At 42.1% G+C, this 71,419-nt stretch overlaps 2 protein-coding genes and 3 long non-coding RNA genes across 17 annotated transcripts in view; 3 read left to right on the top strand and 2 right to left on the bottom strand.

Moving 5' to 3' along the window:
* The first annotated feature begins 704 nt into the window (after positions 1-704).
* Positions 705-3,435, top strand: LOC117097991. Its single transcript, XR_004443133.1, has 4 exons — positions 705-797; positions 1,562-1,622; positions 1,737-1,798; positions 2,346-3,435. It is a non-coding gene; the product is annotated as an uncharacterized LOC117097991 (long non-coding RNA).
* Positions 3,436-23,371: 19,936 nt separating this feature from the next.
* HDDC2 (HD domain containing 2) lies at positions 23,372-50,620 on the top strand. 2 transcript variants are annotated; one of them, XM_033234465.1, is made up of 7 exons: positions 23,372-23,653; positions 24,834-24,955; positions 27,038-27,140; positions 34,276-34,344; positions 49,265-49,403; positions 50,259-50,382; positions 50,473-50,620. In XM_033234465.1, the coding sequence occupies exons 1-6, from the start codon at positions 23,570-23,572 to the stop codon at positions 50,354-50,356; spliced, it is 615 nt and encodes a 204-aa protein (XP_033090356.1). In that variant the 5' UTR covers positions 23,372-23,569; the 3' UTR covers positions 50,357-50,382; positions 50,473-50,620. The 2 variants fall into 2 exon arrangements, with proteins under 2 accessions (XP_033090356.1, XP_033090357.1); XM_033234466.1 differs by lacking the exon at positions 34,276-34,344 and having other exon boundaries at positions 23,431-23,653; positions 50,259-50,620.
* On the top strand, positions 28,263-33,834 carry LOC117097025. Its single transcript, XR_004442777.1, has 2 exons — positions 28,263-30,007; positions 30,082-33,834. It is a non-coding gene; the product is annotated as an uncharacterized LOC117097025 (long non-coding RNA).
* Positions 50,621-50,626: 6 nt separating the features above from the next.
* On the bottom strand, positions 50,627-52,120 carry LOC117097026. The gene is made up of 2 exons (XR_004442778.1): positions 51,951-52,120; positions 50,627-51,413 (listed from the first exon to the last, which is right to left on the bottom strand). It is a non-coding gene; the product is annotated as an uncharacterized LOC117097026 (long non-coding RNA).
* Positions 52,121-62,972: 10,852 nt separating this feature from the next.
* Positions 62,973-71,419, bottom strand: part of TPD52L1 (TPD52 like 1) — a 102,959-nt gene continuing 94,512 nt past the window's right edge. For 8 of the 12 annotated variants that reach the window (XM_033234453.1, XM_033234454.1, XM_033234458.1 and 5 more), the window contains 2 exons: positions 69,102-69,162; positions 62,973-63,637 (listed from right to left, as the gene is read on the bottom strand). In XM_033234453.1, coding sequence (XP_033090344.1) covers positions 63,509-63,637; positions 69,102-69,162 — 190 coding nt within the window. In that variant the 3' untranslated portion in view covers positions 62,973-63,508. The remainder of the gene's footprint in view (positions 63,638-69,101; positions 69,163-71,419) is intronic. The other 4 variants (XM_033234461.1, XM_033234462.1, XM_033234464.1 and 1 more) reach the window with 1 other exon arrangement.

Raw genomic sequence — 71,419 nt, 5'->3', positions numbered from 1 at the left:
CAGACTCACTCGCTAGAAAAGTGTCCACATACCAACTTTAGCAGGATGTGGGATTTTTGCCATTGACTTTTTTCCGTTCATGGTCTCACTTGTGAACAGTGTAAGTGAAATGAGCTGGTTGGTGGTCTGCGCCTGTCCGGTCATTGCTGGGAAACCGTCAGGATTACAATGGTCCTTTGTTGGCTGGCTTGGCAGAGATGCCAGGAGCTGAATGGGCCACAGAGACTGAACCAGTTACGACGACTGCTCTGTCCTCTCAAACAACCAGAAGCCCTCCCCATCTCTTAGCCCAACCACCCTGAGATGACAGCATGGATATGGAGATGCTCCAGTTGCCCCCACCAATATGCTGCACCAAACTGCTTAATGGAAAATTCTGGCTTTCTGATGGTTACTCTCATATTCAGGAGGAACGCCAATCTCACCAGAAACTTGCAAAAGAATGTAGAAAAGCAAGATAAAAAGTAAATCACCAAAAAAAAAAAAAACGAGTGTAATGGTGTCCTAATCAATCTCACTGAAATCGCCTGGTGATTGTTAGCTAAATAGCTGAGAGGAGGGAGAATAAAAGACGAAAAAAAAAAAAAAAATCAGAAAGAAAAAAGAAAAAAAAACAGAAAGGAAAAAAAAAAAAGCTCCTGGAGGCAGGCAGCCCGAAAGTCTGATCTGACCAATTTAGGTCATAGAGATTTTTTATTTGTTGGTTTTTGTCATATTAGATCTCTGAGAGCCTAGATTTTTAACTTCACATGCAGCCCCTACTGACAGAGAGAAGGAAACTGAAGATTATGAAGCAGGTAGGATAAAAAGATGATTAAATATAAAACAAGTTGCTTTCTCTTCTAACAGCTTTCTGCTCACCCAGACTTCTGGTTTTATTTAAAAAGGCACTGCCTTTAGAAACACAGGGTCTTTTCAATAGGAAAAGATCAAATGATGTTAATCAGGCCATGAGGCCTAATGCTTTAACGCAACTGTCTCTTTACATTATACACATTCCAGCTCTATAAGGGGGAATGATTTTTATCCTAGCATTTCTTTTTTCTCCTCTTCTCTTCCTCCCCCTCCTCCTCCTTCTCTGTCTCTCGCTTTAAATCTTAAGTTTGACCAATCCGTACAGAATATGCTTTATTCTATAATACTTCCTTTCCAACCCCCAACAAGGAACAATCTATTGTTGTGTCTTACAATGAAGACAGACAAGATGGTGGGACAAGGCGTCCCCCTTCTCTTCTCCACGTTCCTCGCATTTTTGGTTGCTCATTTTGGGCGACATTTCAGTGCACTGCACGTAGCCCAGGCTTCTGTCTTCTCATCACCTTTTCTCCTCCTCAGCTATTGGTTCTGCCTGATAGATTCAGTTCCATTTAACTACAGATGTAAATGCATTTACAGCTGTTCTCAATAACTTTTTTTTCAGTCAGTCTTTTCTTCAAGAGCACAATCATCATAGTTTGAATTCTGTGGCATGTTAAGCCTGAAGATGCAAAAATTGAGGGTTGGGGGAGAAGATGTGTAATAATTGTCTTCAGATATTTGACCTGCCACCCTGTTGATGTAGGATTAAACTTCTATAGGAATATAGAGCTATTGGAGCAGTGATTCTGGAAGAGGGGCATGTGGTAAGTAGAGTCACTTGGGGACTTCCTCAGGTTATAATCCCTTTCTCTGCTAAGATGCTAATATCCCTGCTGTAGAGTGCCTCTGTTACAATGGGAATGTGATCTATTTCTTAGGAGCATTAGGATGGAAAAATTCAGAGAACCAGAGAAATGGACTATAAATTCCACAAGATCAGGTAAACTACATATAAATTCCTCATCTTTTTATTCCTAAGTCCTCACAGGGACTGGCACGTGGCAGATACTCAAAAAAATCTTAAAGTATTGTCCTGTTCATGAATTAAAATAAACCCTTCAGGGAAACTAATTTTGTTTTAATATAAGAATTATCTAATAGTATGAAGCATTGTCCAAGGTGAGTTGTCATGACAGACAGAAACTGGGGGTACTGGTATATCCATAGAGAGTTGACCTGATCTATGGGACTAACAGAATGGCAGCCAGTTTGTCCCCAGGCCAAGAGAAAACCCTAACATGTTTTATTTCTTGGCCATGAAAAGATTCATGATTTGAAGGGCATAAAGAGATGCATGCTGTCATATCATCAGTTTAAATCAGGGAAACAAATCCTTATGCCTTGCTTTCTGAGGATTCTGTTAAATTTGAACTAGAGTTTATTAAATCCTAAATTTAAAATTTCTCTGTATAATAATTTGGGGTTTATTACTAAGAATAATACTTGTACATTTGAAAGTCTCTGTGTACTTGGGTCTCTTTCTCTAGAGCTCTACATGAATGCTGGTACATATCAGCACAAAGATGCCTTCAGCCTGCAGACAACAAAACCTTTTAACCTTACCTCTTTGCCATAGTAATTTGGAAACCAAATTTTGAAATAAGCTTGATAGTGGCGCACAAGAAAAGTCCAACATTTTCTTGAAACATTGAAGTCTTTTGAGGTTTTGCCTCTTCCTCTTCCTTTTTCCTGCTCCTGTGTAATTCTGAACGATATTCATCATCCGAGGGAATGGGGTACGGTGATAATCATTTTTTGATATCAATGTGTTGCACAGTCATTTACACTGAACATCTGTGGCCTATTATAAGGAAGTCATAAAGTGGGAAGCCTCAGTGCCCACACAGGGCAAGACCATCAGTGTTGATGTGAAGATATTTTGGTCAAGAGCGCCACCTCTCAGCAGTGAATCAAACTGGACCCCTGTGGGCCAAAATCCGAGGAACCATTGGCCAGTGGAAGAGTGAATCGTCTAGTCACTAGTATTTTCTCATTGCTCTTCACCCAATTACTTTTGTATTAAACAGTGAGAAAGTGCCTGAGACTGTACATTGTGTCTGTTTCAATGGAAGCACACAGGAGGTGGATAAACCTGCGCTCTGAAAAATAGCCCTGAGTTTTCCGTGTCAATAGTTTTGCACTATGAATCCACTACTAAAAGAGGGTAATAGAAAATTCTTAGCTACTTATTTAAAATGTAGATCCTTACAGAGTAAAACAAGTCTTCAAACTTTATCAAGGTTAAGAATTATGCCTTAGCATTTTAGAGATCTTTGAGTTCTTCTAAGCCCTTTGTGTTATCGGTGAGGAATGTGGGGTTCAGAGTGGTGCAATGACTTTCTACAACAACCCTGTTGACTCCCCAGCCACTGACTGCTGCCCTCAGGCCCTTTCCTTTGAACTCTTTTCTTTGGATTCCCAGGATTTTACAGCTTAGAGGATACTGGAAAATTGAGACTAAATAAAAACTAATTGTAATATCTTAGACTGTATCTAAATAGATATTTTATCTTTATACATTTGTTGTATGTGGCTAGTGCTAATAAAGTACAAATCTCTCTATCCATAACACACAAAAAACACAGATGTTGATTTCTGAATAAACTTATGTAAATCACTGCACATGTGTCTGAATTTATTCATGCAAAAATTTTGAAAAAGCAATTTTAGATTCTTCTTTATAGGGAGCTTTTAAGTGATTTAAAATATACACCTGTATGTATTAATATGATTTGATGTTCATATAACATTTTCTAAGTAACTTGCCTTTTTATTTATTTGTTTTTTTCTGAGACAGGATCTCACTCTGTCAGCCAGGCTGGAGTGCAGTGCTGCGATCTCGGCTCACTGCAACCTCTGCCTCCCGGGTTCAAGCGATTCTCCTGCCTCTGCCTCGTGAGTAGCTCGGACTACAGGCACGTACCACCATGCCCAGCTAATTTTTGTATTTTTAGTGGAGATGGGGTTTCATCATGTTGGTCAGGCTGGTCTCAAACTTATAACCTCAAGTGATCCACCCACCTCGGCCTCCCAAACTGCTGGGATTATAGGTGTGAGCCACCACACCTGGCCACTTGCCTAACTTTTAACAGAAACTTTTGGAGATAATGTCATATTTTGAGAGACATGGAGGAAATTTTACCTCTTTTTTTTTTTTTTTTTTTAACTATAAAGTGTTGTTGCTGTCACAGGAGGAAAGTAGTAGGCTGAGGATGAGAACATTTAGGTTCAAGTTCAGGGCCAACCACTTAGTAGCTCTGTGGTTTAACCCAAGTCACTTAAACTCTCCTGGGGTGTGTGTGTGTGTGCGCACGCATACATGTTAGAGGGCAAGTGTGATAATAAGAAAATCTAAACTGCCTTTCTCATTGGATTGTTCTTAGCATGAAATTCAATAATGTACTTGAAACTTCTTTGAAACATAAATCAAGTTTAAGTTAGTATTACAATGGCCAAAGCATATGCTCACCACCATGTAGCATGCCAAGTGGAGGCCAGTGTATTGAAAGGTTAAAAGCCAAGCTCTTTGCCCTGCCAATTTGGATGGAATCCCAGCTTCACCACTCACTAGCTGTGTGACCTCTTGTGAGTGCTGAACCTGCCTAAGTTCAACATCCTGATGGAATATGAATGTAGTATTACACATACTTTGTTGGGTTGTTGTAAGTACAGTGATGCATGCAAGACACGAAGTGGGAGGTCAAGCCCATAACACATCAATGTTAGTTTGTCTTCACATTACGAGATTCCTGGCTTTTTCTTTTCCTATGGTTCTGGGGGATAATCAATCTAGGAGAGTTTGGCCTGTTATCCCTTGAAACATTTACTTAGATCTCCTTTATTTATTTACAGAGCTAAGATGTCACCTCAAATAACATAGAACAAATTAATGTGTCATGAAACAAAATCATCTTCAGTAAAGATTCAAGAGTTTGAGGGCTAAACCAGAGAATATATATATTTTATTCTAACTTCCTCACTCTCATCTTCAGAGCTATGTCCCTTTCAGAAAAATTCTACTTCAAGAGAAGATTTGGTTTCAGGATGTCTCCTGGACTGGAGGCATGTACCTAGTAAGTGTCCCCAATAATTTCAGACCCTTTATAAACTTTATGGATTTCATACATAACTCAATTTTTGTATTACAAATAATTTGGTTCATTTACTCTATTTTCCCTTTCTGATGTTGAACTTCACAAAGGGTTAGACTTTTTCTGTCTTTTCTCACTATACCTAATATTTATGTCACATGAATGATTTAAAGATCATTAATGCTCTGACATTACGTAAGCTTGGACTCCTGTTGTGTCTCACTTACGCTCTCGTTGGGTATCTTTGAAAAGTTTGCTTTAATTCTCTGAATCTCAGCTTTTTTGCTCACAAAATGTAGGCAACCTTACAGACTGCTGATGAGTTTGGGAAATAATACCTGGAAAGCCCCCAGTATATAAATAAAAGCCTTCAATGAAAGCTCACTATTTTTTACAAATAAAAAAAAAAATCAGGCTTTGGGGGATTGTTGCAGAAAAAAAAGGCCAAGCGCAGTGGCTCATGCCTGTAATCCCAGGACTTTGGTAGGCTGAGGCAGGATGATTGCTTGCAGCCAGAAATTTGAGACCAGCTTGGAAAACATAGTGGGAACTCATCTCTACAAACAAATTAAAAAGCTCACTATCAGTATTCTTATTCTTTAAGTTGTCCATTATGGTTATTACCAGTACGATGGCCTTCATCTCTATGTATATGCCTAAGTATTGGCTCAGATTCTCAACAAAAACATGGGAAAGGAGAAAAAAAAAAAACGGAGGGGTATGTTGAAAGCAGATCCCTTTTGCTAAACCCAAATCAGCCAACACAGAACAATAAATGTATTCCGTGGTCCAGAAGAGAAGGCCCAGCAGGTTTCGTGAGCCTGATAAAAGAGAACACTAATGAGATGGTGCCACTTAGTGGTCGTCTTGTAATACTACAGGCGGCTACTTAGTGAAGCGTTCACGACCAAAGGAGCCTCCATGTGTTTTCCCTCGTCTTTATTGAGTAGTTGGGAGATAGGCACAATGTTTCCACACTCTTCTCTCTAACCTGCCCTGAGAGGTGCCATGGCCAGCACCCATGATCTGTTTAGCAGGGCTTTGCAACTTTGCATGCTACTCCTATGTCATAGTTAGATCCTCTCTGCGCATATAAATTAGCTCATTAGCAACTCGTCAACAATTAACTAATATATTAATCAATCAAAAATAACAAAGAATGATGAGATTCTTCTTGACATTTGCAGGTTAAAATGTGGCCTTGATCACCATTCAGAATTCTCTTTCCCCAGTCTGAAAAGAAAGGCCAGCAGAGTGGGTGGTGGGGAATGCTTATCGTTAATTATGAAAGCATAAGGAACAATGTTTTATCTGATGGTGGCTTCTGAAGCTACTTGCTGACAATTATCTTTTACACTCAATGGTGTTGAATGAGCAGTTCTAAAGTGCTCTACAGACATTATCTGATTCAGTCCTAAATCCCTAGGAAAGAGAAAATGAGCAGATTTAATTATCCTTGTATTATTCATTCACTTCTTTATAGTAGAATCTATGGAGGGAAACTAAGCCCACCAATAGGGAAAAAAATCCAATAGCCCAAGTATAAAGCTGTGTGTGCTTCAGCTGTGAGGGAATCTTGTTTTAAAGGTCAGAATTTTAGAATTAGAAGCATTTTTTTAAATTAGATTGTCCAGCTCCTTCTTTTATAGATGACAAATAATTCTATGTTTATCTCACTCAGCTTTTGGTGATTTTGTGTTTTAACCTTGATTGCCATGTTTGGTTTGGTAACAGAATGATCTGTCTCGGTTAACAAGTCAGGCTATAAAACACCTTCTACAATGTGTCATTTATTGGGAGAGAGTGGGCCTGGGAGAGAATTAGAAACAGCTGAAGGCACATACAGGGCCATTGTGGCTCCTGTTTTAAAGGCAGTTTAAAAGCTCAAATGAAGAGAGAATGGGGAGAAACAGAAAGTTAGAAGAGAACAGATGTTGTTCAGCTGTGGCTCTGGCAATAAATGTGCCCTGGTCTCAGAGACAAGGAAGAATCATCTCTGGCAGTGTAACATATTTTCTCCCCAACTCCCTGCCACCCTAGCCTCACCTGGACATGGGAGAAGAGAGGGACAGGTGTGTCACAATCCTGAATATGCTTGCTTTATAGAAATGTCACAACCTGGCCGAGCACGGTGGCTCATGCCTATAATCCCAACACTTTGGGAGGTGGAGGCGGGCGGATCACCTGAGGTTGGGAGTTTGAGACCAGCCTGACCAACATGGAGAAACCCCATCTCTACTGAAAATACAAAATTAGCTGGTGTGATGGTGCATGCCTGTAATCCCAGCTACTTGGAAAGCTGAGGCAGGAGAATCGCTTGAACCTGGGAGGTGGAGGTTGTGGTGAGCCAAGATTGTGCCATTGCACTCCAGCCTGGGCAACAAGAGCAAAAATTCATCTTAAAAAGAAAAGAAAAGAAACGAAAAGAAAAGTCACAACCCTTGGACCAGCAGCATCTATTTTTATGGAACTTGGGAAACATCTCCCAAGTATATTGGTTTTATTCATTAAATGAACTTTTTTTTTTTTTTTTTTGAGACAGTGTCACTCTGTTGCCCAGGATGGAGTCCAGTGGTGCGATCTCAGCTCACTGCAACCTCCACTTCCCATGTTCAAGCAATTATCCTGCCTCAGCCTCCCAAGTAGCTGGGATTACAAGCGCCTGCCACCATGTCCAGCTAATTTTTTGTATTTTTAGTAGAAACATGGTTTTACCATGTTGACCAGGCTGGTATCAAACTCCTTACCTCAGGTGATCCACCCACCTTGGCCTCCCAAAGTGCTGGGATTATAGGTGTGAGCCACTGGGCCCAGCTAAATGAACATTTTTGAGCTCCTGATTTGTGATGCTCTACAAACACCTGATGGTGCACACCTCCTTGCCTTTGGACAAGGTGATTCTGTCCCTGAAATGTGTCTCCTTTCTAAATCCACCACCATCACTACAATTTTCTTATCACCATGTCTAGAGGAGGCCATACTGGGTTCTAGGTTCTGGAGATAAAAGATGGATCAGACACAGTGTCTACCCTTAAGAATCTTTCTGTCTAGTATCACCATCATGATAAAACTGCTTGAGAAATCCTCTATGAAATCAGAAATGCAGTTCCAAAATGTGAGAGAATTCTATAACTTTATGGTTTGTCATTTGGTATTTCCACTTTCTAAAGTCAAGTCCCACTTTGAAATGACAAGGGCAGTCATCAAAAATGAAACTTTGCCTAACATATAAGCTAAGAAAATTGTCTTTTCAATTAGGATGAACCAAAGACACACATATTTCTTGATATGCACTTTCTATAGAATAACATTTCTGCTCAGTATTACCTTGCAAGCTCTGAAATATGATTCCTTGGCAAGACAGCCACCTCAGATACACCCAGTATTTACATGACAGTATAACATTCTAACATAGCTCCTCTCCAATTGAAGTGTTATCCCCACACGGAAGACCCTAATGATCGCCAGAATCTCCACATTTCAATTTTGGAAAATCCAGGAGACCATGCAGGTACTGGAAAATACATAATCCACGGTGTTAACAAAGTTTAAGTCCTGACACAGATGTGGAACATGGGGCAAGTTATTTAACCTTTCTATGCTGTTTCCATACCTGTGGAAAGCAGATAATGCATTCTGCAGGGTTGTACGGATTCAAATGACATGGTAGAGATCCCAGCAAAGGGCCTGGCACAATAGGTGTTGTGTAAAGAAAGATATTATCATTGTCATATAAATACTTCTCGCTCCCTGAAACTCTTGGCCACTCCTGCAACTCCTGTCCCTTCAACAAGACTGCCCAACTGTCCTGTACTTTTAGTGAAGCAAACATTGCCATTTTAGTAGCTGCTCTTTTCTTTAATTTTTTTCCTTGTGTCAATATCCGTTACTTGCAATATTCCCCACTTGTTGCCTTTGTTGTTTGCCATTCCCCTTCCTTATTTTCTTCTCTTTTCCACCACACTTCTACACTTCTTGGCTTGCATGCTGACATGGTTTGACTTTTATGACTCTTATAACATTGCAGTGGCTTTATCTTTTCTGGACATCGAACCAAGGGACCACTAAGTGCCAAGTGTCATTTGGGCAAAATTCAAATCCTGTTTTGGTTTGATAGTTTTACTGCTGGATGCTCTAGATTTTTTTTCTGTTAGACATACTTTTAACTCTTCCCCCCCAACCCCCTTTAATTTTCTGGTTTCTGTGCCATCCCAGATGCATAATATCACTGGAATTTTGGCCTCTAGGATAACGAAGATTTTGCTGCAAAATGTGCATCTACTCTTTAATATTTAGAAATGCACTAGAACAACAACAACAACAGCATTTCCTTTGGTTAGAAGAAGGAATATTCCAAATGACTGGAAACTGAATATTTTCAGAAATTTTTCCTAGTTCTCATTTCATGTAACTCATTCGGCATATTACTTAACTTTTCTGCTGTTTTTGAGGAGTGACCGTGTTCCTTTTATATAACAGGAAAATGCTACTACTGAGTGTGTCATTGTTTCATCTCTTTTTCTCTGTTTGGAGAAGGATTATGCCACCAGGTCTAAGACACCTGATGATTCATCACATAGCAGCTGCCAGAGGCAGTGGCAGACCTCAAAGTCCTCTGTGAAATTCACCTGAAATCCTGCCTTATTCCTTATGATGCATGTAGATAAGCAGAGTCAAACTGTAGCTTTGGTCACTCTGAAAAGATAAAAGTTCAAGTCTATCCCATATAATAAAAATGGGGTTGTAGGGTAGCTAAAGCCTGTTGTATGATTATGAAAATCTATAGTCTTTGAAGATGGTCATCCATGGAGAAGTTCTGAAGGCTCCCTAAAACACTGGTGTAACAGATTATGGACTCAGAGAACTAAAACAAGATAAAACAGTCACGTTGTCTTTATCTGTGCAGAACCTCTCCACTCTGTAAGTCAGATGTGTCCAGAGGTGGCTCTAACACATCTGTTTATGGTGATTGGTTTCGAGCCTGAAGGCCAAACTGTCCTTGCTTAGCTTCAAGTTAACTGGAAGGAAGACCTGTCTTTTGTAGAGCAAAGTCTTCACCATCACTCTCAGCCACCAGAGACTTGGTTCACTCTGCTGCTGCTCCTTTGAACAGAAAGACCTCCGTTGGCTCTTTAGTGAATGCCTGATTTTATGGGGAAAGTAGTATGCACCCTTTGACTTTTTTTTTTTTTTTTGCTGTGCTGCAATACTTTGCCACAGGCAAGAGAGTGGCAAAATAGAACAAAGCCCAATCTCTTTCCCTTGAATAAACATTCCTTTTGTAATGTTCCTTTGCTCCCAGACTTAATATCCTACATTTATCTTCTTTGAGCTGAATTTCTCTACTATAACCTAGTTACATAAATGATCAAAGCCATCCTCTAATTCCTCTCATCTTTCCAGTCTCTGTCAGGGGTAAGCTCGAGAGCTTTTCTACACTAATTAAAAGAGGAGATACTATGTGAAACTTATTTGTTTACCTTATAACTCATTCATTTTAATATAAACATAGCATCAATTTTCTCCTGATTATAATTCATTGATGATGTAAGGAATATAATTTCAAGCATTTTATTTTTAAACATACAGAGTGCAGTCTCCTAATCTTAGCATTATTGGTGTTTTGTGCTGGACAATTCTTTGTTGCAGAAGGTTGTCATGTGCTCTGCAAGAATTTTAACAGCAGCCCCGGCCTCTGCCTCTTATTTGCTCCTCCCCTCCTCTGCCCCATTTCTGCGATAACCAAAAGTGTATTCCGATATTGCCAAATGTCCCTTTTGGGTAAAGGAACCTCGGTCGAGAATAACTGATGTAAACCATATTCAACCGTTTTTATCAAGGAAGATGCAGCAGGCCGATGCAGCACTTCTTCCTTGCTTAAAGGAAAAAAACAGAACTTGGATTTTTGGTGAGACTTGATCTCTACTCTGTAGTCATCTCCCAGAATGTACCTATGAATGTTTTCTGACACAATTTCTCGGATCCATCTACCGCTACCTATTTTCTTGCCCAATTCTTCACATAAATAAGTTTACAAAATCCATTTCAGACATGTAATTTCATTGAATTTCCACAACATTAAGAAGTGGGTACTAATAGCCACTGGGGAGTACCAGGTGCCACAAAAAGAAAGCTTTGGAAGGAGACAGGCTAGAGCTTCAATTCTTGCACCATTTCCTGGCTCTGAAAACTGAGGTCAATTCTTTAGCTTTGGTGCACCTCAGTTTCCTCATCTGAAACGTGGAATCATTAACACCTTGGAGTGATATTGAGAGAATAAAACAAGACGAGAGATGTAACAATGCTTCACACTAACAGACGCTCAATCAGCTGTACCTTTGATTATTATCACTCTGAGTCCAGAGTTTTGTGTGCTACATCACAGATAAATAGCAGCCTTCCCAATAGTGGCAGATTTTGCCCCTGTTCTGGCCACAGATCACTTTAAGAATCTTCTAAACAAAAAAAATTCTCATAAGCAACACAGTTTGTAGACAATTTCAGGGTATCCACAGGTTCCCCTAAAGTGTATATTGGGTCCAAGTAAAGAATCCCTCTAATGAGAGCCTTCTAATTTCAAACATCTTTCCTTCCAATTGACTCAAGTACATTGTACCAAATCTCCTTCCTTGCTCACTGCTTTAAAATGGAACCACGTTCTGTGGAAATAAATTGATTCCTATTTCCTCTAACCTAATGCTAGAGGAAGATGCTTGTCCAACACATCATTGAAATATGTCTTTGGTTTTGTGAAATAGAAACAGGCTTGCCAATTTCCCTTTCTCAGCAGAAAGGAAAAGAAGGGTATTTGGTAAAAAGGGATTCAGGACATTCAATATGATTATCCACTGTATTAGTTTCCTATTACTATTGTAACAAATTACCATAAACTTAGCACAAACTTATTACCTTACAGCTCTGGAGGTCAAAATGTGCCTCATTAAGCTAAAATCGAGGGGCAGGCCACACTGCATTCCCTCCTGATAGCTCTAAGGGAGAATCTAATTTTCCTGTCTTTTTCAGCTTTAGAGTCTGCCTGCATTCCTTGGCTTATGGCCCCTTCCATCTTCGAAGCCAGCAATGGTCAGTTGAGTCTTTCTCCCATTACATCCCTTTGGCATGCACTCTTCTTCTTCCCCTTTCCACCTTTAAGAAACCTTGAGATTAATTCTCACTCATTGGGATAATCCAGGATAATCTCCCTATTTTAAGTTCAGCTGATTAGCAAAGTTAATTCCATTTGCTACCATTCTCCTTTGCCATGTAATATAAAAATATTTACAAGTTCTGGAAAAATTAGCACAGATATCCTTAAGAGGCTACTAGTCTACCTACTAGAGTCAAACATCTTGGTGTCTTTAATGATATAGTAGGAATAAATCATGTTACAAGCCCTGATGTACATATGCAGTTCACAAAAGCAAGAAGTTGGCACTATATTTTGAGTTTTCACAGTAACAATTTATTTTTAGATAGTAATGTCCCTTCCAAAAATTCATATCATCTTTAAATAGTGTCCACAAAAACTATTTATACTCAATTCATAATTTTTCAGCAACTTGACGTCTTCCAACTTCTGATCAGTTAGGAAACTGGAGAAATTCTTTACAGCTCACTACACAAAGTTAAGATAACTCACATGTATTTCGCAAAGAAAGTTGCAAATACAGACAGAAATACCCATGGAGACTAAATCAAGCCTGCATGAATCAGGAGGAGCTCAAAGGAAATCAACGCATTGTTGGCAAAAGAAGACAAGGCTGCTTAGAAGGAACCATAAGGGTTACACTGCACATTCACCAGTTAGCTTGCAGCCCCATTGCTTCATGGCAGCAATCTCTAGAAAGCCCCTTATTACATCCTTCTGCAAATCCAACATCCTCATCTTCCTTATCCTCCTGGATCTTTTTGGTCATTGCTTTTGTGTTCCTCCAGTGGACTGTCTGACTTTGCTTCTGATTCTTGATCCTTCTTTTTTATCTTTTATCTTTCCATTTTTTAATTTTTAATTTTTTAGAGACAGGTTCTGTTTCCCAAACTGGAGTGATCATAACTCATTGTAGTTTCAAACTCCTGGCATCAAGTGATCCTCCCATCTAAACCTCCTGAGTAGCTGGGATAAAGGCACAAACCACTTTTGGCTTGATATTTCCTTTATTTAGCACCACTTATTATCATAAAAATGGCTTCCAGGTCATTATCCTAACCACGTTTAATACAAGCCCCAATATCCTTGGCATTTATTTGGTTCTTAGTCATATTTAATCTTATTGCTGAACCAGTCTTCAAAAAAAACTATTCCATGCCTTTTTTCTCCTTGTATTAGTCCATTCTTGCATTGCCATAAAGAACTACCTGAGACTAGGTAATTTATAAACAAAAGAGATTTCATTGGTTGTACAGGAAGCATGGATGCAGAAACCTACAATCATGGTAGAAGGTGAAGGGGAATCGTCTTCACCTGGTGGAGAAGAGAAAGAGAGCAAAGGGGGAAAGTGCTACACTCCATTAACCAGATCTCATGAGAATTCACTCACTCTCACAAGAACAGCAAGGGGGAAGTCTGCCACTATGATCCAATCACCTCCCACTGAGAGGTGACAACATGTTAACAGCCCTTGCTTGCTCTTGGAGCCTCCTCAGCCTCGGTGTCCACTCTAGCCACGTTTGAGGAGCCCTTCAGCCCACCACTGCGCTGTGGGGGCCCCTCTCTTGGGCTGGCGGAGGCTGGAGCCAGCTCTCTCTGCTGGCAGGAAGGTGTGGAGGGAGAGGCGCAGGTGGGAGCTGGGGCTGCACAGTGCTCATGGGCTGGCGTGGGTTCCGGGTGGACATGGGCTTGGCAGGCCCTGCACTCTTTGCGACCAGCTGGTGCCTGCTGGGCTTGATCAGGGGACAAGCTCCCTCTGGGCTACCCTAATGCCTGGGCTAGGTGCTGCAAAGTCCTGTGGCAAGTGCCCTTGAGAGGTGAAGCCAGCTGGGCTTCTGGGTTGGGTGGGGACTTGGAGAACTTTTGTGTCTAGCTAAAGGGTTGTAAATGCACCAATCAGCACTCTGTGTCTAGCTAAAGGACTGTAAATGCACCAATCAGGACCCTGTCAAAATGGACCAATCAGCTCTCTGTAAAATGGACCAATCAGCAGGATGTGGGTGGGGTCAGATAAGGGAATAAAAGCCGGCTGCCTGAACCAGCAGCAGGAATCCAGTTGGGTCCCCTTCCAAGTTGTGGAAGCTTTGTTCTTTGCTGTTCACAATAAATCTCAATGCTGCTGGTTTGGGTCTGTGCCACCTTTATGAGCTGTAACACTCACTGCAAAGGTGTGTAGCTTCACTCCTGAAGCCAGCGAGACCACAAACCCACCAGGAGGGACGAACAACTCCGGACAGGAGGGATGAATGACTCCAGATGTTCTGCCTTTAAGAGCTGTAACACTCACCGTGAAGATATGCAGCTTCACTCCTGAAGCCAGCGAGACCACGAACCTGCCAGAAGGAAGAAACTCCAGACACTTCTGAACATCTGAAGAAACAAACTCTGGTCACACCATCTTTAAGAATGTAACTCACCGCGAGGGTCTGCGGCTTCATTCTTGAAGTCAGCAAGACCAAGAACCCCCCCATTCTGTACACATTTTGCCGACCATGAATGGACTATTGCCTATCGCCAACCAGTGAGACTATCGCCAAATGATGGGTACCATTGGACCCCTTGTGCTTGCTGTTCTGTCCTATTTTTCCTTAGAATTCGGGGGCTAAATACCAAGCACGTGTCAGCCAGTTAAAAGCGACTAGTGCAGCCACTGGACTAAAGACAGGTGTCAGGCTTTCTGGGAAAGGGCTCTCTGACAACCCCCGACTCTTCGGAGCTGGGATCATTGGTTTGCCTGAAACCGGCTTTTGCTTCTCCTGTATTTCTGGGCTGAGCCGAGGGTCAACAGAGAGGAAAGCCTTTCAGCTCCGTGGTCCCGACAGCAAGTTGATTGACCCTCCGGCCATGAGTGGAACTCTCAAAGGCATGTTGGCCAAGCCAGGCTCTATTCTATTCTATCTACCCTGACCTTTGCCTCCTGGGTCCTAATGTCTGCCAGATAAACTTCCTCTCACCTCTCTTCTCTGAGGCTAGTCCTGCTTCTAGAAACCACTCCGTCTCTGGTGCTTTTCTAGTTTCTCCTATAAGAATGATTTTTAATATAAACTCCAGGACTCTGCTACCTTCTTTAGGCACCCGGGCTCACCAATCAGAAAGACATAATTTTGCCCAAAGCCCCGTCATAGTGGGGACTATCTGGAGTTTTAGGATCCCTCATCAGACAAGCAGGCCTAACAGAAGCTATTCCTGAAGCTAGAATATGGGAAGCCTCAGAAATTTTATCCTTCCTATTCCTGGACAAAAGGTGTCACTCTTCCAACTCTGGAGATCCCTTCCCTCCCTCAGGGTATGGCCCTCCACTTCGTTTTTGGGGCCTAACATCTTTATAGGACATGGGTAAGGTTCCAATACTAACAGGAGAATGCTTAGGATTCTAACAGGTTTTTGAGAATGTGTCAGTAAGGGCCACTAAAGCTGATTTTTCTTGGTCCTCCTTGTGGTCTAGGAGGACAGGCAAGGGTGCAGGTTTTCGAGACTGTGTTGGTAAGGCCCACTAAATCCAACTTTCCTTGGTCCGCCTTGCGGTCTGGGAGGAAAACTAGTGTTGGTGCTGCTGCGTCGGTGAGCGCAACTATTCCGATCAGCAGGGTCCAGGGACCGTTGCAGGTTCTTGGGCAGGGGTTGCTGCTGCTTTGGTGAGCGCAACTATTCCGATCAGCAGGGTCCAGGGACCATTGTGGGTTCTTGGGCAGGGGGAGAAAGAAAAACCAAACCCGTGGGCAGTTTTGTCTTTCAGATGGGAAACACTCTAGCATCAACGGGCTTACCCTCGAAACACATCCTAAGCCATTAGGACCAATTTGACCTGCAAACCCTAAAAAAGAGGCGGCTCATTTTTTTCTGCCTGTGGCCTGGCCCCAATATTCTCTCTCTGATGGGGAAAAATGGCCACCTGAGGGAAGTACAAATTACAATGCTATCCTGCAGCTTGACCTTTTCTGTTAAAGGGAAGGTAAATGGAGTGAAATACCTTATGCCCAAGCTTTCTTTTCATTGAAGGAGAATACACAACTATGCAAAGCTTGCAATTTACATCCCATAGAAGGACCTCTCAGCTTACCCCCATATCCTAGCCTCCCTATAGCTCCCCTTCCTATTAATGATAATCCTCCTCTAATCTCCCCTGCCCCAAAGGAAATAAGCAAAGAAATCTCCAAAGGACCACAAAACCTCTGCCCAGGCTATCCGTTTTGTGCCCTTCAAGCTGTAGGGGGAGGGGAATTTGGCCCAACCCAGGTACATGTCCCCTTCTCCCTCTCTGATTTAAAGCAGAGCAAGGAAGACCTGGGGAAGTTTTCAGATAATCGTGATTCATACATAGATGTCCTACAGGGTCTAGGGCAAACCTTCAGCCTCGCTTGGAGAGATGTCATGCTACTGTTAGATCAAACCCTGGCCTTTAATGGAAAGAATGCAGCTTTAGCTGCAGCCCGAGAATTTGGAGATACTTGGTATCTTAGTCAAGTAAATGATAGAATGACAGCTGAAGAAAGAGACAAATTCCCCACTGGTCAGCAAGCCATCCCCAGTATAGATCCCCACTGGGGCCTTGACTCCGATCATGGGGACTGGAGTCATAAACATCTGCTGACCTGTGTTCTAGAAGGACTAAGAAGAATTAGGAAGAAGTCCATGAATTATTCAATGATGTCCACCATAACTCAGGGAAAGGAAGAAAATCCTTCTGCCCTCCTTGAGTAGCTATGGGAGGCCTTAAGAAAATATACTGCCTGTCACCTGAATCACTCAAGGGTCAATTGATTCTAAAAGATAAGTTTATTACCCAATCAGCCAAAGATATCAGGAGAAAGCTCCAAAAGCAAGCCCTGGGCCCTGAACAAAATCTGGAGGCATTATTAAACCTGGCAACCTTGGTGTTCTATAATAGGGACCAAGAGGAACAGGTCCAAAATGAAAAGCGAGATCAGAGAAAGGCCACAGCCTTAGTCGTGGCCCTCAGACAAAAAAAACCTTGGTGGTTCAGAGAGAACAGAAAATGGAGCAGGCCAATCACCTGGTAGGGCTTGTTATCAGTGTGGTTTACTGGGACACTTTAAAAAAGATTGTCCAATGATAAACAAGCCGCTGCCTCATCCATGTCCACTATGCCAAGGCAATCGCTGGAAGGTGCCACTGCTCCAGAGGACAAAGGTTCTCTGGTTCAGAAGCCCCCAAACAGATGATCCAAAAACAGGACTGAGGGTGCCCGGGGCAAGGGCCAGCTCATGTCATCACCCTCACTGAGCCCCGGGTATGCTTAACCATTGAGGGCCAGGAAATTGACTTCCTCCTGGACACTGGCACGGCCTTCTCAGTGTTAATCTCTTGTCCTGAACGACTGTCCTCAAGGTTTATTACCATCCGAGGAATCCTGGGACAGCCTGTAACCTGGTATTTCTCCCACCTCCTCAGTTGTAATTGGGAGACGTTGCTCTTTTCACATGCCTTTCTTGTTATGCCTGAAAGTCCCATACCCTTATTAGGGAGAGACATATTAGCCAAAGCTGGAGCTATTATCTACATGAATATGGGGAACAAGTTACCCATTCATTATTCCCTACTTGCAGAGGGAATGAACCCTGAAGTCTGGGCATTGGAAGGACAATTTGGAAGGGCAAAAAATGCCCACCCCATCCAAATCAGGCTAAAAGACCCCACCACTTTTCCTTATCAAAGACAATATCCCTTAAGACCTGAAGCTCATAAAGGTTTACAGGATATTGTTAAACATTTAAAAGCTCAAGGTTTAGTAAGAAAATGCAGCAGTCCCTGCAACACCCCAATTCTAGGAGTACAAAAACCAAACGGTCAGTGGAGTCTAGTGCAAGATCTTAGACTCAACAATGAGACAGTAATTCCTCTATATCCAGTTGTACCCATCCCCTATACCCTGCTCTCTCAAATACCAGAGGAAGTAGAATGGTTCACTGTTCTGGACCTCAAGTATGCCTTCTTCTGTATTCCCCTGCACTCTGACTCCCAGTTTCTCTTTGCCTTTGAGGATCCCACAGACCACACATCCCAACTTATGTGGATGGTCTTGCCCCAGGGGTTTAGGGATAGCTCTCACCTGTTTGGTCAGGCACTGACCCAAGATCTAGGCCACTTCTCAAGTTCAGGCACTCTGGTCCTTCAGTATATGGATGATTTACTTTTGGCTGCCAGTTTGGAAGCCTCATGCCAGCAGGCTACTCTAGATCTCTTGAACTTTCTAGCTAATCAAGGGTACAAGGCATCCAGGTTGAAGGCCCAACTTTGCTTACAGCAGGTTAAATATCTAGAACTAATCTTAGCCAGAGGGACCAGGGCCCTCAGCAAGGAACAAATACAGCCTGTACTGGCTTATCCTCACCCTAAGACATTAAAACAGTTGCGGGAGTTCCTTGGAATCACCGGCTTTTGCCAACTATGGATCCCTAGATACAGTGAAATAGCCAGGCCCCTCTATACTCTAATCAAGGAAACCCAGAGGGCAAATACTCAGCTAGTAGAGTGGGAACTAGAGGCAGAAACAGTCTTCAAAATCTTAAAGCAGGCCCTAGTACAAGCTCCAGCTTTAAGCCTTCCCACAGGACAAAACTTCTCTTTATAAGTCACAGAGAGAGCAAGGATAGCTCTTGGAGTCCTTACTCAGACTCGTGGGACAACCCCACAACCAGTGGCATACCTAAGTAAGGAAATTGAGGTAGTAGCAAAAGGCTGGCCTCACTGTTTATGGGTAGTTGCGGCGGTGGCCGTCTTAGTGTCAGAGGCTATCAAAACAATACAAGGAAAGCATCTCTCTGTCTGGACTACTCATGATGTAAATGGCATGCTAGGTACCAAAGGAAGTTTATGGTTATCAGACAACCTCCTACTTAAATACCAGGCGCTACTCCTTGAGAGACTGGTGCTTCAAATACGCACATGCATGGCCCTCAACCCTGCCACTTTTCTCCCAGAGGATGGGGAACCAATCGAGCATGACTGCCACCAAATTATAGTTCAGACTTATGCTACCTGAGATGATCTCTTAGAAGTCCCCTTGGCTAATCCTGACCCTAACTTATATAGATGGAAGTTCATTTGTGGAGAACGGGATACGAAGGGCAGGTTATGCCATAGTTAGTGATGTAACTGTACTTGAAAGTAAGCCTCTTCCCCCAGGGACCAGTGCCCAGTTAGCAGAACTAGTGGCACTTACCTGAGCCTTAGAACTGGGAAAAAGGGAAAAAGAATAAATATGTATACAAATAGCAAGTATGCTTATCTAATCCTACATGCCCATGCTGCAATATGGAAATAAAGGGAGTTCCTAACCTCTGGGGAAACCCCCATTAACTACTACAAGGAAATTATGGAGTTATTGCACGTAGTGCAAAAACCCAAGGAGGTGGCAGTCTTACACTGCCAAAGCCAGCAAAATGGGAAAGAGAGGGGAGAACAGCAGCATGAGCAACTGGCAGAGGCAGCAGAAAGGAAAGAGACAGAAAGTCAGAGAAAGAGAGAGAGAGGAAGAAACAGAGAGACAAAAAGAAGGAGTCAGAAAGAGAGAAAGAGAGACAAAGAGGGAGTCAGAAAGAGAAATGAAGAAGTCAAAGAGAAAGAGAGATGGAAGTAGTAAAGAAAAAACAGTGTACCCTATTCCTTTAAAAGCCAGGGTAAAGTTAAAACCTATAATTGATAATTGAAGGCCTTCTCTGCAACTTTAAAACACTCCAATACCACCTTGTTGTCAGTGTAAACAAGGGTGTGGCCTGAAAGCACTGAGGCCACTGACAACCGGTAGCCTTCCTATCAAAAATTCTTAACCCAGCAGGTTTCCTAATGGGATCTAAATCTGAATGTCCCACCAGACAAAGGAGGAACTCCCTTCAGGACAGGACTATAGATGGTTCCTCCCAGGGGATTAAGGAAAAAGACACAATGGGTATTTAGTAAGTGATAAGGACAGTCTTGTAGAAGCAGAATTAGGAAAATTGCCTAATAATTGGTTTGCTCAAACATGGGAGCTGTTTGCACTCAGCCAAACTTTAAAGTACTTACAGAATCAGGAAAGAGCCATATACACCAATTTTAAGTTAATATGAACTAAACGAGCTCTTATTAATAGCAAAGAATAATTAAAATCCCAAACTTACAAGGTGTTCAACAAAAGTAAAGTTTGCTAAAAGTTAACAGTGTAACATGTGTTATCCTACTACCACACACTTTCTTTGTCAGACAGTTTGCAAGAGATAAGGAAATCTATCCTTACTCTACAATCCCAAATAGACTCTTTGGCAGCAGTGACTCTCCAAAACCACCAAGGCCTAGACCTCCTCGCTGCTGAGAAAGGAGGACTCTGTACCTTCTTAGCGGAAGAGTGTTGTTTTTACACTAACCAGTGAGGGATAGTATGAGATGCCGCCCGGCATTTACAGGAAAAGGCTTCTGAAATCAGGCAGCGCCTTTCAAATTCTTATACCCACCTCTGGAGTTGGGCAACGTGGCTTCTCCCCTTTCTAGGTCCCGTGGCAGCCATCTTGCTGTTACTTGCCTTTGAACCCTGTATTTTTAACCTCCTTGTTAAATTTGTTTCCTCTAGAATCGAGGCCATCAAGCTATAGATGGTCTTATAAATGGAACCCCAAATGAGTTCAACTAACAACTTCTACCGAGGACCCCTGGACCGACCTGCTGGTACTTTCACTGGCCTAGAGAGCTCCCAACTGGAGGACACTACAACTGCAGGGACCTTTCATAACCCCTGTCCAGCAGGAAGTAGCTAGGGTGGTCATCTGCCAAATTCCCAACAATAGTTGAGGTGTCCTGTTTAGAGGGGGGATTGAGAGGTGACAACATGCTAGCAGCCCTCGCTCGCTCTCAGTACCTCCTCGGCCTCGGTGTCTGTTCTGGCCGCACTGGAGGAGTCCTTCAGCCCACCACTGTGCTGTGGGGGCCCCTCTCTGGGGCTAGCTGAGGCCGGAGCTGGCTCCCTCTGCTCGCAGGGAGGTGTGGAGGGAGAGACGCGGGTGGGAGCTGGGGCTGCACGTGCACTCACGGGCCAGCGTGGGTTCTGGGTGGGCACGGGTTTGGTGGGCCCTGCACTCTTTGCGGCCGGCCGGTGCCTGCTGGGCTTGATCAGGGGACAAGCTCCCTCTGGGCTACCAGAGTGCCCAGCCTAGGTGATGCAAAGTCCCGTGGTAAGTGCCATTGAGAGGTAAAGCTGGCTGGGCTTCTGGGTCGGGTGAGGACTTGGAGAACTTTTGCGTCTAGCTAAAGGATTGTAAACACACCAATCAGCACTCTGTGTCTAGCTAAAGGATTGTAAATTCACCAATCAGCACTCTGTGTCAAGCCAAAGGTTTGTAAATGCACCAATCAGCTCTCTGTGTCTAGCTAATCTGGTAGGGACTTGGAGAACTTTTGCATCTAATGAAAGGATTGTAAACGCACCAATCAGCACCCTGTCAAAACGGACCAATCAGCTCTCTGTAAAATGGACCAATCAGCAGGATGTGGGTGGGGCTAGATAAGGGAATAAAAGCAGGCTGCCTGACCTAGCAGCAGCAAGCCTCTTGGGTCCCCTTCCACATTGTGGAACATGTGTTCGTTTGTTCTTTGCACTAAATCTTGATGCTGCTCACTCTTTGGGTCTGCCTTTATGAGCTGTAACACTCACTGCGAAGGTCTGCAGCTTCACTCCTGAACCAGCAAGAGCACGAACCGACCAGGAGAGATGAACAACTCCTGACAAAAGGAACGAACAACTCCAGATGTGCCACCTTTATGAGCTGTAACACTCACTGTGAGGGTCTGTGGCTTCATTCTTGAAGTCAGCGAAACCAAGAACCCACCAATTCCAGACACACCACCAGGCCCCTCCTCCAACTTTGAGGATTACAATGTGACATGATATTTGGGTGAGGTCACAGAGCCAAACTATATCACTCCTTAAACCTCAAATGCCTCCTCCTCTATTCACAAATATTATAGCCTCCTTTCTTCCCAGAGGCCTAGCAAGATTGCAGTCCACAGGCCCCCTTCGAAGTTAGATGTGGCAATGTTACTTATTTTGCCAATGATAATGTAGACCAAAGGTCATATACTTCCAGAGACAGGCTTTAAGAGCCAGAGTGCCACTTTTTTTTACAATCTTGGCAAAAGAGAGCAAAGAAAGCCTCCTAGCTCCCTGAGTGAGGTTAGAGCAAGCAGCATCCTCTAGCTGATCTACAATGGACACAGCATGAGAGAGAAATAAACCTTTGATGTGTTAAACTGCTGAGATACAGGAAATAAGGAGGTTGTTTGTTATTATAACATCCCAGTCTATACTTTACTTCCTAAATTGGTGAGAAAATAGAAGCAATCAGAAGATAACTTCTACAACCTCCCATGACTACATCTGTGACTGATTAGTCACCGTATACTCTGTCCTCCTCCAATAATTGAATTCTCCATAGTCCTATCTAAAGTCCGTCTTTTATCTTGTACACCAGATGGGAACTACTTTTCCTTACTCAAGGCTGACATTCAAACATTTCTCTCCTTTGTCTTTTATATAATGTTTCCCTTTCTACTAGATCCCCTTCATCAGTAAATAAACATACATAATATCTCCTGTTTTTAAAGAATCTCCAATAGTTAACAGCACCTCAACCCCATCTCCAGTGTGTTGTAATACTTGCTCCCATTCTCTTCAGAATTGTCTCACTAGGTTCTGCTTGTCCCACTACACTGAAAACTGCTTTTGTCGGGGTAACCAATAATACAGAATTTACTAAGTCTGGAAGTCAAATCTTGGTCCTGATCTGACATAACATTGACTTGGTTGACTGTATTTCTTCCTTCTTGAAATATTTTTGTACATGGCTTCCAAGACACAACTATCCTACCTACTAATCCTCTTCCTACCTCACTGGCTGCTCGCTTGATCTTCCAAAGTCTAAATGTTGGGGTTCAGGCCTTGGGTGTCTTTTCTCCTTCATTCACACCCTCTTGCCAGGTTACCTCATCCAATTTCATGGTTTTACATTGTCAACTGAAGAATAACGAGGTTCATAAATTTAGAAAGGAGAGCTTTATTTTTCACAAAGAAAAATAAAACTGAGTGTCCAGTATGTGCCAAGCAAGGTGTCTGCCACTGATGGAGCAATGCCCAAGCAGCGGACACCAAGGCCAGGAAGGGGAAGTCTGGACAGAAGGGTCTGAGAAAACCGTGAGAAAATGGAGGAGGGAGATGAGGAATACAAACAGGAGGAAGAAGAGGAGGGGGAGAAAAGATGAGGGGCAGGAGGAAGAAGGGGAGGAGAAAGCGGAAGTGGGGGAGGAAGAAGAGGATGAGGAGGAGGGAGTTGGAAGGGGAAGAGGAAGGGGGCAGAAGTCAGAATAAGAGGGGGAGGAGAAAGAGGAAGAAGAGTAAGAGGAGGTAGAAGAAAGACAAGGGGGGGAGGAGGGGGGCGGGGAGGAGCTTCCCCTCGGCCTGCTCCGCCCAGCCAGGGTCCGTGGCCGCATGGCTTCGGTCTCCTCTGCTACCTTCTTGGGCCAGGGGGCTCGGTCCCTACTGCAGTTCCTGCGGCTGGTGGGGCAGCTCAAGGTGAGCGGGCACAAGGCCCGACGCCGCGGCCGAGCGGGCGGGACTGTGGGGCGGCAGAGATTCCGGCTCCCCGCTGGGCCCGCGGCCTTTCCCCCTCCTGCGCTGGGTCCGCCACGCCGAATTCGGGAAAGGCCCCAGTCCAGGGGATGTGGCCGCGCCTCGCGGACGGTGGACCGAGGAAGAAGCCGGAGGGGCAGCCGGGCCTGCTGGGACGGCGCGGAGTCAGAGCCTAGAGCCCTGGGCTGCGGGGCCTGCGGGGGCCGCGATGTCCGCCCTGCAGCCGCGCCGGTTCCCCGAGAGCAGCCGGCCTCGCCCTTCCTGCACTGAGCTTTTCCGGGGCTCAAGACCCCAGAACCACGTGGGTGGGTGTGTGTGTGTGTGTGCGCGTGTGTGTGTGTAGGGTGGGGCTGCTTCTGAGCATGGGTAGAAAGAATAGAATCTGTCGGCTCTGCAGATTTTAAGTGGAGCGCTTTACCTCTGTCTCACAGTTACTTCCAGAAACAAGACTTTTCTCCCCGCCACCCCCCAAACAGGATTTAATGTCATACACACGAGTTTCATCATGTGCGTCTTCCCCGTCTCTCTCCCAAGTTCAAAGTAAATTATCTGTTTCATGCCACTCTACTAGTTATAACAATCCTTAGCGATGTAGAATTCTGAGGAAGAAATGCAGTTTCACAAGATGAGGTTATGATATGAATAAAAGGAAGAGTCCTGGCTGGTGGTAGCATCAAGCAATTAGAAGTGCCCTTACCCCTTGTGCCTCAGAATTTGGAAGCCTATCACTCGTTCACGTTCAGAGCCTTCAATACAGTGTTTTCTGCTTGTGTAGGATTATTTGAAGGCAAAAAGCCGCAATTCTTGTAGTTAGGAAAAATGCAGGTTTTTTTTTTTTTTTTAAAGAACTTGCATATGTTCCGTAATTATACATCAGTAACTGAGTAATTTGACGAATGGACTTTGTGACTTATCTCTGTCTTCTCCCCCTTTCATTCTCTGAGCTCTCAAGTTCATTTGATTCCAGATGTCTATCATTTCAGCTAGTTTAGCAAAACATTTTGTAGTAGGTTCTGAAACTATGACCTGGCTTCTGTGTGTTGTATCCTGGACATCTCTTGAAGAGCATAGCAGATAGTTAGTATTTGTTTTTAAAAACTTTTTTCTTCTTCATATGTATCAGAGAGTCCCACGGACTGGCTGGGTATACAGAAATGTCCAGAGGCCGGAGAGCGTGTCAGATCACATGTACCGGATGGCAGTTATGGCTATGGTGATCAAAGATGACCGTCTTAACAAAGACCGGTAAGCTGAGCTGGACTTTGATGCTCGTGAGGGATTCTGGTCTATGGGTGTGCACCCGTTCTTACCACTGAGACCCATGTCAAATCCTTGTAGGTTAGTTTATAGGTGGATAAAAACTATTTGAAGCAAACCATACATATTTAGGTTGTGGGCTGTGTTGCCTCGGTTGTTGTAAACTGCAGTCTGGGTTTTCTGTTGGCAAGTGATAGAGCCTGCCTAGGGTGTCAGAGGAGACTTAAGTGTGATATTGGGGCCTTAAAGGTGAGTGTGTTATGTCTAAAATTCTAGCATTGTATTAGTACACTGTGTGCTCTTTTCTAGTGCCTTTTATGTATGTAGTAGCATTATGTATGTACTATATTTTATGTATGTAGTAGCATTATGAATGTAGTAGCATACATTCGTGAGGCTCTTTTTGGAGTTGTATGTGCGAGGCAGCTGAGAAAGAGGTATCCTCTCCCCCTTCATTCAATTGACAAGTGTTAAAATGCTTTTTGAGCACAGAACAAAAGTAAGTTTCCTAGCATATAAGAGAGTAAATAAATCCCAAGTGACTTACACAGGCCCAAAAGAACTTCTATAAAAAGTGAAACATGGCCGGGCGCGGTGGCTCAAGCCTGTAATCCCAGCACTTTGGGAGGCCGAGACGGGTGGATCACGAGGTCAGGAGATCGAGACCATCCTGGCTAACACGGTGAAACCCCGTCTCTACTAAAAATACAAAAACTAGCTGGGCGAGGTGGCGGGCGCCTGTAGTCCCAGCTACTCGGGAGGCTGAGGCAGGAGAATGGCGTAAACCCGGGAGGCGGATCTTGCAGTGAGCTGAGATCCGGCCACTGCACTCCAGTCCGGGAGACAGAGCGAGACTCTGCCTCAAAAAAAAAAAAAAAAAAAGTGAAACATAAGTTATAGTCGCAAATGTTAAGTATTTTAAGAGTAGGGGAGATCACCTGTTCTTGGTTGATCTTTATGAAGGAGGTGCAATCTGAGTTGAGCTCTAGAGGGTTAACATAGAGAGGTAGGAGAAGGCACTGCATGCAAAGAGAAGGGCAGATAAACCAAAGCCCTGAGTGTAGGAAAGTAAAGGAGTATTTTGCAAATGAGAAATAAATCAACTTGACTGCAGCAAAGGGTTCATTGGGAAAGCCTGAGTAGTCCTCTGTTACTCAGCAGATGGTGTGGAGCTGAGGAAGTTTTTGGCAAATAGTACAAAGTGAAAGTGAAGTCCAATAGAGATGCAATTTGGAGTAGTCTGGGATTTGAACTGGACCAGAAAGAGGGTAGACGCAGGGAAATCTCATAGGACAGTGTTGGGCCTTATATTGCCTGGGTAGTATGGGAGGCTAAAACATACTGGCCCGATCGGGCATTTATCTCATTACTTGACTTCCTGTTTTGATGATGATTATCACAACTACCGTTCCTTAACCACTAATAGTCATAACCACTTACTGAATGATTCACATGTGTCAGGAACATGAAAGTTGTTAAATATAATTTTTTTTTTTTTTTGAGACAGAGTCTCACTCTGTTGCCCAGGCTAGAGTGCTGTGGTGCAATGTCAGCCCACTGCAACCTCCGCCTCCCAGATTCAGACGATTCTCCTGCCTCAGCCTCCTGAGTAGCTGGGATTACAGGTGTGTGCCACCACACCTGACTAATTTTTGTATTTTTAGTACAGATGGGTTTTCACCATATTGCTAGGCTGGTCTCAAACTCCTGACTTCAGGTGATCCTCCTGCCTCGGCTTCCCAAAGTGCTGGTATTACAGGTGTCAGCCACCACACCCGGCCTATTTATCAGCCTTTTAAAGTGAGATTTCAGAGACAAACCATTTAAGAAAAAAAATTTGTGCTAACAATTTCCCCTACACTCACATGTATTTTATTGAATATGAACTAACAGTTTTGATCAGAACTGTTGTAGGCTGGCAGAATATAACTACTTTAGAAAACACTACATTAAAATACTCTGTTAAAGTGGAGAAAAAAATATATTTTATGCAATTTTGGAAGAGTATAGAGAAGGAACTTATAGTGAATATAATTCTGTGTAATTATTCAACATTTCTTGCCTGATCAGATGTGTACGCCTAGCCCTGGTTCATGATATGGCAGAATGCATCGTTGGGGACATAGCACCAGCAGATAACATCCCCAAGGAAGAAAAACATAGGCGAGAAGAGGTCAGTGTTGACTGTGGACTCTGCAAAAAACCACCAGAAAAACCTGTTGCTGAAGCAAAGCTAAGTTTATGAGACCTGTTGCAGTTAGGGAGAATACTGCCTTGATAGTCTTAGTAGTGTCTTAGGAAGGGGAAGGTCAGGGGAGGATAATTTTAGAGATTCAGGGCCTGGGCTGGAGAGTGTTACGATGGATCTGACAAGTTAGGCAACTAGCTGGGATTGCACAGTTTAGGACATAATAGATTTAGATTAGTAAACATATGAAGGAAGGTCGTAATGAGTTTTGAAGAGTAAACTGTTAGTGTTGACTCTGTTTTAGAGGGTTTACAGCCTTATCTTCCAGAAGCAGGGATTTTCTGGAGTAAGCAGCAGATTGGATTTTGCTTGTTGTGTTAATCTGTTCTTTCGTAGCTTTTATAAAGAAATACCTGAGACCAGGTAATTTTATTTTATTTTATTTTTGTTAATTTCAACTTTTATTTTAGATACAGGATATATGTGTAGATTTGTTACATGGGAATATTGTGCGATGCTGAGGTTTGGAGTACAGATCCTGTCACCCTGATAGTAAGCCAATAGGTAGTTTTTTTTTTTTTTTTGGGGGGACGGAGTCTCGCTCTGTCACCCAGGCTGGAGTGCAGTGGCCGGATCTCAGCTCACTGCAAGCTCTGCCTCCCGGGCTCACGCCATGCTCCTGCCTCAGCCTCCCGAGTAGCTGGGACTAGAGGCCCCCGCCACCTAGCCCGGCTAGTTTTTTGTATTTTTAGTAGAGACGGGGTTTCACCGTGTTAGCCAGGATGGTCTCGATCTCCTGACCTCGTGATCCGCCCATCTCGGCCTCCCAAAGTGCTGGGATTACAGGCTTCAGCCACCGTGCCCAGCCAATAGGTAGTTTTTTTAACCCCCCTCTCTCTCCACCCTCTAGTAGTCCACAGTATCTGTTGTTCCCTTGATTATGTGTATGTGTGCTTAATACTTAGCTTCCACTTACAAGTGAGAACATCCAGTATTTGGTTTTCTGTTCCTGTGTTAATTTACTTAAGATTATGACCTCCAGCTCCATCCACAGTGCTGCAAAGGACATGATTTCATTCTTTTTCATGGCTACATAGTATTCCATGGTGTATATATACCACATTTTCTTTAACCAGTCTACCAGTGATGGGCGCCTAGGTTGATTCCATGTCTTTGCTGTTGTTAATAGTGCAACAGTAAAGATATGAGTACATGTGTCTTTTTGGTAGACTGATTTATTTTCTTTTGGGTATATACTCAGTAATGGGATTGATGGATTGAATGGTAGCTGTAAGTTCTTTGAGAAATCTCTAGACTGCTTTCCATACTGACTGGACTAATTTACATTCATACCAACAGTGTATAATCATTCCCTTTTCCCTACAGCCTCACCAGCTGTGGAGAAAAAAAAGTCTTTTTTGACTTTTTAATAGTAGAGTAATTTATAAAGAAAAGAGGTTTAATTGGCTCATAGTTCTGCAGGTTGTACGGGAGGCATAGCGCCGGCATCTGCTCCTGTTGAGGGCCTTGGGAAGCTTCTAATCATGATGGGAGGCAAAGGGGGAACAAGTGCATCACATGGCAAGAGCGAGAACAAGAGAGAGAGGGTAGGGAGGTGTCATACTCTTTGAAACAACCACATCTCATTTGAACTAATTGATCAAGAACTCACTCATTACGAAGGGGATGGCATTAAACCATTCATGAGGGATCCATCCCCATGATCCAATACCTCCTTCTAGGCCCCACCTGTGATGCTGGAGGTCACATTTCAGCATGAGATTTGGAGGGGACAAACATCCAAACCCTATCACTTGTCTCATCCTTGTTTAACACAGTAAGAGGGGTTATGTCTGCTCCCAGCCTTGTTTAACACAGGGACAGAAAATTGTATTGGTTTCAGTTCTCCCTAATATGTAGATGTAGATAGTACAACTTTCATTAGAATAGTGGGAATAGCTGGAATTTAAATGAGGTTGTAGGAATTCTCCATGCTAAATAAGCTCTTTGGAGAGAAGTTCTATAAATCACAAATCGAATCATTATTATAATTATTAATTAGTAAATTTTAAGTTACTCCTTTAACTTAGGGGCTGAAGGTAAAGAAAAATCAAATATTTGTATTAGAAAGAAATGAATAACATCAATAATGTATTAAATTAGCATCAATTTGGACTCTAAACCCAGAGCCCACGGCAAACGAGGAAGATGTGTTTGAAGCAGAAGTTGGAAAATGAAGGAAGCGTTTTTTGAATGCTGAATGGTTGATTTTCAATTCAAGAGTTATTGCTAGCTACTTTTATTGGAGGCCTAAGAGATTGGTCCTAAATTGCTGAGTAGTAGGAGTCTTTAGTGAGATAGTTTAACAGGGCAAGTAGGCTTAAATGTCTATTCTCAGAGCTGGGGAGACTGGAGCTTGTAGGGAAAGGAAAGAGAGATCAGACTGTTACTGTGTCTATGTAGAAAAGGAAGACATAAGAAACTTTTGATCTGTATTTTGAATACACCTATAGACTAACAGGGGCTCAGTAGCCAGCAGGATTTTTGCCCTCCAAAGGTAAGAAGGGCCACAAGGAACGAGGGTCCCAGTTTAAGAGTTCCAACCTACCCAAAAGTATAGGCACAAGGGGAATCGTATAAGGAATGTGTTCTTCCTGCCAAAGTTTAGGTCCAAGATACAGGCTGACCAAGACAGGAAAAGGGGAGGAGTCTAAGGAAATGTTTCTCTATATGAGTCTGCACTGCTATGAATAAAGAACTGTTCTGTTGCCTGGCAGAATTAATATAAAAAGAAACCAATTAGTTCGAGATTCTGAGTTGCAGAAAGGAATTGGCACCTGAACCAGAGGATGGTGAGTAATGAAGTATAACACAGAGGGAAAGGAGGGGAAAAAATTCCTCAGTTATACAGCTCGTTGCAGGATAGTTTTATTCAAGGGTAAATCTGGACATTGTGGATGAGAAGTCATATTCTAAAGCACCAGTGAGTCATCGAAGACCTTCAAGTGAAGAGAAGGCAAGGAGAAATGGGGCCCAGAGAAAAAAGACAGACTTCCCTCTGGAAGCACACAGTGAATTTGAGATTCACTCCACAGAGGAGCAAGTCAAAACCTTCTGGAGAAGAACCAGTCAGCGTAAACCATCTCCAACAACTGGAAGTGAGGAAGACCTACGACTGTTCCTACACGAGCTGAGTCCTGGCTGGTGACACCCCATGGACAGGCACAGAGGGGACCTGAGCAATCAGAGAGGGTACTGCTGCCTTCCAGGATGCTATATCCTGGCTTTGATGAAAAACCTTTCAGGCCTCATTAAACCTCCTGACTGCTGCCCACTCCTGCTGATTCACAGGTGAATAAATGTCATAAGCAGAAGGCAATGGGGAAACATCGTAAAGAATCACAAGGTCTTGGACAAGAAACCAAAGGTTTGGAGAGCACTGATGTTCTATTGCCTCTTCCTGCTGCTGGTCAGGATTTGGAAAGAGAGAAGAAAATGAGAGAGGTGAACAATTCTTTGTGCAGATGGTGTTCATGAACAAGATTTGGATGTCTGAACCATGCATTAAGATAATTAAGTGAGGATTTCTTGGCTCCTGGTGGAATCTGCCTAATGAGAACCAGGAAACCTCATTTGCCCTTGCTGGCTAGATCAGTGAGCCTCTAAACTGAAGTAGGAGGGAGAAAAAATACAGTGGTCCCTCAGTATCTATGGAATATTGGTTCCAGGACCCCCATAGATAACCAAATCTGCAGATGCTCAAGATAAAATGGTGTCATATTTGTATATCACCTGCACATATCCTCCCATATACTTTATCATCTCTGTTTTATTTATGATACCTAATATAACGCAAATGCTATGTAAATAGTAACACTATTGTTTTTTATTTGTATCTTTTTTCAATTTTTTTTTTTTTTAATCTATGGTTGGTTGAATTCATTAATGCAAAACCCACAGATATGGAGGACCAACTGTACTTGATAAACCTGGAGAGCTGATTGTTTTGGAGAAAAGTGGGTATTAAGATGAAAGGGAGAATGAGGGCATAGAAGAAGCAAATTTAGAAAGGGGGCCAAAAGCAATACTTATAGTCTGGCCTCATTCCTAAACATATTAACATACGCTTGGTATTATAATGCGAGTTGATAAATGATGTCTGATAAGGATCACCATGATCTAGTGAAGTGGAACTTGAAGCTGGAATACAGCGGTGGCAGGTCATATTCCTTTGCAAAGGGAAAACCTTATTGAAACAGAAGGCAGAGTCGTGGTATGCATGTATCTGGGAGGGTTAAAGTTGCTAAAGAACTGGGAGATTACAGTGAGAATGGAGCTTTATTATAGAGTGAGCATGACAAGAAGGAGAAAATGAAAAACATAGCAAACATGTATAGAGTGCTTATTATGTGCCAGATTTACAAAGTGCTTAGTATTGGCACATAATAAGCACTTGATGTGTATTAACTGCTTAATCCTTATGATCCTCTTAGGTAGGTACCATTATTTGACCCCATTGTGTAGATGAGAAACCTGAAGGACAAAGAGGTCAAATGACTTGCTCAGGGTTCCACAATTAGTATTAATAAATGGTGAGCTGGGTTTGAAACCCAGTCTGGATCTGGTCTTCAGTTGACTGCTACACTCTTCAGCCTCATCAGTGTCTGAATGATGAATAATACCTTCCAGATACTTGTCACAAAACTGACACAAAATATTTGCCGAAAGCTTCATTCAGCTCAGCACTTTAGGCAGATTTTTGACATATTTTGCTAACAGAGGAAGAGGCTAGGGAAGCTGTCACTCTAAATCTATGTCTGAACAACAAGGTGAAACTCAGTATAGAAGTGGAAGTGGCAGGGCTCATCGCTTGCCAGGAAGGGAAAGACTGGCATACTTAGCTGTGTACCCTGGACCTGAGCCATGTTGATATCAGAGGGTTCAATTAAAAAGGTAGGCTTGATTCTGGTATATGCTGCCAAACAAAGAATATTAACTCTCTACAAGGTTGCAAAAATGCAGTTCTGATTGTGTGATAACAAATATCAATCAGCCTAGATTCAGAAAATCATAGTTCGGTTTCAGGAAGAGAGCAACAACGTATTTGCTGTTTTGTTTTTTAAAGAATATGGTGATTGTAAACAACAAGAAGCCTATTAATAACTTAGTAATTGGACATCATCACCAAAAAGCCAAATCAGTCTTACACTGCTCTTAAAGGAATATAGTATCTAGCATGAGGAAGGTGATGATTCCATTTTCTTCCACCTTGGATCATACATAAATCACTGTATGCAGTTCTGGGTGTGTCGTTTTAAAGAGAATAAAATAGTCTCTTGTCAGAGCAGGACTTTCATATTTGCATTCTAAAGTTGAGATTTTCATATACCTTTATGTACGTATGATTTAGTTCTTTCTTTTCAACTGGAAGTAATTGGCAAACTTGTGTTTCTGGAATAGTGTAGAGAAAAGCAATCTATAAAGACACAGTTGATTTGTGAAAATATAAAGTATTTTCTCAAGTATTCTTAGCTGAAATTTATGAAAAAGAAACAAGGAAGAATGCATGTACAACATAACACTAAATTTCTTCATACTAAGGGTAGTGTGATGCTACCACTCTGTAACTCAATAAGCCATTCAAGATGGTGATGTTATTTTTAAGAGTGGATTGTTGACATTGGCAAATGTGGTTTGCTCTGGAAGTGGTTGTATTCTGTAACATTTTTTTCTCCCAGTAATAAATAAATATACACACAAATGTCCAATTTTGTTTTCATTGCTTTCCTGCAACTCACTGTTTTATTTTATGTAAGACCTTTATATTGCCAAAAATGGTTTTTATAGCCATATTCCGTTCAAAGAGCCTAGCCTCTGTGGTTAGAAGAACTGAGGCTGATTAAAAGGTATGGAATGAAGGTGGTGAAAGAATTTGAAGCCATTTGAGAATACTGGAGTAATTCAGTAATAAAGGAAGGATACTGGAGTAACTCATAAATAAAGGAGGAGACTGGTGGATAAGGGTAGCTCCTGAAATCTTTGGGACTAGAAAATACAGAAAGCCTAGAAGTACAGGCCAACCTCTACTCTCTTATTTCGTCTCTGCTTTTCATTAGGTTTTGGCTAACTCTCACGCTTCTCCTTGTGGTGGGGAATATGGCTTCTCTCCTAGCCTTTTCTTGACAAATGCAGATGGCCCCTGAGTGGCCTGGTTTGAATTATAAGGTTATCTCTTGGACCAGTCACTGTGGCCACAGATAGTCCAGCCCAGTGGGGTCACTGTCCACCTGTTTGACATTGTGTTTGTGGGTGAGAGGAAAGCAGGAGGGATGGGTTAGGTGTGGTAGAAGAACTACAGGGAAAATTTTCAGCTTGATATAAGAAAGTAATTTCTGCCAGTACTGCCGAAAGCCATGCAGGCAGCCTCTTGAGGTACTAGGCTCCCTCCCACTGCATACATTTTTGGAAAGAGAATAGAAGTGTTCCATGATGCTATTGAAGGGTTCAGATACTACATGGATGGTTTAGCTAAGTGCTGTTTAAAATCCCTTTTCAGCCTGTGAGTCTGTGAGTCTACAAAATTCTATCATGTAACTTCATTTATGTTCATGGCAATAATTGCTCATTTGTGTTGTACTTTACATCTTGCAATGAAAACATATTAACAATAGAAAATGAATATACAAAAAATCTCTTTGAGCTTTGTAATTCAGTATTCCTTTTCCATTCTCCACACTCGGGTTTGTTTTGAACTCTCGTATGCTTATGATTGAAATGTTTGTGGTATGTTGTGATTTATCCACAGATGTAAAATCCTTGGAACACCTCTGATATTTTTGTAATTGTCTCATGACCTCTTCATTGTCCTTTTCTATGTCTGTTGTGTTGTAGATCACAAAATAGGTGCTAAGCAAAGCCCATATGAATGATTACACTTATTTTTTTAAGGTATACAACTGCCTGCCTTCCTTACAAGCTATAAATATTGTCCAATATAGGCCAGTTACTCTGCTGCCCCTGTGGGAGTTGTTTGTAAGAATCCGAACTATTTGTCTTTTGCAGAGTAGTTGTTAACTTTGATAAATGTCAATATAATTAAAGTAATAGTTTGATATTTTAGGAAGCTATGAAGCAGATAACCCAACTACTACCAGAGGACCTCAGAAAGGAGCTCTATGAACTTTGGGAAGTAAGTATATATAATGCATTACTGTTTTTAATTTGTAACTGAATTTATATGGCTCCCTGATGCTGTAGTTGACTTAGATGATCTTAACAAGGGGTCTCTTAACTTATTACTGTCTGGTTTATGTCTGTCACTTCCCAGCTGCTGCAGAAATTTCTCCTGATGGATAGAAATTTTGTATCTCTCCAAGTTCCCCATTTCCCTCCCCACCCCAACTCCTGGCACTTGACTCACAGCCCTGGATTTCTTGCTGCTTTGCCCACACCGACCCATTTTTGGTCCTTGAAAAGAACATGGACTTGGAGATAGTTCAGAGCTGGGATTGAATCCCACCTCTCCACTTTGAAGTTCTGTGACCTCGGCACGTTTCCCTCACTGAGTCTGTTGCTCATCTGTAAGACCCCGGAGGGTTGTTAGGGTTCGATGAGGCAAAGGTGAAGTGCCACAGAGATGCGTGGCATGGAACAGGGCTCTACCAGTGCTCACTCCCTTCCCAGTGCTGCTGACGGTGAAGGGAGGTTGGGCTGGAAGTAAAGGGCAGGTTCAGCTCTTTTTTCCCATTGCTTCCGTCTTCTGCTGTTGTCTTTCATTTGTGAAGGGGAAAAACACAATTCCCATTTCTAATTAGTTTCTCTCTTCCAGCCAGTCCACATTGGCCCTTCCTTGCTTGAGCCCTAAACTTCCTCTTATTCGTGGATAGCCTTCCCTCCCACTCTTACTTTTCACGTTTTCTTCAAAGTTCATATTCATCCTCCTGTCTTAGAGCTTGATCTTCCACCTTCCCTTTCTACACTCAGGCCCCTTCCCGCTTTGCCTCTGCCAAAGCTGGCAGAATTTCCTGTCTTACTACCTCATGTGTTGGGTCAGGTCGTCCCTTGTCTTAGGAGTGAGAGGGGAAGTGCCCAGGGTTGAAATCCTGTACAACTCCCTCTCCTAGAAATGCCATGTAACGCTCAGATTCTGTCTGGCACTGCCATTTTCTGTGGTTTGGGTTGATGATGGGATGAAATAGCCATTTTAAGGCATTCAGGTGTGATGCAGAGACCGGAGCCTTGCAGCCAGAGACCTGAGTTTGAATTCCAACTCCTATTTACACACTCACGTGTGAGTTACTTGACTCTATTTAACCTCATTTTCTCCACTAGAAAATGAGAGTCATACAGGTTCCTACACCCTTATCCCCAGTTATGAAATTCGAAAAGTTCAGAGAACCAGTTTTGAGGAAATTTGACCTGACCTGAACTCATTAGACAGCAAATCTTACCTGAACCAACGTGAGGCTATTTAGAGTCCTCATCCATCTCTCTTGGCATGAAAATTAGTATGCTTTGATGCAGAAATCTTCATCCAGCAACTGAGTGCTGTCCCAGACCTCACTAGAGGCGTGACTTAGTATATACCGCATGTACCATATTATTTTTCTAAAATAAGAAAATGCTGAAATCTCAAAGCTCTGGCCCCAGGGTTTAAGATAAGAGATTGTAGGCCTTCAATATCTATCTCGTTGAATAATCATGAAAATTAAACCTGGCAAAGTATGTGTGGTATCTAACTTGAAACCTGGCTCAGATGGTACCTGTTACTACTAGGTATAGCAGGGTTTCTTTAGAAAAGTGGGCCTTGTCTCAAAGTATATACTTTCAAATGAACTTTCAGAACATTCCTTATATGTTGGAAAATAATGGAGTGGAGTTAGGTTGCATCTTACACATAAAAGAAAAAACAATAGCACCTCATGTATTGTCGCCTAAGGGGGAAACACTCTTGTATTAATAATTTGAAAAACTTCTACAATAATTTGTACCTTTTGCCTAATTATTGTAAACATGGTGGCAGTTATCTATCAAAGTATTTTCTTAGCTATCAGCAACTGGTGAAAAACTACTGCAGAATTTACTGTAGTGTCTTCCAAAGATAAATGCTACAAAAGCTATTTAGAATGGCTTTGAATTCGAATAAATATAAAACACAGTGAATTAAAACACTTGATAACCCCTAAACAGGTAACAATTTTACTATCTTATAAATGTCATTGGTTGAATTAATGAAGCCTGATAAAGATTTCTCTCCAAAAGCAAAAGGAGGATTCTTCCTTGCCTCTTTGTAGCTTTTGGTTATCGCAGTCCTTGTCTCGCAGACACATCACTCCAGTCTCTTCCCTGTAGTTACATGGTATTGGCCCGATGTCAGAACCCATGTCCACATTTCCCTCCATTGAATAAGGGTCCACTCTCATCCAGTAAGACCACATCTTAACTTGATCACTTCTGTTGAGACCCTGTTTCCAAGTAAGGTCACATTCACAGGTCACATTTATAGGTTGTAGGTGTACATACATTTTTCAACATAGTATTCAACACAGCACAAGTTTCTGTAATAATTTATGCATTTGATACTTAATGTCTATTGTTAGTACATAAGCTTCAGACTTCCAAGGTTCAAATAGTGGCTCCCCTGTTTACTAGCTGTGAGATCTTGAGCAATTTACTTAATCTCTATGCCTCAATTTCCTCATCTGTAAAATGGCAATAATTATAGGGTTATAGGAACTAAAGTAATTAATATACATAAAGCAATGAGGATACTGCCTGGCACATAGTAAGCTCTATTTTTCCCTGTCTCCAGTCCATGTATCATGGTTTTTAGTTTAAGAAAGTAGGGTCATTCTGTACCCATTGAGCTTAGAATAGCATTAGTTACATAGAAAATGACAGTTGATTGGTTTTAGAAATGCTAATTACAACTATTTATCACTTTAAAATGTTTCTCAGCCCAGAGGATCACATCTATTTGCAGCCATTAAACATCCTTGATTATAATTTATCTTTTATCATAGAAGGTGAAATCACATTTCACCAAGCCAAGAAAAAACTTTTTTTTTTCTGAAAGTATCACAGGAAATGTCTACTCCACCACCTGCGTTTGGCCTTAAAGAAATGTCCTTTTCAGCCCCAAGGCATAAGGGGAGCCTCTCCTGCATGTGAAATGCCTAGCACTCCCCACCGTCCTTGGATTGTTTCTAACCCCAAGTTTTCTCTCCACATTGTCAGAAGTTCAGTCAATTGGAGATACAGTTACGTTAACAAGAACCCTTTTAAAAATGTCTCCCCCAATTCATTCTTCAAAGTACAGGTGGGGCTTGATGTAGAGCAGCATGAGGACCCCAGGACCCTGGAGGGAGAGTTGCTAGGAGGTTGGAGAGGGGAGGATGCAAAAGATAAACTTTCAAGAGATCAGCACTTCACTCAGGGCCAACATTTTCCCCAGGAAGGAGAAGGAAATGTTTAATCTTACTGTTTTCCTTTCCTCTGCCTATTTAGTCCTCCATTTTCAGGACCTAGAATTTGAATCTCCAGCCTGTTTGGACTCCTTGCCCTTCTCTTGCTCTTCGAAACCCCAATCTGAGTCATTTGGTCGCATGTCCTCTCCTACACTACCAGAAGGCTGCGAAACACTGATTCAGAGTCTCTGTGCCTGGGGACTGGGGTCACAGCTGCCCTGGCCGCCAGGCTCTGCAGAGCCTCAGGGTTGCTAGCACCCCATCAGTGGGCCTCAGGTCACCTCCCTGCCCCTCTCTCCCCCTCCCCTGTCTCTGCCCCACATCAGCTGTTCAGCCCTCTCTTCAAACATCTACCTTGCCACTTCTCCCCGATTTTATAGCAAGTATTCTTGCCTCTTCCTTCTTTGAGAACATAGACGCTGTCAGATAGGAAGTTTTCCAGCTTTTTAGAAGACTTGCGAATATGTTTACACAACTCTATTTCGGAATAATTTTCCCTGAATGCCACATTTCCCTACTTCTCTTTACAACTAAACAGGTGAGGAGTTGCCTGCACTTCCCGCTTCTGCTTCCTCACGGCCACCATGCTGTGACTGACAGGCCCACCAGGCACTGCTTGCTAAGGTCACAGCCGGCCTTCATGTGGCTGAATCCGGCAACCCCGCTCTGCCTGTGTGCTGCCTGACACTGTGGCAGCATGAGGTGTTGCCACTCCCATGCTGAAAACCGCATCCCTCAGGTCGTGAGATTGCCCTCTCCTGGTTTTCTCTGTGCCTTTCTGGCTGTTTCTTTTTTCAAATGTTCCCCTCTTTCAACCTACATCTTCAGAATCTGTGTCTTCCTCTCAGGGCCATGTCCTTGGCCTTCTTTTCTCTCCACACCCCTCCTGTGCTTCAGCAATCATATACTGATTGCTCCATAGATTCTACTGAAAAACCTTCCTAAACCCCAGACTCGTAAATCCAGCAGCCTCCTGAGCAGCTCCACCTAATCGTGCACAGGAACCTCGACTCAACAGTTTCACACCTGTACCTGTTCTCTTCTGCCATTTATATTATTTTTAAAGCCTTTTATCGAGAAATAAAAAACTCAAAACCATGCAAAAGCCCAAGAGTAGCATAATGAGTTATTAGAAAGATAACTTTCTTCTGACTACAACTCAGGTAAAGATTTAGAACTTTTTCATTCACCACAAAAGCCCTTCCCTGTGCCCTGATCCAAACACCCTCCCCACCCAAATTAACCACTACCCTGATTTTCACAGATATCCTAGAATGTCTTTAAGGTTTAATCACTTAACTATTCATTTCTAGATATTTTAATTTAAATCACGCTCACTTTTTTTTTAAAGCTTAATGTCTTTTAAATCTCCTTCAATCTACAGTCTCCCCCTTCATTTCTTTCTTTTTCTTATAATTTACCTGTTGAATCCAGACCATTTGGCCTATAGAGTTTCCCATAGTTTCCCAGTTTTGCACACTCGTGGTGCAGGTCGCGTTCCTCTGTTCTCTTATTTTATACAGATTGGCGGCTGGATCCACAGACTGGATCAGACTCAGGTTGGAACCTTTTGGCAAAACTAGGGGGGCATATGGGATTCTTTTGTCGTGCACTACATAATGACTAGTTTTTCTTCATGCTTACATTCCTTAATACTTCAGGGCTTCAAAATGGTAATATTCTAATATTTTATTTTTGTTTTTATTTATTAGCTGAAATAATTTTGTGCTTCACTCTCATCTACTCTGATTACAGTTCATATAGGAAATAATGCTTCTTCGATAGCAGAAATGGCAGGGCGTTCCAGCTTTATCTTGAGCATATTCCACCCTGACCTCCTGTTTTGCTTTTTGTTTGTTTATTTTAAAATAGAAAATGGTATTTCAAGACCACATAATGAGCGTTATGGACAGTCATTGTACATATAATACCTTGTGAGTTCATACTGATGTTTTCAATTCAGCTTCAGTATTACAGAGGTTTTACTTAACCACTTCTCTGTTATGGTACATATCCTTTTTTCCACAACAGGAATTCTGGCTATATAGTACAGAGAGGATGCTGGCATTAGAATGTTTTATACATACTCATTTGCTTTATCCCTCTTTACACATGAACCAGGCTCAGAATGACAGTTTTATACACCACCATCATTAATTCTGATTACTGAAAACAATTTTAAAAATGGTTTTGCCTATACTATCCCTGAGTCACCCTATTTTTTTAAATAGTTGGACTATATCTACATTGTTAAAACAACATTTCACCATTACACACTATAACCTTTTCATTTTTAACTGCATTTAGTTTTACTTCTACAGGTAACCATATAGTTATGTTCGTCACCAGTCCTTATGTCAATTTCTCAACAGTTTTGGTTTTCTGAGACTTGTTGCCTAGTAGATTCCTCATGAAAGGCTCACAGAACAGTATTCCTTCTTCTTGCATGTTATTAATAGTTTCTCTGTGTTCTTTATATTTGAAAGTCAGTTTCACCACATGTAAAATCTTTGCTCCCAGTTTTTTTTCTGGAATATCTTAAATCAGATTATTTATATCAAAATAGAAGTAACAGATTGAAGATTAAGGTCCCGGGATCCTTATACTGCTCTACATCAAGCCCCACCTGTACTTTGAGGGACAGATGGGGAGAGACATTTTTAAAAGGGTACTTGTTAAGCCAACCGTATCTCCAGTTGACTGAACTTCTGACAATATGGAGAAGCTGTCGAAGTCTGATCATAATTTTATTTTCCTTAAATGCCAGATACTCTTTTTACATAGGTGTCCAAAGGATTTTTTTTCTTTTAAGTCTGATAATTTTATTAGAATGTATCTTCATGTTGCTCATTCTGGGTTAATATCCTTAGGTATTTAGCAAGCATTTTCAATATATACTTTGAAATTTTTTTTAAAAAATTTAATTTTAAGGGTTTCTTGAGGTACAGTTTTCCTTTTGCTTTGCTTTGCTTTTTTCTGGGACTTTTCTGTATCTGCATGTTGGTTCTTCTTTGCCTGTCTTCACTATTTGTCACCTTATATCAAACCCTTTATATCATCTTCATTTCTGTTCAACTTTTAAACTTATCCTCCTTTTCCATTTCTATTTCTCTTAAGGCATTATTTATCATATTTAATTACCCTTGTGTTCCTTATTGCTTAGTTTCTAAAACAACCTTTTATCTTACATTTCACTGTTTTTATGTTGTTCTTCTATGTCTTATATCATTTTCTTTCTTTCTTTTTTTTTTTTTAATACTTCAAGTTCTGGGATACATGTGGAGAATGTGCAGGTTTGTTACCTAGGTATACATGTGGCATGGTGGTTTCCTGCACCCACCAACCTGTCATCTACATTAGGTATTTCCCCTAATGCTACCCCTCCCCTTGCTCCCCACCCGCTGGCAGGCCCCAGTGTGTGATGTTCCCCTCCCTGTGCCAGTATGTTCTTATTGTTCCATTCCCACTTACGAGTGAGAACATATGGTGGTTGGTTTTTCTGTTCCTGTGTTAGTTTGCTGAGAATGATGGTTTCCAGCTTCATCCATGTCCCTGCGAAGGATATGAACTCATTCTTTTTTATGCCTTCATAGTATTCCATGGTGTATATGTACCACATTTTCTTTTTCCAGTCTAACATTGATGGGCATTAGGGTTGGTTCCAAGTCTTTGCTATTGTGACTACTGCCTCATTAAACATGTGTGTGCATGTGTCTTTATAGCAGCATGATTTATAATCCTTTGGGTATATTCCCAGTAATGGGATGGCTGAGTCAAATGGTATTTCTAGTTCTAGATCCTTGAGAATTCGCCACATTGTCTTCCACAATGGTTGAACTAATTTACACACCCACCAACAGTGTAGAAGCATTCCTATTTCTCCACATCCTCTCCAGCATCTGTTGTTTCCTGACTTTTAATGATTGCCATTCTAACTGACGTGATATGGTATCTCATTATGGTTTTGATTTGCATTTCTCTAATGACCAGTGATGATGAGCTTTTTTTCATATGTTAGTTGGCCACATAAATGTCTTCTTTTGAAAAGTGACTGTTCATATCCTTTGCCCACTTTTTGATGGGGTTATTTGTTTTTTTCTTGTAAATTTGTTCAAGTTCCTGGTGGATTCTGGATATTAGCCCTTTGTCAGATGGATAGATTGCAGAAATTTTCTCCCATTCTGTAGGTTGCCTGTTTACTCTGATGATGGTTTCTTTTGCTGTGCAGAAGCTCTTTAGTTTAATTAGATCCCATTTGTCAATTTTGGCTTTTGTTGCAATTGCTTTTGGTGTTTTAGTCATGAAGTCTTTGCCCATGCTTATGTCCTGAATGGTATTGCCTAGGTTTTATTCTAGGGTTTTTATGGTTTTAGGTTTTATGTTTAAATCTTTAATCCATCTTGAGTTAATTTTTGTATAAGGTGAAAGGAAGGGGTCCAGTTTCAGTTTTCTGCATATGACTAGCCATTTTCCCATTTATTAAATAGGGAATCCTTTCCGCATTGCTTGTTTTTGTCAGGTTTGTCAAAGATCAGATGGTTGTAGGTGTGTGTCTTGTTATTTCTGAGACGTCTGTTCTGTTCCATTGGTTTAAATGTCTGTTTTGGTACCAGTACCATGCTGTTTTGGTTACTGTAGCCTTATAGTATAGTTTGAAGTCAGGTAGCATGATGCCTCCAGCTTTGTTCTTTTTGCTTGAGATTGTCTTGGCTATATGAGCTCTTTTTTGGTTCCATATGAAAGTAGTTTTTTTCTAATTCTGTGAAGAAAGTCAGTGGTCGCTTAATGGGAGTAGCATTGAATATATAAATTACTTTGGCCAGTATGGCCATTTTTACAATATTGATTCTTCCCATTTATGAGCATGGAATGTTTTTCCATTTGTTTGTGTCCTCTCTTATTTCCTTGAGCAGTAGTTTGTAGTTCTTCTTGAAGTGGTCCTTCACATTCCTTGTAAGTTGTATTCCTAGGTATTTTATTCTCTTTCTAGCAATTGTGAATGAGAATTTGCTCATGATTTGGCTCTCTGTTTGTCTATAATTAATTGGTGTATAGGAATGCTTGTGATTTTTGCACATTGATTTTGTATCCTGAGACTCTGCTAAAGTTGCTTATCACCTTAAGAGTTTTGGGGCTGAGACGATGGGGTTTTCTAAATAGACAATCATGTCATCTGCAAACAGAGGTAATTTGACTTCATCTTTTCCTATTTGAATACCCTTTATTTCTTTCTCTTGCCTGATTGCCCTGGCCAGAACTTCTAATACTGTGTTGAATAGGAGTGGTGAGAGAGGGCTTCCTTATCTTGTGCCAGTTTTCAAAGGGAATTCTTCCAGCTTTCGCCCATTCAGTATGATATTGGCTGTGGGTTTGTCTTAAATAGCTCTTGTTATTTTGAGATATGTTCCATCGATACCTAGTTTATTGGGAGTTTTTAGCATGAAGGGCTGTTGAATTTTATCAAAGACCTTTTCTGTATCTGCTGAAATAATCATTGGTTCTGTTTATGTGATGGATTATGTTTATTGATTTGCATATGTTGAACCAGCCTTGCACCCCAAAGATGAAGCCTATATTTAGGATAGTTAGGTGTTCTTGTTGCATTCATCCCTTTACCATTGTGTAATGCCCTTCTTTGTCTTTTTTTATACTTGTTGGTTTAAAGTCTGTTTTATCAGAGACTAGGGTTGCAACCCCTGCTTTTTTTCTTTCCATTTGCTTGGTAAATCTTCATCCCTTTATTTTGAGCCTGTGTGTGTCTTTGCACATGAGATGGGTCTCCTGAATACAGCACATCAAAGGGTCTTGACTCTTTATCCAATTTGACAGTCTGTGCCTTTTGATTGGGGCATTTAGCACATTTACATTTAAGGTTGTTATTGTTATGTGTGAATTTCATCATGTCATTATGATGCTAGGTGGTTATTTTGCCCATTAGTTGATGCAGTTTCTTCATAGTGCCGATGGTCTTTGCATTTTGGTTTGTTTTTGCAGTGGCTGGTACTGGTTTTTCCTTTGCATATTTAGTGCTTCCTTCAGGAAGTCTTGCAAGGCAGGCCTGGTGGTGACAGAATCCCTCAGCATTTGCTTCTGTGTAAAGGATTTTATTTCTCCTTCACTTATGAAGCTTAGTTTGACTGGATATGCAACTATGGGTTGAAAATTCTTTACTTTTTCCTTTTTTTTTTTTTTTTTTTTTTTTTGAAATGGAATCTTGCTGTTATCAGCCCAGGCTGGAGTGCAATGGCACAATCTTGGCTCACTGCAATCTCTGCCTCCCGGGTTCCAGCAATTCTCCTGCATCAGCCTCCCGAGTAGCTGAGATTACAGGTGCCCACCACCCCGCCTGGTTAATTTTTGTATTTTTAGTAGAGATGGGGTTTCACCATGTTGGCCAGGCTCATCTTGAACTCCTGACCTCAGATGATCTGCCCACCTGGGCCTCCCAAAATGCTGGGATTACAGGCATAAGCCACTGTGCCCGGCCCTTTTTTTAAAAAAATGTTGAGTATTGGCCCCGACTCTCTTCTGACTTGTAGGATTTCTGCAGAGGATCCGCTGTTAGTCTGATGGGCTTCCCTTTGTGGCCAACCCGACCTTTCTCTCTGGCTGCCCTTGACATTTTTTCCTCCATTTCAACTTTGGTGAATCTGACAATTATGTGTCTTGGGGTTGCTTTTCTTGAGGAGTATTGTTGTGGTGTTCTCTGTATTTCCTGAATTTGAATGTTGGCCTGTCTGGCTCGGTTGGGGAAGTTCTCCTGGATAATATCTTGAAGTGTGTTTTCCAACTTGGTTCCATTCTCCTCGTCACTTTCAGGTACACCAATCAAACAATTTGGTCTTTTCACATAGTCCCATATTTCTTGGAGGCTTTGTTCATTCTTTTTTCTCTAATCTTGTCTTCATGCTGTATTTCATTAAATTGATCTTCAAACTCTGATATGGTTTCTTCCCCTTGATTGATTTGGCTGTTGATACTTGTGTATGCTTCACGAAGTTCTCATGCTGTGTTTTTCAACTCCATCAGGTCATTTATGCTCCTTTCTAAGCTGTTTATTCTAGTTAGCAATTCCTGTAACTTTTTATCAGAGTTCTTAGCTTCCTTGCATTGGGTTAGAACATGCTCCTTTAGCTCAGAGGAGTCTGTTGTTACCCACCTTCTGAATCCTACTTCTGTCAATTTGTCAAACTCATTCTCCCTCCAATTTTGTTCCCTTGCTGGTGAGGAATTGTGATCCTTTGTAGGAGAAGGGGCATTCTGATTTTTTGAATTTTCAGCCTTTTTGTGCTGTTTTTTCCTCATCTTTATGGATTTATCTACCTTTGGTCTTTGCTGTTGGTGGCCTTTGGATGGAGTTTTTGTGCAGTTGTCCTTTCTGTTGATGTTGATGCTATTGCTTTCTGTTTGTTAGTTTTCCTTCTCACAGTCAGGCCCCTCTTCTGCAGGTCTGCTGGAGTTTGCTGGGAGTCCACTCCAGACTCTGTTTGCCTGGGTATCACCAGCAGAGGCTGCAGAACAGCAAAGATTGCTGCCTGTTCCTTCCTCTGGAAGCGTCATCCCAGAGGGGCACCCCCTAGATGCCAGCTGGAGCTCTCCTGTATATGGTGTCTGTCGACCCCTGCTGGGAGGTGTCTCCCAGTCAGGAAGCACGGAGGTCAGAGACCCGCTTCAGGAGAGAGTCTTTCCCTTAGCAGAGCTTGAGACTGTGCTAGGAGACCCGCTACTGCCTTCAGAGCCAGCAGGCAGGAACATTGAAGTCTGTTGAAGATGCACCTACAGCCGCCCCTTCCTCCAGGGGCTCTGTCCCAAGGAGATGGGAGTTTTATCTATAAGCCCCTGACTAGGGCTGTGGCCTTTCTTTCAGAGATGCCCTGCCCAGAGGGAGGAATTTGGGAGGTAGTCTTGCTACAGCGGGTTTACAGCGCTGTGGTGGACTCCACCCAGTTCAGACTTCCAGCAGCTTTGTTTACACTCAAGCCTCAGTAATGGTGGATGCCCCTACCCTCACCGAGCTCAAGCGTCCCAGGTTGACTTCACACGGCTGTGCTGGCAGCGAGAATTTCAAGCCAGGGGATCTTAGCTTGCTGGGCTCCATGGAGGTGGGATCCACTGTGCAAGACCACTTGGCTCCCCGACTTCAGCCCCTTTTATAGGGGAGTGAGCAGTTGTGTCTCGCTGGCATTCCAGGTGCCACTGGGGTATGAAAAAAAAAACTCCTGCAGCTAGCTCAGTGTCTGCCCAAACAGCTGCCCAGTTTTGTGCTTGAAACCCAGGGCCCTTGTAGTGTAAGTATCTGCGGGAATCTCCTGGTCTGTGGGTTGCAAAGACTATGGGAAAAGCATAGTGTCTGGGCCAGAATGCACCATTCCTCACAGCACAGTCCCTCACAGCTTCCCTTGGCTAGGGGAGGGAGTTCCGTGACTCCTTGCATTTCCTGGGAGAGGTGACGCCTCATCCTGCTTCGGCTCGCCCTCCATGGGCTGTACCCACTGTCTAACCAGTCTCAATGAGATGAGCCGGGTACCCTAGTTGGAAATGCAGAAATCACCTGCCTTCTGCTTTGGTCTTGCTGGGAGCTAGCTGCAGACCAGAGCTATTCTTATTCGGCCATCTTGCCCGGGGAATCTCGTCTTGTATCATTTTCTTAATGTCTTTTATCTGTTTCTGAAATATAGATTCGAGTTCTCTTTTAAAAATGTAGTATATTTTTGATATGTCTTTTTGACACCAATTGGCTGTGAGATGTTATTTTGCTTCTTATTCTTTTTATCTTATGGGATAGCTATATAGGATATGACCTTTCTGCTTTTCAGTTGCTTCTTTTGATTGGCAATTAGTTTTACTGAACTTTGAAAGGAAATTTGGTTACTCTTTTTCTTTGTTTTTTTATTTTTTATTTATTTTTAAATTGACAAAAATTGTTTATATTTATGGCTCACAACATGATATTTTGAAATATATAAATATGGAATGGCTAATCAAGCTAATTAACATATGCATTACCTCACATACTATATTTTGTGGTGAGAACAAGTTGCATTTTTAACTTCAGAGCTGCTTCTGCTTTTATTGTTGTTGTTGTGTTTTTTTTTTAATGTAGCATTAAAGAAAATGTGGTGGCTTGCTTTTAGAGATGTCCTCCTGGCTTTGTTCCCCTTCCCCATTTTTATCTGGGTCTTTTTTTCATCTGTGTTATTTGTATCCCACTCAATTTTGATTTTCTTCCCAGCAGTTTCTCCTCATGTGGGCCCTCTCCTGGAAAGGAGTCCCAGCAGGTCAGATTGGAAAATTTACTAGGGCTGGGCTGTCTTTGATGTAAGCTCCTTGTGCTCATCCACTACTAGAGTGGGCAAGATCCCTCCCAGTGTCAACTACTGTTCTTAAAATGTGAGATTTCTAGAGAACACCTTTTGGCCCTTTTGAGATTCTCCTATTCTCAAGTCCATCAGACATTAATCCTCTTACTCCCATGCTGGTGTCATGCAGGGCTTATGACTGGAGGTGGTTTGTCTCTACTGGAATATATTTGGACTTGATTGGAATGTCATGTCCCCCAGTTTTTGTTTGGGTTTTGCTATTTCTTTGCTGTGTCAGTTTTTGTCTGTTTCTTCTCTTTTGCTGACTCTTTTATCATGAACCTAGTTACTCAAACCAGAAACTAGGCAGTCATTTTCAGTTTTCCTTCTCATTTACTTTTATATTTTAGTTCACTTCTTTATCCTTAATATTTCTTTTTTTTTTTTTTTTTTGAGACGGAGTCTCGCTCTGCCGCCCAGGCTGAAGTGCTGTGGCCAGATCTCAGCTCACTGCAAGCTCCGCCTCCCGGGTTCACGCCATTCTCCTGTCTCAGCCTCCCGAGTAGCTGGGATTATAGGCGCCCGCCACTTCGCCCGGCTAATTTTTTTGTATTTTTTAGTAGAGATGGTGTTTCACCGTGTTAGCCAGGATGGTCTCGATCTCCTGACCTCGTGATCCGCCCGTCTCGGCCTCCCAAAGTGCTGGGATTACAGGCTTGAGCCACCGCGCCCGGCCTATCCTTAATATTTCTTAAATCCTACCACTTCTTTCCATTTTAACTGTTACTATCTTACACCAGATTCCTATAACATCTCTGCTAGTGCTACAGTCTTAGAATCTGATCTCTCTGCTTCCAATCTAGATATTATCCACCTGTAGTTAGAGTGACCTTTCTGAAATGCAAATCTGAACCCAACTCTTCCTGACACTAAGAGCTACTTGGAATAATTTCTCCAAATGCCAATCTTTCTTCTCACCCCTAGAGTTCTGTCTGTAGTATTATTTTGTGTGCTTTGCCTTTTTATTGGAGAATGCCTATATCATTATTTTTTGAGGAAAAATTTCAATAATTTGTATTTATTTTAAAAGAAATCTGTAAGTTCACAAGAATTTGTTATAAGATGTATTGTATTTCCTAATGGTCTTTAAATATTTTTCTCACTTTCAACTTTCAACAGAAAAAAAAAAATTCCAGACTGCTATGCCTGAAGTATTCCATTTCCTTTTGTGAAATCATGAACTTGAATTTATTAAACATAAATATATAACTGTGAATGTGAATAAACAAATAAAATGAAATTATTTTTAAGTGCCTTTGACATAAAGCAAAGTGTATTTGGTTCCATATTTAAATGATTCCCCTGTACAGTTCTCAGCTTTATCAATCCAAGTAGCTGCCTTTATAAGAATAAGCATGTAATAAAAACTAAGAAACCTTTAAGTGATTCGTATCACATCACCCTGCCAAGAAACCGTGACAGGTTTATTATCTGAACACATCTGGGGTAGAATAACAAACAAGAACTTGGCAGGGAAACCATTTGGGAGCACTTTGGTTTTAATAGAAGAATGAATCTATATAATATTAATTGGGACTTGCGGTTGGGTGGCAAGCATCGAATTCTATAAGAAGCAGACCTCCTGGAGCTTCTTGTTCGAAGTCTGCACTGCAGAGGGAGGGACCAGTGGGAAGGGAAAAGTAAAAAACTGCTCCCACCCACCACATTCACCACCTTCCCGCTGTAACACGTGCACACACCAGTGCATGTAAACCTCAGATCTTAGCTGTGTCCTCAATAGTCTTAACCCAGAGAAACTTAATTAAATCTACCCCATGTGGAAAGTAAGCAAAGAGATTCCCAGGTGAAGTGGTAACCAAAAGTAAATGATAAAGCTGGAAATTCATTTACAAATGACAAGGAAACCTGACATGAAATGGAGAGGGAAATACAAGTTTGAGAGGCATAAGATGAAACATCAGCTTGAAGTCAAAAATATCTAAACTACTTAGGTAGACTAAAGAATAACAATCTTAAAATGAAGACAGGTATTAAACAGGAAGAAAAGATCTTGGAAGTACGTAAGATGAATATATGAGACTTCCACGGCTTCTGGTAGAATACTTAGAATGGAGAGCACATCTTTCTTGTATAGAGTCCTGGTGTTAGGCTGTGAAATTACAGGAGAAGTGTCTCTGAAGGATTTCTAAACAGTAGAGAAATGGGGCCGATACAGAATGTACTTGTAGCTGTCACTCTGATTTCTGGTACCAGAGTCAGAATTTTCCCGGGATACCCTATTATGCAGTGCTAATCATGCCGCTTTAATTGTCCCTTTACTTAGGAGTACGAGACTCAATCTAGTGCAGAAGCCAAATTTGTGAAGCAGCTAGACCAATGTGAGATGATTCTTCAAGCATCTGAATATGAAGACCTTGAACACGAACCTGGAAGACTGCAAGACTTCTATGATTCCACAGCAGGTATTCAACATCATTTTCAACAGGAGTCCGTTTTAGTTTGGCTTACTCAGTGTAATGACCAATGTTAACATTAGGGAAACCCACTGTCAGTACCCTTATCTGACCCTTTCACGTGGAGCATCTAAAAACAAAGGGAAGGAAACATTCGGGTAAGAGGTTGAGGATAGGAAATAAATGGAATAGAGTTTAATGTGGAATGAACAGTAAGCAACAACAAACACAGGCGAGAACAGACTGTGAGAGAAGAGATGTTGGGGTGAACAGTCCCCCATGCTAGCCGTCATGGACCTATGATAGCTTAGAGCTTGGTTGCTACCAAAGCAGAAATCTGGGGAGGTCTGAGGAGCAGGGATGACAGTACAGATCAGCCAACTGAAGTGTAGAGGTGTTTACAAGAGAGACACCTACATCCTTGTTTACATCCTGAGCGGGCCTAGCCCCTCTGATCTTCCTCCTTGCCTTTTCATATGTAGGTGCTTCGTTCTCCTTACTTAATTGCAGGTTTGGGATGGGCAGAGATTGTCTTCAGCTTTCTGAGCTCTCACACCTGAGTTTTCCCATATTTCCTGGTAGAGGCACTCAGGAGCCTGGTGAAGTTTCCCCTAGCTCTACCTAATTGATTCGTTGCCTGAGTCTCATCCTTATTCTCAGGTGCACCTGGGGTGACAGAGAGTAAATGCCAAGTGGTCCCCTTCGGCCGCTTCCCAGGACCTGCAATCTCCTTCTGCTTTGGAGTGAAGCATGGGTCAGATCACAGACTAGAGCCCCCAGTGAACCCTGGGATCAAGCTGGGGAAATGAATGTACTCTCTTGTCAATATGGGAATGTATTTTTTGCTGTTCTTTTGCTTTGCAGGAAAATTCAATCACCCTGAGATAGTCCAGCTTGTTTCTGAACTTGAGGCAGAAAGAAACGCTAACATAGCTGCAGCTGCCAGTGAGCCACACTCCTGAGACACTCTCTAAATTGCTGCACTCCTGTAAACACCATTATTTTTCCATTTCATTGTATTGTGTTTTGCCATTGTTGGTCTCTTGATTTCCCTAGATGTGAGTCTGTTTGTTTTCAGTTGTCTGGACTTCAGCAAGAAATGTGATATAACTTGGGCACTAAAAGAAGCCACAGAACAGGAAGCGGTCACGAAAGTGCCATGGATGAAGACTGGAGGGGGCAGTGCCTGTTTATGAACTAAATAAATAAATATTAAACACCTAAAACTTTGGAGTTTTAAAATTTATTGGAGATTTAAAATCATCTTATTCTGACTTAATTACCAATATCCCCTAAGGCCAGATTCATTGAACAATAGAAAATTTCATTATGATTGCTTTTAAGAACAGATTCTTCAGCTGATTTAGTGAAAAGAATCCAGAAAATAAAATGTACTAGTAATGTATTCTCTCCCCAGATGAAATTGCTGCCTTATTCAGATTCACTCTCTTGAGCCAGATTTTGAATTTCACTGCAGACTGCTTCAGACTCCTAATCATAGGCTTATAAACCTACTAATAGGCTCTGCCCCTTTCCAGCACTTTTTGTCATTTAGAGATATAAACTGGGGCATATAAAAATGCAACTTGTATTCCTCTGTATATTTCTCCCTGACTTATAAATCTTGAGAGCTTGATTGTAAGAGCGTGTATCATCAGGTAAGAAACGTAAATAGGAACTGGGGTCATTGAGCCTTAGGTAGGGAATATATCAACCCAATTTCTTCCTCTCTTCTCCCTTTCATAGGATAAATAATCCACCCCATCTGCTCTTACACTGAATAGTGCAAAAAGGAATATGATTTCCACAAACCTGCCACAGATTTTGGTGTGGAGCAATGATGCTTGTCCCTTTAATTCAAATGTCACTTTCCATTTGAAGGCCTTTGAGGCTGGCATGCTGAAAATTCTAGGCAGCGTTTCTTTGGAAACTCTTTGCAGTATCCATGGATACCCAATCTGCAGGAAGCAAGGTGCATGATCTTTTCAGAAGCAACACACATATGTATGTGTAAATGATCTGTATCAAAAAGAAGAAAGAGGGTAAAGTCCGTTACTGGATATATGGTTAGTAGGAAAACAACTCCATCTATTAGGAATGTGGAGTTTTTCCCTTGGCATGAAAACATACACACAAAATAACCCCAGATAAAGTTCAAGTATTTATAACCAGAAGGTGTTCTGTGGCCTCACAGTTTTATTTTCAATGTTTTGTCTACCATGATTTTCATAAATAACTAACAATACAGTTCACAGAGAGACTTTGGAAACTTCTACTGGGTTAAACTTTATAACTAGTCACTTAACCATTATCTCAGTTCATCATCTACCTGCCAAATGGGAGTTTTCAATTAATCCTAAACCTTCCTTCCTGAGAAGATACACCTTTTAAAGGAATAAAGAAAAAATACAATAGTGTTATAAATAAAACATTTGATAAGAAAATAACAAAATGAAAATCAATAAAATAACAGCTCCTGAGTCTGCCAGCAATGTCTATAAATATTTGAGCATTATTACTTAAAAATGTTTTCGTTAGAAGATACCTGCGACTTACCTAGAATTTGTCTTCTGAATGACAACCCTATAATTACAATGCAGAGTAAATAATTATTCATGGTTTGAACTCAAGAAAAAAGAATTATTTGTTACTGTTTGTCAGATTCTAGCCCAAACTGAGGTCCAAGGGGAGTTGGTGGGCTGGTGGCAGGTAGCTGGAAAAACTTGTGGAATCGTAGGCAGTTTTGACATGGCCTTATTCTCTCTCTGGGCGCGAGCCATATGTACAGCATCAGCGGGGTAGTTAAACCTTTTACAGACAATAGTGGATTCAAGCCAAGCACAGGCTCCTATGAATGGTCACCTAATGTGCCTCACGTGGCGTGGTTACATAATGTGTAGAGTTGTGCGCCTGCGTTCCAAACCCACTGAGTCATCCTGTGCCAGAAGGCTGCCTCAGCCTACTGCTGACTAAAATGCAGCCATTTCCCTTACACTCCATCCCCTAGGCTGAGGGGAGTCTTTCAGGTAGGGATACGTGCCCATACGGTGGAGCCCTGAATTCATAACCCACAACAACAATACAGAGAGCAACAGCTCATTACTAGGATCCCAGCTATGCTACTTAGGACTATTAGGGCCCGGCGTAGGCCAGAGCCCAGAGATGTCTACCATCTCTGCAGGGGGTTACTAGTAAGGCTCTCAACCACCCTGATCTCCCATGAGACCTCTTGCAGGGCTGCTGTTATGTTCTGCCAATTGTCAGGGATGAAGGTACAACACTGTGTTCCTAAAAGAGCACAGGTGCCTCCTTGTGCAGCAGGTTATTGTGTCTAAGCACATTCAGTTTTGCAACACCACCTTTCTCATCTGATGAGCTTCATCCATTAACAGGAGGGCCACTTGGGTGTAATTCAGAGCCCAAGTGGTGTGCTCTGCAAGAGAGGTAACTTATGCTTCTATAGTTGTGACAACCACTCCAGGGATAGTCACTGTCAAGGGGTAGAACCACCAAGGGGCTCGTCGCACTCAGAAATGAGAGTGTAGCGCCTCCCAGTTACGCAGTGTCTGGGCAATGTGGACAGAACAGTGGCAGGTACGTAAGATCACCCCCAGGTCCAACATTTAGTCCAGTTCACTGGTAGGTAAGGCCACCCTGTGTCCTCACAGACCCATGAACTCCCAGGGGGCACAAAGTCCATTGGGGCCCAGCCCCTTGGTGGGGCTGCTTGTTCCAGCATACCTTCAATATGGTGACATGTGTTATGTTTACACAGGCCGTGATGGTTACCCATCCCACAGTAGTGTTAGCCCAATGTTGCTTTATGCACTGTGACACCTGGGCTGGGGGTACTACATGTTCCCCCACTAGCCAGCCCCAGCCATCATAAATGCTATGGGCCAGTCAGGTAATGGGAGCACCATGGATCTTGCAGCATCCTTTGTCTAAAGCTTGCTGCGTTGCATTCCAGTTGTCAACCATGGGACCCCAAATCTCCAGCCAGGTCCAGTTCTCTGCAGTCACTGAATGTATATGCCAAGGCAAGTCATCTGCAGCTGCTACTGGAAGGGCAGTGCAGACCCAAAAGTTGGAAACATTGGTCACCTCAGCATAGGTGTGGGTGCAGTTTACAATGCAGTTGGAGCATGTTAACCTATGGCCAAAATGGTAGAGCAGGCACAGCTGCGAACAGGTAAATCATGTCCCTCAGGCAAAATACAGGTTAACTTTTCATCCATGGATAACAATGCAGCTGCCAAGAGCTTCTGCCCTGGGCGATTGTACTACACCTTCTCAGCTCCTCGTGGTTCCTATGGGTCCAGTATCTATGCCAAAGTCAAGCAAAGTCAAGGAGGAGCTCATAGTAGGCCATGCAGACAGTACTTACATCTCCCAGAGGAGCGTTTCTTCCCTGGCCATTGCCCTAAGAACAGTCAACCAAGGGTGACATGCATTGAACGCCCAAGGAGTGACATGCAAGTCATACTGTAGGCCCTCCCCACAGGGAGCTACAATGGTCAACCACCAGCAGGGGAGCCTGGAGGGTCCATGGCCACAGCCAGGTTTTCTGTTCCCCTCCCTTCAGGGGCGCTGGGGCAGGCAACAAAAGGTTACCGTTCGTCCCCATACCTGGTCGGAGGAGGTCATCCTTAGTGTGTATCTGCAACTGAATAGGGGTGGTGGCCCAGTATAACAAAGCCTCCGCAAGGGCTGGGCCATCTTTCCGTGGCCATTCATTCAAGGTTTGAACCACCAGGTCCAGCTTGGAACTCCAGCCCTGCAAAGACAGGGGTGTGACATGCAAGCATAACCCATTCTTCAAGAGCCCTTTATATCACTCAGTCATACCCACAGCTTGTGGATTGTATGGCACATGGAATCCCCACTTTATGTCCATTTGTTGTGCCCATTGTTGTACCCGTTGTCCAGTGAAATGGGTTCCCCTATCACTCTCTACAGCCAGAGGGCAACCATACAGGGTACATAAGTGTTGCAAGACCCGGAGGATGTGCTGTTGATTGGCCACCCTGCAAGGGTAGATGTACAACAGGCAGGCCTGTGACCATGTCCACAGCTGTTAGAACGTGTATATCCTTGCAATTTTGGCAGCAGCCCAACGTAGTCTACTTGCCACCCGGTCAAGGTCACTCGCTCTATTGTCACTTGTGTAACAGTGGGCAGATGCCTCCATCTAGGGTAGGACTGAGTACCTGCTGGGCATTTCTGATGAGCCTCCCAAATATCTTGCATCGGCAGGGACAGACTCCAACGCTTATTGCCCTGTTACATCAGTTTGCCCCCAGCATGTCCCAGTTTCTGGTGTAGATACAAGGCCACATCTTGTGTAGGTGCCGACTAACCGTTGGACCTTGGTCAAGACATCTGCCTCAACATTACCAAGAGGGGCCAAAGGCATATGACCTGACACATGATAAATAGTTACATCTTTCTGATGATCCATTTCCCAGTGGTCTTGCCACATCACTTGGCTCCACATAGGTGAGTGGCCGACTAGCCAATTTTGTATTTTCCAAGTAGTTAACCACAAGGTTAAGCCTAGAGAGACTGCCCAACTATTGGTACAGATTACCATAGATGTCTGCTCCTTAGTGATCACCATCTATACTGCTCTAAGTTCAGCCCATTGGCTACTTTGCCCATACCCGGTTTCAAATCATATGGTGTCTGTACTAGGTTGCACTGCAGCAGTGGTCCAGGCAGCATTAGATCCTTGACTAGATCCATCTGTGTACCATGCCCCATGGGGAATGGGGGTTACCCTTCCTTAAACAGTGATGGCTTGGGGTCTAGGGGTGCCTCAGGCCCTGCGGCCTCTTGCATTAGGTCTATGGGTTCCAAGACCTCTTGCAGCTCTGCTACTAAGGGTCTTGTACTCAGCAAACCTTGCTACTCCAAGTAGGTGCCCCACTTTGCCAAAGTGGATGTCTGTGCCATCCCAGTCCAGGGGGACATTACCCGTGAATACACCCATCCTGCTATTGGGTAAGCCATCCATGTTATGACTGTAGCCCATTCTGTCACACTCTCACAAGACTGAAGTGCAGCATATACAACTGCTAGCTGTTTCTCTATCAAGGACTGTTGGAGCTCAGCTCCTTTCCACAGTTGGGACCAAAAGCCTACTAGTGTTCTCAGGCATTCTGTGTGCTGCCACAGGCCCCAACCAAAACCATCTGTGGTCACATGCACATCCAGCTCAAACAGGTGCCCCTGGTCAACTACCCATAGGGCTTGTGCCTGCTGAATAGCCTGCTTGGCTGCCAGGAAAGCAGTCTCAGCCATATCATCCCAATTCCAGGTAGCTCCCTTCTTTGTTAACCATGCAACGGTTTTATTATTTGAGCTAAATGGGGTAGAAATGCTCACCAATACCCCAATAGGCCCATAAAAGTTTGCAGCTGCTTCACTGTGGTGGGCCAGAGCTATGCCTGAGTTTTGTCAGTAATACCTTCTGGTATGGCCATCATCTAACCCAACCAGGTAACTCCCAAGAATTTGGCAGATAATCCAGACCCTAGGACCTTGGATTCATTGATGGCCCAACTGCATGCTGCCAAATGTTGTCACGAGAGGAGCACCGCCACATCTAAATCTACAAGAGATCAGAGGTTAACATAATCTCATCCATATAATGGAATAGGCGGACCCCTTTTGGACATTGCCAAGTGACTAAATCCGTGACAACAAGACCATGACACATGGTGAGGCTATGCACATAGCACTGTGGCAACATTGTAAAAGTCCATTGTTGCCCTGCCCACGTGCAGGCAAATTGTTCCTGGCTCTTGGAGCAATGTCGATGGAGAAAAATGCATTGACCAAGTCCACTGCATAGTGATACTCTCCCAGTTCCATTGTCAAGCATTCCATCAAATCCATGATTGATGGTACAGCTGCACGCAAAGGGGGTGTTACTTTATTCAGTTCCTGATAGTTTACCATCATCTGCCAAGTTCCATCAAGCTTTCTAACTGGCCACACTGGAGAATTGTAGGAGCTGTGGATGCCACACACTATCTGCACCTCCTCCAGCTTTTTAATTGTCTCAGTTATCTTTGTATGCCCGCCCAGCAAATGGCATTGGTGGGTGGAAGTAACCAGTTAGGGTTGTGGCAGGACCTGAGTCTGGTGATGCTTATGTCTGTGCAGCACCAGCTTCACCAGATGCACTCGAAGTCTGAATTCCCTGGCCGGGGTTTGTAACGTCAGGCCATGTAAAATGTCCACCCCCAGGATGTATTCAGGTCTGAGGGAGACATACACTGTATATAAATAGGGAGCCAAGCGACCAGTGCCGAGGTACAGAGACACAGGTTTCACTTTCAGTGGCCAGCCTCCACAACCATCAATGTAACAGCATTGCCCGGAAACTGATTCCCATACAGAAGGCTACAATCTGTGCCAATATTTACCAGCACTGGCACCTGCTCTAAGTTAGTGGGGGACCGGTGAATTGCTAATTCTACATGTGGCCACTGGTCATCTGGTGTCCCCCCAAGCTGGGCACTTTGGCCAGTTCCCTAATCAAACAGGAAAGGCGCTACATTTCAACCTGGCTGCAGCAAGTAGTCCTTGAGTTAGCACTTGGGAGGGAATGGGTCACGCAGCAATGTCCTTCTTCCCCTTGGTGTTTTCCAGAATTGCTTCTCTGGAGACAACTGTCTCCACAAAGTTAAGACTACTTCATTGGGCAGCTTATTGATTTTTTTCTTAGTCAACCCTGGCCAAAATCAAATCCATCCACATCTGTGAGCGTGTCACTCACTGGGGCCCCCTCTTTGCCCATGGGGGAGCCCTCTGTGGACAGGGCACCTTCCTCTTCCTTATGATGTGGATCCCTCAGTACCACCGACAGCCTTCTGCTTCCCAGAGAGCAGCCATAGCAGTGGTCACTTCATTTATGTGGTGCCCTCCCTACAGGGTGAGGACAGCAGCTAGGAAGCCAAAGGCACTCGGAAGTGCAGAGGTAAACATTCATCATCTGGCCCCGGATATTCAGATCACACATAGCCTACCACATAACCACTGCTCAGATGACTTGCACCAAATCAGCACATGACTGCCATTTACTCACAGTTTCAGATATTTCACCAATGTCATTTCACACAGTCCATATGGCTGCCCAAAGCCACTCAATCAGGGTGTGGTCACTTTGCCCTGCCACTAACCACCTGCTCACTTGCAACCACTGAAGGAGGGAGAGGAGTCATGATGGAGGCAAGTCATGATGGAGGCCAGCTTTTCCATCCCAGAGGCAGAACAGGAGATACTATCTGCTCCCTCATCCCACAAGTGAAGCATCCAGGTAGGCAGGGGTTCCCCTGGAAGCTGGCAGCCCTACTTGCCTAATTCCTGCAACTCATTGGGGTATAGGCAATATACGAATTTTGTTGTGTTACCACTCTGGGAGGGGGTCCCTGAGCCCACCCTTGGGGCCCCAATGGCTGTTCATGATCTACCTTCTGATGGACCACCGAGCAAGTCCACAACAGAGGTCCCTCTTCCACGGTATCAGACTGAGTGAGGATCTTCGGCCAAGACAACAGACCCAGGCCTCGAAGCCTCACTCCTTGTTGGTGCTCTGTGCTTCCAGCTGCTTCAGTGCCTTCTCTATGCGCTGAAGCACGACCCATCTAACACTGCCCAGGTTTCCAACAGAGCCCATCCGAGCAGTACAGCTGCCACTGGGTACCACAGCCCATGTTCTGGCCACATGGCCGACCCAGAATCAGCAGGGACCAAAGGCTCACTCACCTCATGATCCTGCTCACCGCATCAATTGTCAGGTTCTAGCCCAAGCTGAGGTCCGAAGGGAGCCAGTGGACAGGTGGTCGGTAGCTGGAAAAACACTCAAGGAATCATAGGCAGTTTCGACATGGCTTTATTCTTTCTCTGGGTGCGAGCTATATGTACAGCATCAGCAGGATTGTTGTACCTTTTACAGACAATAGTGGCTCCAAGCCAAGCACAAGCTCATGTGAGTGGTCACCTAATGTGCCTCATGTGGCAGGGTTACATAATGTCTGGAGTTGTGTGCCTGTGCTCCAAACCTGCTGAGTCATGGTGCACCAGAAGGCTACCTTGGCCTACTCCTGACTAAAGCACAACCATTTCCCTTACACTCTACACCCTAGGCCGAGGGGAATCTTTCAGGTAGGGATACATGCCCATAGGGCAGAGCCCTGGATCCATAACACACAACAATACAGAGAGCAACAGCTCACTACTAGGATCCCAGCTATACTACTTATGACTTTTAGGGCCCAGCATAGGCCAGAGCCCAGGAATATCCACCATCTCTGCAAGGGGCCATCAACCACCTTAATTTCCCACGAGACTGCTTGCAGAGTTGCTGTTATGTTGTGCCAATTGTCAGGGATAAAGATACAACATTGTGTTCCTAAAAGGATACAGGTGCCTCCTTGGGTAGCAGTTAGTATGTCTAAGGCCATTCAGTTTTGCAGCACCACCCCAGCTTACTCCTGATTAAAGTGCAGCCATTTTCCTTACACTGTTTTTCCCTTATGGATTGGTATTTTACCAGCTATTACATAATTCTCAATGCCCTTGTATTTGAAAATGTTGATTCACCTCAAAGCCTTGTGGTGGTGATACATGCTCTGGGGAAAATGACTGATGAAGCGCTTTGTAAAAAAGCATCTCTGTACTCGGCATTTTCATTTAAGCAATTTGTCAGTATTCACATTCAAAGGTGAAATGGGATGATTTCTGTGAAAGACATGATTTTGTTATTTTTGGTTTGCTTTAATTTATATATATATTATATATATATGATGGATGGATATACGTATTATATATATTTTACATATAATGTGTGTACATAGTATACCCTCTGGTGTGAACTGAAAGTCAAGTAGAAATGTAGCATAAAGAATTTTACCATGCTTAGAGGTTATCAAAAGTAGCCATAAATAGCAAATATAACAATATTTGCCAAATATTATTATAGTTGGAAGTTACATTTGAATGCCAGGTTTGAAGAAGTTGTTTCATATTTCATATTAAGTCACTTTTTAACCTTATCACCATCTTCCTTTATCACGCTACTTCTACTCAAATTGAATACTAAGTGAGAGGAGAACGATGGGGTTGATGTTCAACAACTTTCAAGCTTACATGTAATTTTGGAACAGTGAACAGTGACAGAAGAGCCATGTAGATCCCTGGGTTCCCTACACACACACTGGCCACTGTGAATGGCATGCATGTCATGACATTACATCCTAAAGCATGCAGTTTGTTCTGTTTGCTATGATTCAAGAACAGATTTCTAACAAAAATTGTAATTTAGAGTAAGATATGCAGATTGCATTGCTACAATGACCTGCCAATAGTTGTAATCTATTTTTTTTTTTTTTTTTGAGACAGCATCTCACCTCTCTGTCACCTGGGCTGGAATGCAGTGGCATGATCTCGGCTCACTGCAGCCTCTGCCTCCTTGGTTCAAGAGATTCTCTCATCTCAGCCTCCCAAGTAGTTGGGATTACAGGGATGTGCCACCATGCACAGCTTATTTTTGCATTTTTAGTAGAGACAGGGTTTCACCATGTTGGCCAGGCTGGTCTTGAACTCCTGACCTCAGTTGGTCCATCCACCTTGGACTCCGAAAGTTCTGGGAATACAGGCGTGAGCCACCATGCCCAGCCAATAGTCATAATCTTTATGTGATATAAGTTGTGAGATAAAGTTAGCATTATAAATTTACAAATATGTTCATCATACAACAGTATTTAAAATGTGATAAATGGTTAAATTTCAGAATGGCTTACTTTTTTTTAAAAGCTAGTTTGTTTTGTAATCACAAAACATCAGAATTTTTGATAATTGAAAGAACTGACCCTTGAACAACTCGAGGGTTAGGCCTGCACTTCAAAAATCCGATTCTAGGCTGGGTGCGGTGGCTCACGCCGGTAATCCCAGCACTTTGGGAGGCCAAGGCAGGTGGATCACAAGGTCAGGAGTTCAAGACCAGCCTGGCCAAGATGGTGAAACTCTGTCTCTACTAAAAATACAAAAATTAGCCGGGCATGGTGGTAGGCACCTGTAATCCCAGGTACTTGGGAGGCTGAGGCAGAGAATTGCTTGAACCCAGGAGGCAGAGGTTGCAGTGAGCCAAGATTGCGCCACTGTACTCCAGCCTGGGCGACAGGGCAAGACTCAGTCTCAAAAATAAAGAAATAAATAAATAAAACAAAAATCCTATTCTAACTTTGGACTCCCCCCAAACTTAACTACCAACAGCTACTGTTGACCATAAGCCTTACTGATAACATAAATGGTCAATTAACACATATTTTTATGCTATATGCATTACATATGGTATTCTTACAATAAAGTAAGCTCTGGAAAGAAAATGTTAAAAAAAAAACCAAAGAGATAATATATGTACTATTCATTAAGTGGAAGCAGCTGATCATAAAGGTCTTTATCCTCATTGTCTTCGTGTTGAGTAGGCTGCAGAAGGGGAGAGGTTGGTATCACTCTCTCAGATGTGGCAGAGGCAGAAGAAGATCTGCACATAAGTGGACCCCCACAGTTCAAACTCCTGTTGTTCAAGGGTCAACTGTACATTTTCTGTGGAGGTATCCTTTCATACACACATGGTGTTGACCTGAAGTCATTTTGGTTTGTTAGTAAAAGGTTATGTTCATTGTGTGCAATTGCTTTTTAGGACTTGTGAAACATTTTAAACTACTGCTTGTGAATTGAGCCCCACTAGATGTCATTGAGAAGCTCAGCAATCAATTGCATCAGGATGAGCTTGCACACCCATGGTGAGGGAGAATCAGGCAGCTCTTAGTGATGCTCCTGAGGCTAAGAGCAGGCTCACCGCCTAAACTGGGCAAGACTGCCCACCTACCAACAAGTGTTTGATTCATCTAATCTGAGTTATTCACACACATTTCATGACAAAAAGAAAAAATGTTACTTATGCCATGACCATTATGAATATCACTTCTAGGTCAGAGTGAATAATGAAAAGCTTTTAGATGAATAGAGATGATGTGAATAAGATTCTTTCCAAACTAATGAAATCAGAATTTTGATGAATGGAATAAAATAAATAGCTAAAATATGTTGGAGGCCTTAAGATATTACCACTAAGTTTTCTTGATTGTTTTTCTATCCAATTCTAATATTGTGTTTTCAGATTGTAGGGCTGAGACTAATGTGTGCAGAAACTGGTTGGTGAATGGAGATATTTGTTTAAAGTACCATAACTTTATCTAATACAATGTGGTATACCGAGTATGGTAAAAAAAGAAGGTGGCAGGGAGTTTTCACAAGTTGGCCACTTCACACTCAACGGGCAACTACAGATTGGGCACAGAGATTGAGTACCTGCGTGCTGTGGTGGGCGGGCCAGCATGGCCTGCGAGTCAGCTGGGCAGGGTTGGCTTCCTGCCTCTACTTCAACCAACAGACTAGAAGCACAAGTAAGGGAGAATTCCAGCATTCCTGCTAGTGAGCCTTTTTTGTCTACATTCATCCACTGTGGTTCAAGTTTACAGCCCCATTCCCTGTGCTAAGATTCCAGGCCTCAGAGATGATGCTGATAGATGATGAGGCTATCAGAGATGATGATACAAACCACCTTGGTTTCCGGTTAGGTATACAGATTGTACAGATTGTCATGCTCCATTAATTTGAGTAGAATTTTTCAGATGTGCTTTACTTCAAAATGTCATATATATCTACTTTTATTTAATAAACACAAAAATGAACAATTAGCACACTAACAAATATGTATATATAATATGGGCTTTCTAAAATAGTGATTTTTTTTTTAGGTTGGATGTCTGTTCAGTGTCCATTTTACAAATATATCTTAAGTCTATATCCCTGTTACCTAATAACAAATATATGCTCCTATTTAGAAAAAGAAAAGAGATACATATGATATGGAAGATAAAAGTTAGTGCAGAAATCTGAGTGGATTGATAAATACCATTTTCATACATGTGAACAATTTACAAATTGAAAGGGGTTGCAGAACTCTGCTTCTCCCATTTTCTAGCTATCTCTTTTTTGGATATCCTTTAACTACTACTCTATGTAGATTGGAGAGATTTTTAAAATTGGAGATTGTTTTAACATCCTAGGATAGCTGAGGTAATATTTATTTTCATATCCTCTCTCACGTTCACCAAACCAGCGTAAAAGTTGACTACTTATTATTATTTTTGGAGACAATGTCTCACTCTGTCACCCAGGCTGGAGTAGTGCAATCATAGCTCAGTGCAGTTTCAAACTCCTAGGCTCAAGCAATCCTCCTGCCTCAGCCTCTATTGTAGCTGGGACTACAGGCAAGCAACACTATGTCTGGCTAATTTTTTTTCTTTTTTTTGTAGAGAAAGGGTCTGTGTTGCCCAAGCTGATCTTTAACTCCTGGCCTCAAGCAATCCTCTTACCTTGGCATCCAAAAGAGTTGGGATTACAGGTGTGAGCCACCGCACCTGGGTAAAAGGTGATTTAAAATTGTATCTGTAAAATCATAACTAGCAACTTTTAAGACAAAGAAATTAAGAATTCAAAGTCATTAAAATCAATTATTTTAATTGCTGAAATTAACATACATAATTGATGTAGGTGAGAGAGATCACAAGTAGTTGGATGAAATTTATAGTAAATCATCCTATTGCTGGAGACAGTCATGAAGAGCTCCATCCTGTTGATCTGCTGAACTGAAAGGGACTGTTCATTCAGCCTTCAAGGACATGCACATCATAAAGGAGGCCAAGCAAAAATCAGAGCAAACAATAGCTACATGTTTGGAAAAATATACATCGAATTAAACAGACAAGAGTTATGACCAGTTGTGTACCTGCTCAAGTGGAAACATTTTAAAATGTGACAGTCATCTACGAATACTGAAATGTGATGGTCAAGTGGTCCATCATCAACACACATACAAACGGAAATCATTAAACTTTCTTGAGGGGCCATTTGAATAACAATGTCAAAGCCTGGGTTTTTCCCAGCGGGATTTTGGTCTTCTTATCTGGACAAGCACGGGCAGAGATGGGCTGGGTAGTGGCGGGTTTCTGGATGCAGCCACACGCTGGCTGGACTTAGCACTGCAGCTCCTCCTCCTTGGTCCGCCGGGAGCCTCCTGCCAAGCTCTGGGCGCTGGCATGGGCCGTGGAGCTGAGGACCTCCTCAAAACTGCCTCCATTAGGGTTCGTCCCGCCTACTTTCGTCTGAAATGAGCAGATCCACAAAAATGCAGTGAGTTGTTACTATCATTTTTGTAATGTCTTTATAAGAATGCCAAAGGCTGGATTACTTTCAAATTCAGAAATACTTTCTATCTTTAGAGACAAAAGAATGTACAGAAGTTTGTTTCCTTTTGCAGAGTGCTAGAATGCTATTCATACTTGGGTTCCGGGATTGGATTCCAAACTTTAATTTTGTACAATTTTAGCAACCCTCTTTTTATCTCTTCTACATCTAAGATTTTAATTCCTTCAGGAGCATAATCGGATCCATGGACTTGGAACATCTATCCCCACTCACCCAGATAACTGATCTAATCAAAATGGAATTCGATTTTTTATTAATTCCTCCAATTTTACAATGTATAAACATCCTTACATGACATAAACTTAGATTTTTCTACTTGGGAGTTAGCAGGGCAAACTGGATTTCTGACAAATGTCTTTTGAAAAATCAGAGTGGCTCAATGGAAAATTATTTCTGGTTTCTGCTTTGAAAGTTGAAGATGGATCACGTTTTAATCACTGGTGATTTCACATCATCTTAGACAATTGCCTTTTGATACGGTTTGGCTGTGTCCTCACCCAAATCTCATCTTGAATTGTAGTTCCCGTAGTCCTCATAATCCTACCAGGGAGGAACCTGGTAGGAGGTAATTGAATCATGGGGGCGGTGACCTCCATGCTGATCTCATGATAGTGAGTGACTTCTCACAAGATCTGATGATTTTACAAGGGGCTTTCCACCATTTGTTCTGCACTTCTTCTTCTTGCCACCGTGTGAAGAAGGACATGTTTACTTCCCCTTCTGCCATGATTGTAAGTTTCCTGAGGTCCCCTCAGCCTTGTGGAACTATGAGTCAATTAAGTCTCTTTCCTTTATAAATTACCCAGTCTCAGGTATTTCTTCACAGCAGCGTGAAATGGAATTAATACAGCCTTGTAGTAGGAATATTCTTTACAATGCAGTTATGATGTTTTACAAGGCCTTTTTCTCATGTATTTGTTATTGACTAAGAATAGAAACCTAAAGGAATTAACTTACAATTTAAAAATATGGCTAAGTATTTTGAAACATTCCTTATTAAAACTGCTGTATATTTGATGATGCAAAATGCTTAGTGCAAGTCCATTAATAGTCACATTTGCCTTCCCTCCCATTGTTTTTCATAATGTAGAAAAACACTTTGAAGGAAAAAAAAAAAAAGATATAGAATAGATAATGTTGTTATTGCCAAACTGATGTTGATGCCTCACTGTCACCAAAGTGATCACTCACAGACATCAACAACACTGGGGAGTGTGTCCGTGCTGCCTGGCCCGCCCTTTTAAAAACATAACCAGGGTTCAAAAGCAGTTCCATCATTACAAAACACACTTTTCTCCAATTGTCACTAAAATCTCTCTCTGCATCTTAAATTTATTTATTATATTGAATTTTTGTACTCTGTTTGGTGTCAGAAAACTCTACCTGTAAAGGGCCAGACAGTAAATACTTTAGACTTGGGAACCACATTGTCACTCTCACAGATACTCAAATCAGTTCTTGTAGGAAGTAGCCACAGTCAATACCTAAGTGAATGAGCATGCCTTTTCTTTTCTTTCTCTTTCTTTCTTTCTCTTTCTTTCTTTCTTTCTTTCTTTCTTTCTTTCTCTTTTTCTTTCTTTCTCTCTTCTTTTCTTCTTTCTCTCTTCTCCTTTCTTTTCTTTCTTTCTTTCTTTCTTTCTTTCTCCTCCCTCCCTCCCTCTTTCTTTCGTTCATTCGTTCTTCTTTCGTTCGTTCTTTCTTTCATTCTCTTTCTTTGAGATGGAGTCTTGCTCCATGGCCCAGGCTGGAGTACAGTGGTGCAATCTTGGCTTACTGCAACCTCTGCCTCCTGGGTTCAAGCAATTCTCTCTGTCTCATCCTCCTGAGTAGCTGATGTTATAGGCACCCACCACTATACCCAGCTAATTTTTGTATTTTTAGTAGAGATGGGGTTTCACCATGTTGGCCAGGCTGGTCTCAAACTCCTGACCTCTGGAGACCTGCCCACCTTGGCCTCCCAAAGTGCTGGGATTACAGGCATGAGCCACCAGGCTTGGCCAAGGCTGTGTTTCAGTAAGACTTAATGTATGGACACTGAAATGTGAATTTATGTAATTTAATTTTCAAATGTCACAAAAATTATTTTTGTTTTGATTTTTTTCAACCATTAAAAAATGTAAAGCCATTCTCAGCTTATGTACCATTCAAAAGAAACGGGTCAGCTTAGTTTATAGACCTCTGGCAGAGCACTGATTCTTCCTTCCCTCTGTTATCTTAACACTGGGAACTGGTGGGGGAAAGGGATGGTTTCCACTGTGTGATTTTTCACTATGCTTATTTCTTCCCTGAGAGAAACAAATAAGATTAATTCCATGTAATCTACTCTATTAATAGTTCCCTCTCTCTTTTTCCTTCCATTCACATTCTCTTTTGCAATAGAAGTAACACACAATATTGAACTCAGTGAACAACAATTACTGATGTTTTCTTCTGTGCCTTGTTTCGTTATTCTTTCCTGTTTCTTGATTTCCTCAAAATAGAGCAGTAAAATGAAGAAGGAAGGAAAGGCTTTGTAAGAAATCAATTCAGCAAAGATTGGATGGAATCAAAGATATTCCCAACCACGTAGGTTTAATGACGGCCTACCGCAATACCATAGGTAAGGACCTCCTTAAGCAAAGATGTGAATGATAACATTCTCCTGGACCCTTCTCTTCATAATTGTTTTTCATACAAGTATTTGTCACTTTTCCGCCAAATTATAATCGTTCTTTGCATAGAATTTCATTTGAATCGCTGAGTTGGGCTTCCTAATCTCTCATAATACAAAAAGAAACAAAATATGTAATATAACTTGGCCCCCCCCCTTTTTTTTTTAAGGTTTTGGTCCAGGCCGTGTGATGTATTTATCAAAAAATAGGTGCACTAAAAATATGGTCTGCTTGACCTGGATGCAAAATGGTTGGAAGAGATGTAGTTACTCATGACTCATTGGGAGATGGTAGAAGATACCAAAAGTGGTTTCACAGAAGTTGGTTCTGCATTTGCTTGTTTGTTTTGGATGAAATAGGAAGCATGCTCAGTGACTATACAGGTGACACCAGCTGAGGTGTCAAGGAATACATTGTAAGGGCATAGGCAGAACTAAATTTTATAGGATTGGAAAAGTGTTTCACGGAAAAACAAACTACAGAATTGGGTAAAAAGAACGAACCATGGATTTGGTACAAGTGCCACATGGTACATGACAGATTGTGTGAGAAGATGGCAGGAGTGGACCTTTACAGTGGAACCTATTTTCTCACAGAACATAAATATGACTATGATTCCTTATCAGCAGTGTCTTCAAAAATCAAATTGAAAACAGGGTATGTGAATGGAAATGCAGCTCATAGACCTGCAAGAAATTCCACTCATCTTTACCAATTCGTGAGTCATTCCCTCAGCAGAAAACTATCTAAGGATCCTTAATTAAAGAACAATATAGACATTTTGGAGAAGATTTAGAACACGAAAGTAAATTGCAAAAAATAAGCTATATAAAAAAAGGGTTATACATATCTATTATTTAGTCTAGTGGGAAAAAAAGGACTGAGAAATTTGTAATTATTGAGGAATGGGAGGTTTGACACAAAGCATAATTATCAGCTATTCTCCATTGCCTGGGTGGACAGAAAAAGAGGAATTAGGCTTTGGCCATGAGATAGGAGGTGTGTGGGATGTGCATCTTGTTAAACCACAAACAATCATACAAGCATAGAATCACTTTCAGGAGGTCTTCACAAAGGCTAGTATCTGGTGGGCTGGGTTAGTTATGTGCTTATCTGAAGGAGGTGGCAGGCTATACCTTCTATCCCAATGAGGCGAGAAAAGTGAGAAGCTGAGCATGTGGATCAAACACTTAAATCCTGTGGGAGCCATGAGCTTACCAGAGTTTCCTAAAAGCAAATGAAAATAGGTTTTTCTTTATTCTTCTTTTGCTTCTTCATAGCTCCTTCTTCTAAAGAAAACCTAAAAAGTACAACTTCTCCTCTGTCAGAACTTGTGTAAAAAGCAATGGAACCTGTCCTCACTGGGTCGTCTAAGGCTGAAAACCAAACGTTTAGAAACTGACTCCTGGGATTTTTGAGCCTTTCGTTTTGATCTTCTAGCAAGAGAAATGTTCATAACATTGGATGCTTCTCTCTTTAAAAAAAATTTTCCTACCCACAGGGCAGTTTAACAGCTCCCACTGGTTCCTGTACGCTCAATAAGGGATGATGTTGGCATGCAGAGCGGTGAAACTGCACAACTGGAAACTTCTGGTGATTGAAACTGATGAAGGCATGGTAATGCTGAGTAATAATTTCATTCCTGGACCTTAAACACCTAATTATGCGTCTAATAAAGTAGAAGTAGACTATGTGAAAGACGCTGTCCTAAGAAAAAGACTCTCCAGGTCAAAATCCACAAGAGCACCTAGAACCGCGAGTAAGGAATAACTTACAACCTCACATACACTTATCAGGCAGCACACGTGACAGCAGCGTGAAGACACAGGATTCAGAGGCAGCTAAATAATCAGCATGGGATACGAAGGTTTTTGATCTGGTTAAAGATCACATATATTCTTAATTTTCCCAGTTATGGTAAAATACAGAAATGGATTGTATATGAAATAGAGATAATGATAGCAAGATGTAATTAAGTCATTAAGTGATACCTTTAAAAAATAATCTTAGTAGTTTTAATGATTTTTCTTGTTTTAAAAGTTCAATTGTGAGACTAGACTGATTTCATTTTACTCTTTTTATTCAAACTTACCTATGCTCAAACAATAATTCCAGTGAATTTTAAAAACACTTACCCTGTAATAGGCACATTTTCAATTTACACCCAGGGATGAAATGCATTATTGTGTTATTATAAAATGCATTTTGTGACTCAGTTGAATTTTCCCTCTATGATAGCCATACTGTGCTGTGCTCAGTACTTGAATTTATAAATAAGTCTAGGTAGCTGATGGGTAGTGGATACATAGTCCTGAGTTTGTTTTTGCTGGTCCATGTCCAAACCAGAGCAGCTATGTGCTGTTATTGAACTTTCACTCACACTCTAAATTCAGAATTCATATAGCCTTTATTCTATCCACAGTCATCTCACAAATCTACTTTTGGTGGGATAGCATTAAGAGATTAGGTGGTAAACACATACCCCAATTCACTTTAATGAACAATTCACCCCTGAATGGTTTATACAAACAACTCTAAGGATACAGTAACACTATTCAATAGTGGTTTTATTCATAGATTTATATGTGAAGGAAAAGGTCTGACTTGATGCAAGCCTGCCTTCTTGGCCCTGCCTCAACTTTAACCACAGCAATGGCTAAGCTGTCCTGAGTCAATGGACCCACTCACACAGAATTCACTTCATCTGTACCTTGAGGCTTGTGACAGTTGTCTCAACCCTCTCCTCAAATGATTTGAAAGTAGGAGAATTCCTAAAATAACAAAAAGAGAGAGGTCAGCTCCAAAGGCCTAGCTGTCTTAGCAACCATGCTGTTTGGTTTTCTGCTCATATTTGTAAACATGGCCTCTGCAATAGAGCTACCTGTCAGCTATCCATCTACACCAACAACGTTTTAAAATGTATGTCACTCTTCCGTTAGGTTAGGTTCAGAAACCATAACCTGACATGGAGTTTTTCTAGGTAAAATGATCAGATACTCAACTATACAGTAAATAATATGATATTTGGCAATGACACAACTGTAATAATTCCATGGTACACTGTAAATCATTTCCAATGAGCCAGTGGAGCAATAGGTACCTTAAGTTTTCATTTAGCATTTATTGTTTCTATCACAACACTCCTCTTCCTGACTCAGGATTTTTAGTAAGCAATGGAAAATCCATATGAAGAATGTCATGTTTGAGTTTTGCCACTTGGCAGTATTTAAAGTTATTTATTTCAGCAAATGTGAGACAATTCAGAAATAGTGCAAGGAAAAAAATGTTCATATATTTTTTCTTTTCCATGCCTTAGAAAAATAATCATTTTGACAACTCACATGAAGTGGTGTTTTGGAAAGTTAATGCTTTCATTATTTTAAGATGAAACATACCCATTACCTACCTAACGCCCAATCAAAACGGTGTTATTAGCACGCGTTATTTTTCCTACCAAATAGGATATATCTATTTGTTCTCTTACCAAACAGAACCTTTGCAGCCTAATGGCTTTTTCTTTTTTCTTTTCTTTCTTTTTTTTTTTTTGATACAGAGTCTTGCTCGGTCGCCCAGACTGGAGTGCAGTGGTGTGATCTTGACTCATTGCAACCTCTGCCTCCAGGGTTCAAGCAATTCTCCTGCCTCAGCCTCCTGGGTAGCTGGGACTACAGGTGCCCACTACCACATCCAGCTATGTTTTTTGAATTTTTAGTAGAGACGGGGTTTCACCACGTTGGCCAGGCTGGTCTCGAAGTCTGACCTCAGGTAGTCCACCTGCCTCGGCCTCCAAATGTGCTGGGATTACAGGCGTGAGCCACCATGCCTGGCCCCAATGGCATTTTATTTGTGACTCATTCATTGTGTTAAATAATCTATACATCATTTTGTTGCTTTAAGCTTAAAAACTTCATTTGGTGCTTCCTGGTGTTCTATATTGGATTTGGCCCCATAATATAATTTAATGATATCACTACCATTAAAAATATCATCAACTCCTCCTAAAGAAACAGGAACTGAACTAAGTGTATTTTAAATCTTGTATCCATGTCAGCTTTCAGCAACAACAACTGCCATCATTTTCAGATCAAATAATTCAACTAAATGTTGAATTAATAAGGCACTCATTATTCTCTCTTGAGTGCAAAAAAAAAAAAAGTAAAATAAGAGGAATGGCCTAGAAAAACTTTATAAAGGAGAATGACTATAGAATATAGGTTTCATTGTATAGTGCAGAATGAAGTATCACTCTTATACTACTAAAAGGCAATGAACATAGATGTTCATGAGTGAATTTGGGAATTGTCTCCTGGGTCTTTGGTGCTCCACAGGGTCAGAAATGTACTTGCATTCAGGCTGCACAGATTAACAATGGTGAGTTCAGAGGGTCCTGACATGGCATCACATTTTGTGTACGACTCAAACACGAGTCAAATTCCTATGAGTGATCCTCCATAATCCTGTTTCATGATGAAATATTAGTAAAATTATATTTGCACGACTCAAAAAGTATATAGTTATTGGCACTTCATTTCCATTGCAGATTTTACTTGACGAAGCCTGCACACATGACTGCCTGTCATCCATCAGTTACACAAACCCACAGTGAGGAAATGGTTCATGGGTATATGTTAGACAAGCAAAATAATCTTTTTTCAAGTTAGTTTCAGGCAAGCTCATGCGGACTGCATTTGACCCATAAGCCACTACCAGATGAATTCCTGGTCCACAGGGGAAAACCATGTTAATTTTTGCAAGTCTTCTTCTGACACCCAGATTCAAAACTTGACAGGTAAAGGGGAACAGAGCTTTAGGTTCCACTACCCGCCTTGGGTATTCTTATGCTAGGGAGAGCAAGCCATTCAAAGATGAACTAAGCAATCTTGAATCTGTACTCTCTGTTTACCACCAAATACAGAGAACTAAATACTGTGGTTAAATTTCCAAATCAACCAATTAACAACATAACCCCAGTGCAGAAGAGCCTTCCTTCATAAAATACAATAGAACAGACATTCATCTAATTAAATT

This window comes from Trachypithecus francoisi, unplaced genomic scaffold (assembly GCF_009764315.1).
Source record: "Trachypithecus francoisi isolate TF-2019V2 unplaced genomic scaffold, Tfra_2.0 Lachesis_group15, whole genome shotgun sequence".
Taxonomy (NCBI): domain Eukaryota; kingdom Metazoa; phylum Chordata; class Mammalia; order Primates; family Cercopithecidae; genus Trachypithecus; species Trachypithecus francoisi.
The sequence above is the reverse complement of the archived record's forward strand: the minus strand, read 5'-3'. Positions and strand labels throughout refer to the sequence as shown.

Excerpts from the sequence above, each read along its gene's own strand:
- HDDC2 (XM_033234465.1), top strand. The coding sequence starts at position 23,570 with ATGGCTTCGGTCTCCTCTGCTACCTTCTTGGGCCAGGGGGCTCGGTCC. Across the intron at positions 24,956-27,037 it reads GACCGTCTTAACAAAGACCG|ATGTGTACGCCTAGCCCTGG; the intron begins GTAAGCTGAGCT and ends TTGCCTGATCAG. Across the intron at positions 34,345-49,264 it reads AGCTCTATGAACTTTGGGAA|GAGTACGAGACTCAATCTAG; the intron begins GTAAGTATATAT and ends CCCTTTACTTAG.